Source organism: Drosophila novamexicana, unplaced genomic scaffold (genome assembly GCF_003285875.2).
Source record: "Drosophila novamexicana strain 15010-1031.04,08,12 unplaced genomic scaffold, DnovRS2.1 tig00001444-arrow-arrow-pilon, whole genome shotgun sequence".
Lineage (NCBI taxonomy): Eukaryota > Metazoa > Arthropoda > Insecta > Diptera > Drosophilidae > Drosophila > Drosophila novamexicana.
This window is the reverse complement of record NW_020824859.1, coordinates 11,830-82,946: the sequence shown is the minus strand read 5'-3', so window position 1 is coordinate 82,946 and position 71,117 is coordinate 11,830. Positions and strand designations below refer to the sequence as shown.

Here is a 71,117-nt window from a genome sequence, read left to right as displayed (position 1 = left end):
AACAGTTTCTAAACTCAATACGTACATTATGGAAGGGAAATCGCAGCATATCGCTTTTTTATCGCCTATTTATCTGCCTTCGTAGAGAAGTCAAAATACAAATATTCCTTTGGAGCATAGCAACTAGATTTAACTGGAAGATAAATAAGCATTCCACCTGGTAGGATACACCCGAGCATACAATGGCGATAAGCGCAAACTTATCTTAACTTCATTTAGCTAAAATTTTCCATTTGAACAAAAGAAAAGATTTCTGTGAGGCGCACAGCAAAGCCTTTCAGTTGAGCGCTGGATAGCTGAATAACTAACATATCGCCTGGAAGATACTATTGCGATAATAAGAAGCTTTATGAAACTGCAAAGCGCAAAACACTTTACGCTGTGCTAAACTACCGCAAGCGAATTCCCACAAAGTAAATGTATTTCTATTGCATAAGCATCACAAGTGGAACTCGAGTTAAGGTTTGTTATATTTTATAAAATAATGAAAACATTCTGATATTTTCTTAGCCCTTTGGCTGTTCTCTGACCTTTTATTTTTCATTTACAAGAAAACAAAAGGGACGTTCTTAAAATTCCCTTGAATTAAAAAGCCAAACTAATGTCATTTAGTCTGATAAATAATAAGAGAGCGTAGTTGCGACAGGTAGAGTAGCAAACGTTTCGCGTGGAAGATATATTTGCGATAGCAACAAAACCTTTGTGTTGAACCCTTTCATTCTTTGGACTCTTGTTTAATCTCTGCTCTCCTGTTGCCGAATTCTTACTTTGGCTTACTTGGCAAGCTTTAGCGTATCGCCTTGTTATCTTCCTGGCGATATAGAGCTCCTACGTCTTTTTTTAGATAAAATTATGTACGTTGCATAGTCTCCAACAATATTCAAGTGCTTTTGTAGCCATTGTTATGGGCAACAAACTGAGGCAAACTTTGTGTTTGGCTTCTAGAAAACAAGACAAGAGCGACAGGTCGCTGACTGAGTGTGTGTACGTGTGTATGTGTTGATGTGTGTACGTGTGTGTGCTGATGTGTGTTGTGTGTATGGCATGTAAGTCTCGAGAATGGCATTTGAGGCTTGAAAGGGTAAAACCCTCGGCTTAGGCTTGGGTTGGGCTTAGCACAAATGCAAAAGCAATTGTCTCAAGCAGTTTTTCCATTCGTTTTCCCTTGTTTTTCCATTTCCATTTTACTTCTTCCTCTCCCTCTTCTCTCTTGCGGCGCGTGTGCGCAATTTTGATTTTAACACAAAATTATTCACAATATTAAAGTGACAGCTTAAAAGGATTGCTCGCGTAATTTACAAGTAATCCTCCGGAGGGTCTTTTTTCGGCATCGTCAAGCCAAGCCGCCCCCGCCCCCACCCTCCCCCCTTCATCAAGCCATTTGGCGTGGGCGTGGCCGTGCGTGCCCGTGCGTGTAATGATCTTGCGGCTCAAATGTGTTGCCGCAAAAGTTCTTTCCCGTGCGGCATTAAATGCCAATTAGCATTAAGAATTTGCCGACTAATTACACTTGGCATTATTCTGAACAACTTTTGCCACAAGCTCGCCCAAGGGCAATGCCAAAAAGTTGTCTAATGACACAAAGCTTCAAATTGGGCTCGTGGGCGGGGCACGTGTCTTACCACCGCCCCGCCCCGCCCCATAAGTCATACTCATGCATTATTTTTATCTAATTGCATTTCGATTGTCTGCAAATGAGTTGCCGTACCGCAAGGCATCATTAAGCGAGATCCAATGACATATGCGAGGAACCAACACGAATTGTTCTTTTTTTTTAAGCTTATTGAGAATTTTTTAATTTTTAAACTAGCATCAAAAATACTTAGATCACTTTTGGGTATTTTGCCCTAGATTAAAGATTCAAGGCTTTCAGATTCTAGTCAAGCATCGCCTTCTTTCATCTGTTTTATCTGTCATCTAACTTTCATTTAACTAAGCTCTAGTAGACTTTTATCTTTTAAAACGTTTTAATGTTCGTTTAGATTAAACTCTTTCTAGTTTAGCAAAGGATAAACAGGGCAAAATATTTGTAATAATTTTATCTAAGGGATATCTAAAGACAAGTTCCCGTCAAGTATTCAGTCCTGTTGAAATCATAAAGTGTTACGCTCTGTTGCGCCATAAAATGGAATATTAAGCCTCGACGCACAAAACTCAAATGATTCGAACATTGAAAATGTCACCCATGTAAATGACGGCTGGGCGAGACTCGAACCCCCAAAAAGTATGCAACACAAAATGCAATAAAGTTAAATTATGCGGCAAAATGAACAGAAATTCTTGAGTTTGTCACCTGCCTTTGTTGTCGGCGTCATGATTAATTATAATGGGCTGCACACTCTGAAAAGTCGCAAAAAGCCAAACCCGAAACAGAAGCTGAAGGGGGAGTATTATATGTGATAATGCCCAACCACACACACGCATACGCATAAACGCCCAAAGCTGTTGCTTATATATATATTCATTTATGCCCTGTTTCCATTGTTAAAGTGGGGTATAATATATATTGCACAAGTTTATGTGATGTAATAAATATATACTAAATAAATTTGGTCTTTTCCTAGAAATAATTGAAAAATATCAATATAGGAAATTATCGATAAACATCATTAATGATAGATAAAGATATAAATTGATAATTGTCCATTACGATCGATAAATATCGATTACGATAATTGGAAATATCCATTACGATCAATAAATATCGATGACGATCCGATAAATATCGATTAGGATCCGTAATTGTCGATTAAGAAAGATAAACATCGACGAGTTTCGATTACAGTCGATAAAAATTGATTATGATCTATATATATCGATTTGGGAAAAATGTGTTTTACGAATGCCGTGCATATTTTTAAAGCTAGATCCTTCTGTTCGCACCTGATGCCCAAAATAGAAAACACGAATGCCCTGCGCCTTGATGTACAAACACATTTAGATGCCATTTTTACGCCCACATAACTTTATAAAGATCGGAATGTAAGCACCGAAGTTACTCAAAAATCTATATGCCAAAAAGCAGAGTACAGTTTGATGGTTAGTGCAAGGTATCTCCCAGTCGGGCACACCTTTCATATAATTATTGTGCGCTTTTAGCGCTTATCGCCAGGAAAACAAATAAACGCAAAAAGTTTTTTTGTAGCCCATAAAAGAAACCAACTCAAGAGGTGGGAGAATCGAAAAAAGATTAACAGCTCTAATTGGCTGAAGTGATTTTTATTTTTGTGGACAAGAACTCAACGATTGCCAAATAAAAGTAGCTCAAGGTCGAGGACGGAGAGAGAGGGAGAGAGAGAGAGGGGGCGAGAGAAATGGAGATTATGGTGGAAATAGCTTTGGTTAAAGTGCTGCCAATTGCGGCGAGCACATTCAAGTCAACAGCAATTGAAATTGATACGAATAAAAGGATCAGGTTCGATGCCAACAGGGACACTCCAATGTCCTTGCTCTGCGTGAGTGTGAACGTGTGCACGAGTGTGTGTGTGTGTGTGTGTGTGTGTGTGTGTGTGTGTGTGTGTGCGTGTGCGTGTGTGTGTGTGTGTGTGTGTGTGTGTGTGTGTGTGTGTGTGTGTGTGTGTGTGTGTGTGTGTGTGTGTGTGTGTGTGTGTGTGTGTGTGTGTGTGTGTGCGTGTGTTGCTGGTCAACTGAAGCACCTTGAGTCAGCGAACAGTTCAAATAGCTGCATTGACCCCGAAACCCGACATTGTTCAAAGTGTTGAAGTGTTTGGAATTTTCATATGTGTTTTCCACTCTCATGCAATAAATGTGAGATGATGAATTATATACTAATGATTATTTGAAATTGAAACAAGTAGAAGAAGAAGCGGAAGAAGAAAAGGCATTTCTCAATTGCATTCCGAGCGTGTGACGGGACGCAGAAACATTTGCAAGTGTTGCCATCTCTGGCAATTTGTCGAATGCATTTCTCATGCAAATCGGAGCATATTTTATGCCAAGCAAAACTAAGCCACATTCTGAAAAAGACAACTGACAGATAAACGAGGTGGAGAGGAAAATATCATGATAGAAAATCGGTAAAGAAAATAGCTGAGGAATTACCTCTCCGATGTTGAGAGACAAAAGTATCAAGAAATTGACAGCGAAAAGGTTTAAAATTCACTTTTAATAACGTTTCAATTTCAATTCGTTACATATTTTGTGGAGGATAAGGTGTTTTGCCATTACGTTCCATAGTCATATATATTTTATATAGGAGTTAACTTTTAAGCCCGTTTCAATTCCAATTCGTTCCATAGTCAGAATACACAAGCAACTTATAAAAATATTGGAATCAAAATGCACTTTTAAGTTCGTTTCAATTCCAATTCGTTCTAAATCCTTTTGAGGATAAGGTATGCTGGAGTAAACATACACATTTAAGCCCATTTCATTTCCATTTCGTTCCACAGTCTAAAATATATTCTTAAGGAACCAATCAACAAATCAAAAACTATAAATAGTTAAATCAAAATGAACTTTTCAGTCCGCTCCGATTCCAATTCGTTCCTGACTCATATATATTTTATATATATACCAAATTGGGGGGTAGGCAAAAATGGAAACACGCTTTCTGCACTCTCAGGAAATTGAATGCGACTGCAACTAAACGCAAACTGACTTGGCCAGTACGTAATGCGAGTACATATAATATTATGTGGCAGGAATGTCGCCATGTCCTGCCAAGTGCTTGCCCCAAACTGACAATGGAAGACGCGTTCCGAGCAACTCGAAGCCAGCGACAAGTTCTGCCGCAGTGAAAGGAAATGCGCCACAAAAGTGCCATTAAAATAAAACGTGCTCAAACGTGCTGACGTGTGTTAACCCCCCACCCCCACCCAGTTAGGGTAGGGGCGTCTAGCGAGGGGGCGTGGCAAGCGTGGGAAGTGAGAAAAGTGAGACTGAGAAGGCAGCTGAGCAACAAAATCTACGCACTCGAAAGTCAACACAAATACAAAAAAGAGAACAACGTTAAGCTAGTTGTGCTAAGGTGCATGACTTGATATACCCTGTAATTTATTAAATAGGTAGATAGAAGAAGTTGAGTAGAAGTGGAAATATTTCTATCATATTTGTATTCCCATTCTATCTGAAGAGATTTTGTTTTCTAAAGAACTTTGCTCAAATTCATTTGAGAAATCTTTCCAGTTTATGCATAAAACTCTTTAATACAACTAACTTTTTTGGTTTAGTTATGGTTACGCCTTATGAACTGATGCCTTATGTATTATGCCTTATTATTATGCATTATGTATTTTAGCATTCATATATTTATTAGGGTATTTGAAAGCCTCTAGCTCTTGCCTTGCACGCACAGACATTGCAGCTGCGTATACCCTATATAATTTCTGGAGCTTGTGAACAGCGCGTCAACAATAAGCAAGTGTTCGGCAAGGGCAAAGCAAACAACGAAGACAACAACAACAACAAAGACAATTGGCAAAAAATGAACATTTGACGCGCAAAAGTGTCGCGTGTGGCACAAACAAAAAAATCACGTAGCAGACATTTGGCTGCAAGTTGCGTATACGCCGCATGGGACGCAAAACGTTTATTAGCTAAAAAAAAAGAAAGCACAAGTGCGGAGGAAGAGTGAGAGAGCGACAAATGGTGGGGAAGGTAATGAGGAATGCCTTTTGGCTTATAATAGAATAGGATAGGATGTGGGATATATTTGAAGGGTGCGAAACATTAGCTCAATTAACAGAAAATGCAGAGTAAGCGACATTAGATAAGTACAGTGTGCACTCGCAGGCGAGAACTTTGGGAACTTATGCGAAGCATTTCCCCACTGTGGCAGGAATAAAATATTAATGAGTTGGCTAGATGAATGATAAGCTGCTTTTCGAGCAGGCTTTAATGGCATAGAGAGAGGGTGGAGGGGTAAGGGGGTACTTTATCCCATTAATATGTCATGAATTGCCAAGCGCCCTGCGGTTTTTTTTGCGAGAGAGAAAGATGAGCACGCACTTTAAATACCCTATGTGACTAACAAGCTTGCAGATGAGCGAGAAGAATTGTAGAGCCGAGTTTGGGGCAAATATCACGAGCAAGATATCTTAGGCAGGGGAAGTTTTGATAACATTTCAGATATTTGCCTTTAGCAGATATGTGAGAAGAATTGTAAAGCTCTTAAATGCTAAGTTTTGTGAATATATCGTAGACCAGAAACTAAGGATATCTGAGAAGAGTGAAGCTCGTAATTGCCGAGTTTGATGAACATATTTTGGAAAAGAGAATATTTTGCTAACCTACTTTTCGACTGATTCTTTCAATGGCAGTCATATAGTTATAGTTATCCGATTAAACAGGTTCCCAACTATGCAAACTTTCTAGAAGATAGTTATAAAACTGCGAGCCTCAAAACTCGAACATACAGAGAGATGAAGCTGACTTTATCAACTCAGCTAGTCATGCTGATATATAATTTATACAGCATATAGCAAAGCTCTGCTAACTTATTAACTGGCAGTCGCGTGTCCTTTGTCAGAGCATAGCACATTTTTGCCTTTCACATATGCAAATTAAAAATGTCAAGCAAATATTTTCATTCGCGTTTCTTTCAGTTCTTGCAACCATCAGGGCATCCATCAGGCCAACCTCTCCTTCAATTTGTCATTAGCTGAGCGCCGCTTACGAGCTGCAGTTTTCAATTGCATGAACCTTCCACAACAATTCTCGACTTATGCCAGGCAAAGGCAACATACCCTTCCTGCCCCTCCCTCCCCCTACTCCGTGCACTTGTTTACTACGCTCGGCTGGGATGACGTCTATTGCCTGATTCTGTTCTACATACGAGCTGACAGTTGATGCCTTGCATAATCAAGGGCTGTTACTAAAGTACACAAATTAACAAAAATATAAAATATCAACTAAAAGAGTGCAGCATTGTTAAAGGAAACTAATTTAAATATGGCTTAAAACAAGTATCTATCAGAAGTCAGTGGAGTTCCTCCTGTGCTTTTTTATTAAAATATAACTTTTTTTAACTTTTAATATGAATTATTCTAAATGAAATGCTTGTGAATACCAGAGCTGAAAACAGCTTTTGAAGTGCTCAAATTTTCTGTCAAAAATAATATGCAAAATATTGTACAAAAATGTTGGCATTCAAGTTACCAAGCTTCTGGTAAAAGCTTGTCGAAACTAATCCGAGTTTTATAATTGATGGCATTTTTTTTCGATCGAAAAATTTCCAATTTAATAAATTGTGGTTATCAATAATAGTATAAAATTCGATCAATGTTTGGAGAATTTCAGGTGAAGAATTTCTGTCACGCCGAAGATTTAATACCCTGCTTTTCTAAAAATAGTGCAGCTGGTCAATGCGAAGTATGATGAAAATATCGTGTGGAATATATATAAATTAAATATTTTGCCATAAGTTTTTATAATGTGTTATACATTATATATTTCCTCTAAGAGTGCATCAAAGTAAAAACAATATACCAATAACAATCATACCTAAAGCTCTCAATCTCGTATTCGCGGACTTCAAGCTAGCTCAACAAAGCCGAACAGATTCTCATATTTGCCGGCAATTTTATCATGGCTTAATCTGCAGATTAAGGCTAAACTTTGGTTAAGGCATATTTAACAGCAGCTTCGCTCAACACTTCTCTTCATGCCCTTACTATCGAAGTTCATATTGGAAATCCTTTATATTTCCTGATTAAACACAACAAAATCTAGCTGACGAACTTATCGTACAGCCCTCGCAGTGGCGAGTCTATTGGCATGTTTAGTAATAATATTTATACATCTTTCAAACAGACAATATGTCGACATTGGATCCGTGTATTTATTTATTTGCATGGGAATATTGCATGTGTGGGCGCTGAAAAGTGTGCTACAGTTTTTTTATTCAGAAATCAAAAGCACAGAAAACTAAAATTGAAAATGCAACAGCAAGTGCAAAAGCAAGGCCAGAGCAGATTTTCCCTTTTATAGATTATTTATCATAATATTATGAAAAGCAGCCAAGTTAGCTGGAAACGAAGCGACCGAAGCGGGATATAGTAATAGAAAAATTATAGGGAAATCAGAAATCCCGGCATACCCCATTTAAACGCTAGTTTAAACACAATTTTCCGGGAATTGCCGGACCCAAGGGATTTTTCATGAAACTGCGACGCAGTTGAATGTGCTTGGAGTTCGAGCTAAGGACTTAGGGCGGGTCCACTATGTGGTAAAAAGGGCTTTATTTGACAAGCATGGAAGAAGGGGGGTGGGGGCAGGGTCTGCGGTAAGCTGTCGCTGCAAATGGACAGCTAATTGACAAATGTGTGCGCGGATGAGCAACAGCAGTCGCCGTGGAAGGACAACGCGCATCCTGCCAAAGGGCAGCTGGAAATCAGGTTACAAGCGGCACGTTAAAACGCAGCACAACAGCGCACTTGCTGAATTAGTTGCTAATTAGAGTTTATTGTTTTGCGTGCGTGTGTGTGTGGGTGTGTGTGTGCGTGGGTGTGTGTGTGTGTGCGTGGGATCAGTTAAAACAATCAACATAAGTTTGGTAATTCAAGAAACTATTGACGTCATTCGCACATAAGTTGCAGATACTTTGCCAGAACCCAGCGAGAATATCATATTATAGAGTTTAAAGGAATTTGAGCTAAAAATGTGTTTTTAAAAGCAATTTTAAACTCAACAAAAACCTAAATATATTGGAACTCAATAGTATAAAGCTGAAACAATTCTTGTTTTTCTAGTATTCCTAACCAAAGTCTGCATCTGGAATTTCAGCTCTTCAAATATTATATATCTCAAGATTTCTTACTTAAAGCAAGTTATTGAACTCTCTTTTCATTAAATACTTAATTCAAGTCATTCAAATCTTCATTTAAATACTTCATGCAGCGTTTGTTTTAAGAATTCTTACTCAAGTGAAGAATATAAATACTTAAGATCAGGTTCTTCATTTAATTATTTCATGCTGAACTTGACTTTAGATTAAGTACTTAAATCAAGAAAAGAAATACTTAAAGTGCCCAAGATTTGGAATTAGGATCATTTTTCTTGTTTCAAGTACTTCAGTTCTTCATTTAATTATTTCAAGTTGAATTTGTTTCAAGAGTTGTTACTCAAATGAAGAATGTAAAACCTTAAAATAATTTATTTATTCATTTAATTATTTCATGTTGAATTTGTCTCAAGATTTTTTACTTAAATAGGGAAGATAAGAACTTAAAGTAAGTTAATTATTATTTTTTTTCGTTGAGATCTCAATTCAGCTATGCAAATTCATAATTTATATTGTAAATAGTCAAGCTTGAATTCAGACGACAGCTCTCCATAAAGAAAGCCAAATATTTTGTATATATTTTATATACAGTACCCAACGTTCAGTTATCGTAAATTGTTGAATAGTTTTAAGGCTTGCTTTTAATATTAATATTGTCAGACTTAAAACTAGTTAGTTAAGGCTTAAGACTTACCCGTCTAGAAAAACTTCACTTTGTTTTAAGCAAATTTTTATAAATGTTTTAAATTTGGTTTTTTATTTTTTTTGGTCTCTTGCGCTTCGCTTTCGCACTTTAAGCAGACATCGCTTAAACGCTCTTCTCTGCGCTTCTCACACTTGCTTTTAGCAGAAATCACTTAAACGCCGCCGCTCTATTTTTCTCTAATGTGCGTTTCAATCAAGTGAAATCCTGAAAGGGAGCAGCAATTTGAAGCGTAATTATTTTTTGTGCTTGCTGCGGCGCATTTCCCCGGTGACGTCGCCAATCAAATGGCGCACAACTTGGCGGCGGCACTGGGTCAGTAGCGCAGCATGGGAATTTCTTGTTGTTGTGGTTGTTGTTGCAGCTGCTGCTTATGTTGCTGTTGTTGTTGTTGTTGCTGTTGTTGTTGTTTACTTGGTCTATGCCAAGTAATCAGAATAATTACGTGGCCCTAATGGGCCGAAGGACGCGTCGAATGCAAAACAATTGAAGCAGCTTACAGTTCGAGAAGCACTAGACGAACAACCAAAAGACTGCCCGACTAGAAGCTACCCAGTAATGCCGAATGGGGAGAGCTTTCCAAGAAGTGAAAATATATAAACAATTTTCTGCTGCACGAGAATCTACTTAACAAAATTGGTGACTCTAGCTTTTATAGTCTTCGAGTTATTCCTAAAAAAACGTTGTTGATAAATCGTTATTTATCGAATTCGAAGAAGTTATCGATAATTTCAAGCGCGCTTGTGCAGTTTAACAGTTCAGCTCTTGCCTGCGCCAAGATCGAGGAACTTAGGCAGACAGGCAGTCAAACGTTGCCAGATCGATTCGATTCTGATCAAGAATATATGAACATACCTATAATTATACAAAATCGTGATGCCCATTTCGCCATGTTTATAGGGTACACACATTCTTGTAATGCGCATTTTATGCAAGTTAAGCATAATTATGCCTTAATTATGTTTTCAATTGAAGCTTTAATCTTTCACTAAGCTGCTTTGGCCGTGCCAGGGGCAGTCTGGCAACAACAACAACAAGAGCCAAGAGAGACCAACAGCCAGGCAGACGCCATATGCCGGCAAAGAAGAAGAAGCAGAAGAAGAAGACGAAGCACAAGTACGAGCGTGCTGTCGCTACAAGAACAACAGACTGTATAAAAGACAAGGACAGCGAGAACTCAACACCCACGCGCACGTTATCAATGCGTTACTGTTATCACTTACACTGCCGGCAAATGAGAATATTACAAACGTACGCGTGAAATTTTACGCGCGATAAGTGGGAAAATTTGCGCGAGACCTACTTGCTGCAGCTGTTTATCAAATGAAACTGACGCCAAAGCGGCGCCACCTGCTGCAATGCACCGTGCTCCCAGCAAAGAAGCTCCAAAAAATGCCAAAAACTAAAATACCAAATGTACATCCTGAGCAGCGTTGCCACTCAGTCAGCTGGGCGGGTTATTTAAACCATCTAATATAAAATTATATATATTAATTATCAAAATACCTAAGTAACTATGATTATTTATGGTAATACTAATGCTTTAAAGTTGATAAAATGCCAATAGAAAAGCCCTTGTATATCTGCTGCTGCCTGTTTAACATTATGCTTAGTGTGTTCTAGTGCTGAAAACTGAAAACTAGTACAGAACAGCTGCTCAGTCTTGGCTCTGTTATGACTCTGTTACAAATAAATAGTTCATTACATAGAAGCATTTCGCAGGTGCTTTTTTCTAGTCAAAACGACATCTAAAAAAATTGTAATTTGCATGTAATCAGTATTCAACCCCAGTTCTACCGGACTGCTTTCATCGTTTTAAGCTAAGCGGCACCCCACTTACTCAGTGAACAAATTTGTGCGCGCTGTTAATAACGTTTCTGCAAATGTTAACATTCTGGGGTGCCCACAGTTGCCATATGTAGCTATTAGTGTTGAGTAAAACATTGTTTGCTCACTTTGGTAGCATGTTCACTTGAGATACAACTCCCAGGAAAAACAACAAAATTAGCAAAAACCGCGTGCAATTCAGTGCTATAATTATACACAAAACCTAAGCCCGGCTACACCGCAGCGTTTAAACAACATGCAAACAGCTCAAGAGCGCCGCTTGACTGTCTAATTGCGGCTGGAAAAAAAAGTGCGCGTGTTTGTGTGGCCCTGTGAAAGAGTGAAGAAAAAAAAGTCGCCGCTGCCGCTGCGAGGGTAACTGGGCGCAAAATACAGAAAAATAGAGCAAACATAAATTGGCGCGCCGCTGTGTAATGCGCTAAGCGTTGCAACATGAGCCAAACAACGACAACAACAACAACAACAGCAACAACAAAAACCGAAATGTCCAAAACAAGTGAAACCTTTGACGAGGAGCTGTTCGAGACACGCCTCGAGGCGCTCAAGGACACACAGGAGTGCATACAGCAAATGTCCAACTGGTGCCTGCAGCATCGTCTCAATCACAAGAAGATCATCCAATGCTGGCTGAATGTCTTCAAGCGAGGTGTGTAGCCCAAGCCCTGCCCTGCCCACATTATCAATATATAACCCATTCCCCTCGCAGTTCGCGTCGATCATCGCTTGGTGCTCTTCTATCTGGCCAACGATGTCATACAGTACAGCAAGCGCAAGCGCTACGAGTTCGTCGAATGTTGGGCCACGGCGCTGCAGAGAGCCACCACGATGGTGCGGTAAGTAGCGGAACTAGCCGTGCATTATTTTTGTTTCAATTGGTCGACTAGCAGATACACTGTAAAAATGTTTAACATACATTTGTTTTAGCAGTTATGTAAGTGTACGAACTTGTGCATAAAACAAGCAAAATATTTGATAGTTGTATTTTGCATTGGAAGCAACAAATTAATATGAATACACTTGTTATTTCAACTTAACATTTATGGTCACTCTAAACAAATGATAATATATGGTGTGCAGACTACAAATATATTTGTTTTTGTCGGTTGGAGTATACCCTGTAAAAACTGTAATACTGATTATAAATTAAGAAGCGAGAGTTTTATAATATGCAATATTTTTGAAAATCCCAATCAATTTATATATAATTATAAGTGTGACCATATGTTTACAAAAAAGTATTTGTATTTACAAAATCGTGTATGGTCACCCTAAATTAAAGTTTTCTATTTTGTTTTGATACAAATATTAGCTCATATAGAGAGCGAAGGCTTGACACAAAGTTTATCGACTCGCGTATACCCTACATTTTAACTTGTGTTCGTTTTTTTTTTTTTAATATGTGATAAAACATCTTTAAAAAGTTTTTTAAATGAAATCTTTTAAAAGGTGTTTGAATGAAATCTTGTAAAATGTTTGTTTTTTTTATTAATATATATTTTTCTTCCCCTAGCGATGAACGTGTCAAGGGTAAAATCTTGCGCATCTTTAAAATCTGGGAACAGCGCGAAATCTACAACGAAGAATTCCTCAGCGATCTGAGTGGCCTGCTCAACATAGCGCCGCCAAAGAAGGCGCCAGCCAGCACCGATCCCAGCAATGAGTATCAGAACGCCACGCTCATAGCGCAGGTGCGCGAATGTGTCGAGCTGGCCGAGGCGACGGACAAGAGCATGAAGAAGCTACCAAAGCCACCGAACTTCGAAATCGAAGCCATCAAACAGCAGTTAAAGGACAAAAGCCACTCGGGCGACATTGAGAAGGAGCTGGAACGCTGTGTGGCCTTCATCAATGCGTACAACAAGAATCTGCAGAACGAGATCAAGAGTCGCAAATCCGTCGTGGAGACCATCGAGGCGGCCAAAAAGTTCTACGAGCATCAGGGTCGCGAAGTCAAAGTTGTCGCAAGTGTAAGCTCAGTTGGAACTCATGTATATGCATTTATTTTCATTTTATTTTATATGCATTTCAGGCCTACAAAAGCTTTGGCACGCGCATTAAGATAGTCAAACGCAAGCTGGACGAGGTTATACCCACGCTCTCCAGCCCGATACCCTCACCGGATATAAACGCGCCGTCACCGGAACGCGACGCGGATCTCCAACTTCCAGATGAGAACAATTCACCGCTGGGCGTGGTAAGCTTTTAGGAACTTGTCACATCAACACGCACACTTTATCCAACTTATATGGATTTGTATTTGGAAAATTTCAGAACTTAATTTCAGTTTATTTAAATTTGATTAGAATTATTTAATATCGATTACGTTTGATTGTTTTCACAGTTTTTTTTACTGAAGTTTATAACTGTTTTATATTCACAAAAAGAAAATCCTATTATAATATTTGAACCAAGAGGTTTTCATGAGGTGAAAGTGCCGGCTCTAACTCCTGAAAAGAAACTAGAATATGCATTAAACAAAAACTAATAGAAATTACCCGGCATTGCACGGATTAAATATTAAAATTCTTATTAAAATATAAAAATGGTTTTCGTGCAGGTTCAATTCCTCTTCAGTTTATATTACCTTTCTATAATCTTATCGTTATGTGAACCAAGTCGAACTTAATTTTATTTATTGACTTTCCTTGTTACTTCGCCTGCTAATTTATTTATTTTCACTACTAATATTCAGAATAAGGCGATATTGGGAACACTCCTATATAGTTCTTCTGATTTTTCTGTCCCTCAGAACTTGTTCAGCGGCAGCGGTCTCAACGGCTTCGCCAGTTACCTGGATGGCGGCCAGCTGCCGTTCGACATCAACGACTTCAAGCGAGAGTCTAGCGGCAAGGATCGCGGCAGCGCCATTGAGGTGATTGGCTCGCGCTCGGATGATGAGAGCTATACGCCCAATGCCAGCTACTATAAGCCCGAGCCGCTGAGCAGCAGCAGCTACAGCAACAACAATGCTAATGGCAATAGCGGCAGTGCCATACCGGGTCTGGGTGGCGGCGGGGGTAACGGCTCCAGCGATGAATACAATCCAAGCCAGGTGCAGTCAGGCTATGGCGGTGTGCTGCCGCCGCCAGCGCCGCCAATATTCGGTGGCACGACACAGGAGTATGCGCCGCCGCCGCCGCCGCATCACGGCTATGGCCAGACGGAGAGTCAGTATACGCCCGCGCCTTTGAATAGCAATCCGATGGCGCCGCCGCCGCCGATGCCGCCGGCCATATCATCGACGGGCGGCGTGGATGATTTCAATAGCACCTGGGACATGAGCATGACGTGGACGCCGCTGGACAACAGCCTGAATAGCAGTGGGGCGAGCTCCAGCTACACAACGCCATCGCAATCGACGCCGCACTCACCGCCGCATTTCGAGCGCAAAGGCAGCAGCGCGCCCGTCGAGTACAGTGAGCATCACAATGTCTCCGGCCTGGGTGCACAGGATGTGGATCATCGCACGGTTCAGCTGCCGCCGGCATTCAATTTTCGGCCCAAGTCAGCGCTGAGCGAAGAGCAAACGCGACAACTGGTGGACATTGATCATAGAAATTTAATATCGCTGACTGGTTCGCCCGGTGGCGCAGAAAAGGTGCGACTGGTATTTAAATATGAAGAGTAGAAAAAGCATGAGGATTAGTTAAAGTTAAATAATTGCTAGAGACATATTTAAAGGCTTATCCTTGTTTTGTCGTACAACTTAAACAAATTTACACAACAAAAATGAAAATGTATTGCCTTGCAGGACTTTGGCGGTGGCGGCGGAGATGTCGATTATCGCACAGCGCCATCAACGAAAGCCGAGGAGGCCGGCAGTGCTATACGCAGTCTGGGCAACAATTCACCCATGATGGCGCCACCGGGCAGCTATGTGAAGAAGACCAGCTCGCCGCAGAAATCCAATGCGAGTAAGGGCGAATTGTTAAATAAATATAGATACGCATCAAGTTAATACCCAATGTTTGCATGCAGGTTCCTCTTCAGAGTCGGATCGCGTGGATGGCTCGGCACGTTATGATCCCGCGGATATGGTTATTGACATGGACATGTCCGACGAGGACCTGGAAGAGTCGCAGCTAGGTAATGGCAGCAGCCGGCCTTCAATCAACTGTTTAGTTTTAGTTTGCAAATTTTATACATGTGTAACAATTTCCCATGCAGAACTCAATGCCAATCCGGAGCAGCTGCAGCTGGAGAGTGCCGATGGCGAATTGGATGCTAATGGCGTTTTAACGCCGCGTCCCGTGCTGCTGGAGACGCCGCAGGAATTTCAATGGGATGCTAATAACAGTTTTCTTGGAGCAACTGGAGCTGGCAACATGCAGGACATGCAGGCCGCCGACGCACAACAACAACAGCAGCAGCCGCCGTTGCCGCCACAGCAACAGTCGTGGAATCAAATGCAACCGCCCATGCCCTGGAACGGCAGTGAGGGCAACAATGGGCCAGCCGGTGTGCCGCCGCCGCCGAGGCCGCCATTTACGGGTGGTCCATTTCCCTTTCAGGCATTTGGCAATAGTCCGGATAATATGAATCGCGGTCGTGGACGCGGTCGCGGCTGGTCGGGACCATATAGGCCCAATTATCAGCGCATGCCTGGACCCTTTGATGGCGGGCCAGGACCGCGACCGTTCTTTCGAGGCGGTGGACCCATGCGCGGTGGCGGCGGACGTGGGCGCATGCGTGGTAAACCTTGGATGTAATTACGTATTATAGCTTCTATATAAAACATACCACATATATATACACACACCCCCACAAAACACACACACATACGCGTATGCAAGTGCAAAGTTTTTAGTTGTTAGTTGACTTTATCTCATTTGGAGTTAGCCTTACGATGCATATACAGACCGCACACAACACACAACACAAATACACGCTTAGTTTTAATTAACATGCTTTAAACTGCGGATCGTTGGCTATTTAATAAACTATATAGAAGCCGATTTGGACGCAACAGTATGCATAAGCATAAAGTTGTACGATTTCCTGATAAACACAATATACTATATATATTATATGCATGACAGTCTTGCGCCTTGTCTCCCTTCCTTCCAAAGCGAAAATATTGTCTCGATCTTATGTATTAATTATATATATCAAAAATATATATATACATATTTATATGATGTATAGCAATTTCTTATATGCAATACCAGTTGGGCAAATTTCAACTATCAAGCAAATATTCAGAGTCAAGCCTTCAGGCGTTTATTTTATGGCACGTTCAATAAAATGCATCTACGGTCTTCAGTACGTGAATTTTTGGGTTAACTTGGGTCTTCCCCGAATCAAATTGATAAAAATTATAAAAAGATTTGTGTTTTACAATCTTTCAACACATGTGCCAAAGTGGAAATTTAGTCAATTCTGTTTATTTCCTATGTGGCCTATAGTCTATTAATAGTTCAACGATCCAAATCTCCCTCTCTCTCTATATTCAAATTGCTCTCACAGCACACAAGAAAAACAAAGAGGAAAACTTTTCAAGACTTGTTTAGTAACAAATTATAAAAAGAAATTTTGTTTTAAGTTTACAGTTGCCTTAGCTCATAGATCTTATATACTATTAAAATATATATGCCTAACATTTAGTTAACTTCAAACATTGCTTTTAGTTTTCAGCATTAGACGTAAGCGAAGCATATTGTAAATATATATAAATGTAATTATGTTAGTAACTAAATTGTATCTACTATATGAACTTCGGTCATGCCAAAGTTTTATGCTCTTCACTAAATGTCTACACATACAAGAAATATTTCAAATAATAACCCTCTGTTCGGTAATAACAAAACCATAAAATCTCGTTAAAAGAATTTCAAATTAAATAAAGATTGATTTCTTTTAAATATTTACTTAACACAAAGGACTGTTAGGGGGGCCCAGCTTATAGACAAGGACGACATATATATATATATATTTTCACGGATCCTTAAAGATCTTTTGAACTGAACTATTTAGAAATGACTGAGCTCCACTTTGGAGCGCGACAAATTTGACATATTCCAAACTGACCTCAAGACTGATTCAATAATCTTTCCGTAAACTAGATCTATCTATCAAGGACTCTTGACTTTTCGGGTGGGCTCTGCCGAACATAAGCTTAAGTTTCGTTTAGACAAATCTGACGTCCAAATCTCGAACTCGAACTCGACCTCTTATAATCTCTAAGTACAAAACCATAAGCAATACAAAAATCATATCGTCAAATGCGAAAACTAAAACTATTTGTGAAGAAATTAAAAAAATAAATATATGTATATATATATGTATGGAAAACTCAGTTGAGCGGCAAAGTCATATGTGTAGTAGTTTAGTATGCTAGTTATATATACTAAATCTTAGTCTATATATTATGCTTAAGCGTAGTTAAGTTAAGTTTCGTGTTGCGTATTTAGTTGTATAAATACAAACCATATTGTGATATTTAAAATTTCGAAAATGTTGTCTTTAATTCTTCTGTGTTTCAATCAAATTTCGTGTCGTGCTCAGTGCAGGATCTAAGGATCGCCGTGTTGTTTACCTGTTGACGTTTGCGGCACTTAATCACCTTCCAGTTAAGAGCCCAGTTTCAGTTTCGGCTTTCGCCTTTCGGTTCTGTGTCGGCGTCGGAAGTCGGAACTCATCAATCGTGTGTCGGCAAACGCTTGTTTTGACTCTTGTGGGCGTTACGCCCGCTACTTAGTTATATTCCCAAGGATACTCTCAAGGATAACCTTTTTTCGAAATAAATATGATACGCCAAGACTGATGCGCAGAGATGCGGCAAATGTGAATTAATGAGCCAAATCGTTGGCCCTAAATTTGACCAGTTCTACTAACTATTAAGATTACATATTCTTTAGATGAGAGTTTAACAAAAGTTACTCACAAATTTTTATTTATATTTAAAATTAATTTAGTGAACCAATCAGGTTCTGCTTATTCCTTAAGACTTGAGCCTACAAAATGTGTGAATAATTTTTAAAAATTCATATTTGTTTAAATAAAAAGCTTTGGGGCAAAGTTGATATTCAAAATTAGAATGTATGTATGCATGTATATGCATGTGTGTGCATGCGTGCATATATGTCTGTATAAATATATATATATATATATATATATATATATAAACGTATATTTATATATATGTATTTATGGTCGTGAATGTGTGCATGTGTGCGAATGTATGTAGGTCTGCATGAGTATGTTTACATGTACACATGTTTGTATGCATGCATGCATGTATTTTTGTATGCATGTACGCATATATGCTTGTGTGTTGCATATGTATATGTGCGAATGCACATGCATGCATATTGTGCGTGAGTAAGTTTGTATGTTATTATGTTTGTATATATGTATTATGTATGTCTGCATCTATATGTGCAGTTTTGTATGTACTAACGTATGTTTGTATGCATGTGTTTGTATGCATGCATATTTTATGTAGGCATTTATATATGCCAATTAATGTATGCATATATTTTATATGTTTATATGCTAGACCAAGTCTACCTCTAGTTAAGCTTAACGTATGCGCTACAACTTGATTGCCATGAATTCGAGTAGGTCGCGTTGGCTTCAGTTCATGTAAAGGCGACTACGGCTTGGAGGAGGCGGTAGCTGGAGCTAAGGAGGAGACCGTGAAGGAAACGGCTTGAACTATGGAGGAGACGGCAATCTAAATTTTGGAGTAGACGGCAGCCTGAGCAAAGGAGGAGGAAGCTGCGGCTATATTATTGCAGGAAACGGTGGCTATCGCTTTGGCAGAGGCCTCCTCTGGCATCAATTTTAAATATGAAAAAAACATTGACAAAACTCGTGCGTATTTGTAAACTTAATATTATCTTATATTTTAAATAAAAGCAGAGTTTTGAAGCTAATGAAGAATATCTCTGCTTTTTTGTTCTATCAGTGATATCTCCCTACTCTCACAGATGGTAAAGCAACAGTGCGTGGGGATGACAGGTGAATACTTTTTACAAATATATATTTATATATTTATTCCTATATATAAATTTTCACCTTACCTTACCTTATGTGATGAAGGTGCAATTCCACCCGCATGAGTGGAAAAATCGCGAAAAGTGTTTATATGAAACTTTTAGTTTACCAGCCGATTGGCCTCAAACTCATTCTCAAAGATCTTTGTCAAAATTCATCAGATGCATATTTCGCAATCTTTGGAAAATCCATCGCTCCTTGGTGGAAATGGTTCGAAATTTCCCACCTCCATAACTTGGTCCAATCTCATCCGATTTTCACGAGGTTTGACTTTTTTCACTTTTTCTAGACTTTTAATCATGCCCTCTAGATTAAATCTGGCAACATTTTTATCGTAAAATATATATATAAAAAATATAGGATAATTCCACTTCATCCCCCTAGAAAGTTCCGCGGCTTCAGATTAAAAATATTTAACGATATTTTTTGTGCTTTAGTTTTGTCTTTGTTTCAATCTTAATTATCTTTTATTAACACTCTTTAAATTAAATCTAACTTAAATAGTTTAGCAGCTAAGCCTAAGAACTAACAGCCTTTAAAAGTTGACACTAGGTTCGAATGTTGCTCCAACACGTCCCGGTTGCATTGCCTCCCGCAGCTCCCCCGCTCCACCACCCACTATCATCCACTCAATAGTCCCTGGAGAGCAGCGTGAGCAGATCCCCAATGTACGCCTGCGCCATTTGCAATGTCTCGTACTTGGAGAGCCGTCGATCATGGCCCAGCGATGGCACCACATCCCGCAGCTTATCGAAGGCATCATTGAGGCTGTTCATCCGGCGACGTTCGCGTGCATTGGCCGCCAGCCGACGCTTGCGCAGGACATCGGGCGCGCAATCGTCGCGCTCCTCCTGATCCTCGCAAGCTGCGCTGGGATAGGCGCTGCTGTTGGCATCGTAGGGTCTGCTGCGCGCCGTCTTGTGCCAGTATTTGGCGGCCTTTGTCTGGAACTTGGCGGCGCCCATTTGCTGCTGCTGCTGCTGCGTCTGCGCGCTGAGCATTTGCTCCAGCTCCAGCACCGCGGGCGTGTCATAGTACAGCTCCAGGGAGCAGCTATTGGTGCCATCGGATAGACTGTCCGCGCTGCCACTAAAATCCCTATCCTGCTGCTGCTGGTTCATGAATTGCTCCAGCTGTTCTTGCAGATTGCCAACGGCCAGCGAGTCCGCTGCCGCCTCCAGACTCTCGGCGCTGTAGTAGAAGTGCTCGATAAAGTGCTCCTCGCTGTTCGTCAACATGTTCGCTGTGTGTGCTAGCCCAAGGATAACTGACGCAGACGCAGTCCCAAGCCGGGCCTTAAATACCCAGCAGCAGCAGGCGGCGCTCAATGTTGATTGGCTGTGCGGCCTGCTCTTACCTGATTCGCTGGACTGATCCTGTTCTTATCACGCACGTCTACCTGACGCTCACCTGGCCCTAGCCCGTGCCCTAAATTGGCTGGCTTGCGGTCAAAACGTTTAATTGCCACTTGAGAAATCCGCTCGCTTTGTCTGGCCTGCCATTTGCTGCCATTCCCTAGTCATAAATACACATACGTGAGTTTTTCGTTAAGCTCCTTTTGTGCCCTAAAAAATATAATCGTTTTGCGCAAATGCATGTAACAGGCCGAAGGAGGCATATTGTATATACATATATATATAGCAATATTTGTCTGACTAAACGCGTCGATCTTGGCTAGATACTTACAGCTTTTAATATATATGTTCTTGTATGCCCTATGCAAATGGGATTTATATTCTCAGAATATTATTCAATTTTGAGACGTGTTATTTAAGCATAACTCGAAGACTGTAAGAGCTAGATACAGCACATTAGGTATGTCGATACTTGTATAGTATATAGAGATTGAACATATTTCACTTTTTGGATATTGCCTTCCATTTCCCTGAAATTTCATAGAAAACATAATTATAAAGGCAGAGCCGCGCGCTTTGGTATTTACACATGTTTGAATGTTATATATAAACTCTGAAAATTTCAAGAAGATCTGTCCAGTAAAAACGAAGTTACAGAAGACGACATTTCCCAAAAAAAAGAAAAAGCACAGTCTCTGCCTTTTAGATGCAGCAGCTCGACGCTGGGTATCTACTAGTCGAGCCGACTCTTCTCACATATATGCTCTACATTTAATGCAATATGTCAAACAATTGTTGCCAAGGTCAATCAGGGATCAAAAACAACAATAAAAGCTACCTTTTGTTGTCGATACTTGCGCCAATATCTTTGCATTTTATTCGATCGCAATTGTTATATTTTTTGTTGTGTTGTTTTTTTTTTCTTTTCGTTTGGCTCTCATGATAACCACCAGTTGCCAATTTAGTTTGCATGTCTGTGGTCTAGCGGTCCTTCGGTAAGTGCTCTGCACCACATTTTTGGCTCCGTACAAAAGAATTTCTCCCAAGTGCGGTTTTACATTGTTGTACTTTCGATTTTAGCCATTGTGCGCTTTATTGGGTCACAAACGCAAACTAATTATACGAGCGCTTTCTTTGGGTTAGCCCAAAAACAGATTAAAGCAAGTCACACGATCAAAACTTAAAGATATCTTTTTGGTACTTATCTTCAATCCACAACGAGCTTTAAAGTCCAAAAGACATTTGAAACTTTCATATTACGATACATATTTAATTTTTTTATACCCTGAACCCATTAAAAATGGGTATAAGGGTATATTGTATTTGTGCGAAAGCCAAATGTATGTAACAGGCAGAAGGAAGCATCTCCGACCCCATAAAGTATATATATTCTTGATCAGCATCAATAGCCGAGTCGATCTAGCCATGTCCGTCTGTCTGTCCGTCCGTCCGTCCGTATGTATGAGTCAAAGGATCTCAGAACCTATAAAAGCTAGAGACTTGAAATGTAGATGTAGATGCTCCTAGTTCCCGCGCAGATCGAGTTTGTTTCCGATAATCGATAACTTACTCCGTTTCCAAGCAATCGATAAAAATCGATATCGATATCCTTTTTTTTTTGGGCAATTTTGGTAAATAATAAGACCTAGAGTCACCAAACTTGACATATAGCTTCCAAAATAGAATATATATATGCATTTGATGTTGGAAGAAGAGGGTTCAGGGTATTCCCTAGTCGGGAGCTCCCGACTAGAACCTGTCACTTGTTTTTATGATTATTATATTTTTGTTTTTTTATATTTTATTTTTTATATTTAGCAACAATCGGTTAAGCTCCAAGTTCTCAATCTCAATTGGTTCTCAATCTCAATTATGTAAGATTTAGTTCTATGAAGAGCATATGGGTATATATCTGTACTATATGCATAATTTCGCGGAATTTCAGCTCGGATGCTTCTTTTTCAGTTGCCCAACTGAAGCGAATGCTTCAGTCAATCGATTGCAACAACTGTTCGAATTTGGATGAATGAATTGGCTTGAATGTCAGCTAACTAAATCGCGAAGGTATTTAATCTTTGGCACCCCCGTGGTTAGCTGTTGCCGCTTGTAAAACTTATCGATCGCCCACTTAACACTTCTCGCTGGCTCGGACTCGGGGAATTGGAACATGTCTCGGCACGGCAACACATGGAACTGTGTTTGTGCGCCTTTTTACCGCTACCATTAAATGCTTATTAAGATAAGTTGTTGTGTACAGAAGACGAAGAAGGACTCAGTTAACCCAACGGCAGTCGCAATAGAGTCATAAATGTCACAGGACGCGCTATTTATGCGATGACTATTTATGATACCCATCAAGAGAGCCTGCCGCCGCCGAGGATCAGTCTCTGGCTGCGGCTCAGGCTACCTGCTGCTGCTCTGGGCCAAAGGTCCTTGCCAGCAGCCAAAATAGTGGGTATTTAGCTCGTTATTCTGTTTGTTTTCCAAATCACGCTTAAGTGTCAATAAATTCACATAAAACGTTGCAATTGAGCGACACATTTCGGCTATCGGCAGACCCTCGGCCCTAACGGATATGCTGATATGTGCCGGGTTTTGGCTGGGTTAGGGGAGCTGCAGGACTCGACGTGTGTCTTAAGTTATGGCAGAAGCTGCTGCCGTTTCCTAGAAACAGGCGCTCACTTTGAGCACGCTCTAGAAATCTTGATTTAAATTCTATATGAAAAGGGGAAAGAGGTTTGAGATATATTAGAGAAGAGTTTTCATTTGATGAAATAAAGGACATTTAAAAATACATTTAAAAAATAATTAAATATATTATAAATAAAGGAAAAGCCACGCTTAGTAATATCTTGCACGTATAATAATAAAATATAATATACAAATATAATGTTATAGAAACGAATTAAGTTCGAACAAGATCTTTGTTGTTCTAATAAAACTTATCTACAAGTTTTACCATGTTTTCAACATAGGAGAGACAAATGTTAACAATATTAGACGCTTATATTATACGAGGAAAGAATTTTCCAAAAAGTGTGAAACATCCCTCAAATGAATTTGAGCAAAAGATCTTTGAAAATGAGTTTGATGCCGAACGGCTGGTAAGCCAAAAAGTTGTATGTACGCGTTTTTCACCGTTTTTCCACACTTGCGGGTGGAATCTCCCAAAATGTTCTGCCTGAACGGCGGGTCACAGGGACGACTGGTCGAAAACTCAGTTCTTTTTTGAAACACTTTTCCTTAATCAAACTATGCATTTACGAGTTAGGCCAGAGTATTCCGATATGGGAATATTATATATCATAACTACCATATATATGCTCTAGATAGAATCGAAAGAGTGTAATAATGAATTTTCCGAGAACTCCACTTTACTCCCCAAATAACAACATCAGATCGGTATACTATATAAAGACTAAGACTTAAGCTTTTTCTGAAAACCTAACATGTATCTGAAAGGGTATCAGATCTTCCTCTTCATTTGAGTCATGAATGAAAAAGTTGTCTCAGTTAGGAAAATAGGTATACAATGACAATCAGATCTGGATCGAGATATAGCTGCGATTGAGCTGACGCTTGGAAGTGCATATCATGCTCTGGGTGCAATTTCCGTATGGCATGATGCACTCGACTCATCCATTATGCACACAACATTTGAGTGATCCGCCATCAGAGCTCGGCTGTGGCTACCGCCCACTTTTGAGAAGCCGCAACGAAAGGTTAATTAACTCAATGTAGGGCAGAAAAATCAATTCAAACACTTGGCTGCATTTCTATAGAAGACGGCCAAAACAATTCCAAAACAAGCTGGCGTCGAGCGCCGGGCATGGCTAAAATGTACAAATGATGGGTCCGGTCAAGTCGCAAGAGTCAAGAGTTGTCCAAAGAAAATTTCACACAAATTGACAAGAACAAAGATCAGATGCTGATCCTGCCGACAAAAGGCAGCAGCGGCAGTAACATGACGTTTGATCTTGACGCTGGCTTCTGCTCGCACGATCAAGATCCTGATGAACCGCTGATCGATGTGCCACGCGACCGCAGTAAGAGCTCGACATCAGCAGGGCCGCAATTTCCAGCGAAAGGACGTCTCAGGCTCGGAGATCAGCTAAAGATCGAGCACGCCCGCAACGCGAAGGTTTCCAATTAGCATGTCGCTTACCTGCTCGGCATTTGGCCAGTTGCATGTCCTTGTCAAAATAGCGAACAATAGGCCAGAAGGCGGTTCCGCTTGAAAGTCGAGCCTCTCCAACAACAATAGCACCAACTGATGATAATCCCTCTCCCGCTCCCGCTCCCTCGTCCTCACCATTTAGATTAATCGTTTTGGTTGTGCGGATTATGGGTTGGCGCTAAATTGCGAAAATGCGATTAGTTAAGTCAAGTATTGTTTCGTGTATTGCGTGAGATTGTTGTCCATGTCAATCGCTGGCATCTCTTTTGTCCCTGGGAAAAGTCGCACTTGACCCAACCGCAGCCAGACAATGCCTGATCTGCTGCTGCTTTCTTTTGTTCCAAACTGAGCATTGTTTGAGTCTGCAGATCTCAGTCAAATTACCATGTAATATTCCAGCATTATGAGCGTAATATTATGTATATCTCATATATTTGTTTGTTTCTGCGAAAATTAGTTTTGGTTTCTCCGAACCAGCTGTGCCCAAAATCCAGACTGCGTGTCGCTCAAGGGATTAGCTGGCATTTCATATAAAATCTACTCGATTTGTAGAGAGTATTCTATGTTTATCAAGAAATAGTGTAGAACACGAAATTTCTATTTAATTACTAATACAAGCCGATCCGAGTCGATAAAGCATTGCCCGTTGTCCCGGCCTGGCCTATGTCTATATAGAATATTTGAGGCAACAATTTTCACATGAATTTTGACTAAAAATAGTGTTGCCATATTTAGATGCCGAATTGATCTACTGGTCAAATCATGTACAAAAAATCAAACTTTATGAAAATCGGTTAAGATTTGCCTGAGTTATGGGCGTGGGAAATTTTTGCCTATGTCTATATAGGATATTTGAGGGTACCATTTTGACATGAATTTTGACCAAAAATTATGTTGCCAGATTTGGATGCAGAATTGATAATGAGGCCAAACCATGAACAAAGAGCCAAACCTTATGAAAATCCGATGAGATTTGACCAAGTTATGTGGGTGGGAAGTTTTGACCTATGTCCATATGGGATATTTGAGAGTACCAATTTAGCATGAAATTTGACCAAAAATGATGTTGCCAGATTTGGATGCAGAATTGATAATGAGGCCAAACCATTAACAAAAAGCCATGCTTTATGAAAATCGGTTGAGTTTTGACCGAGTTATGGCTGTGTTTGTATGTGTATGTATGTATGTATGTATATGTGTGTGTGTGTGTGTGTTAGTTGATGCATGTATGTATTTATGCATTTATGTGTATATGCATGCATGAGTTTGAGGCCGATCGGCTGGTAATCAAAAAAGTTGCATACAAGCGTTTTTCACGATTTTTCCACACGTACGAGTGGAATTGAAAATTTCAGCTTCGTAGCTCTTACGGTTTAGGCTGTCCATTGATCACCAATCAGTCAGTCAACAAGTCAGTCCGTCATTTGGTCAGTCATTCAGTCAGTCAATCAGTCAATTAAGTTTAATATACGGAGAAAAATAATAGCATATACATAAAGTCACATACATTATTAAACAGGCAAAGTTTTAAATTAAGAAATATAGCTATGTTTATTTTGTTATTGGAAAGAACCGAATACATTGCTAGTAAAAATATAAATAATTATATAATTGGGCTATTCACAGGCCACAAAGCACAATTAACTCTGCTTAATCAGAAAAATATTTGTATAATTTATAATTTATATGTCTAGCTTAAAAATTGTTGCAGCAGTTAAACGCTTGACTGTGAATTGCCCGTAAATATGTTGAAAACTAAATGCTAAACAAATCAAATCTATTTTTGCGAAACCAACCGTTTTTAATAATACTTTTTGCTACATAGAGAGCAGGTTGTCGAATCACAACACGTTTTAATATCGAACAGAGCACAAATTGATATAGTGTATGTGTTTTCTTTAAATGGTCCGCACATATGTGTTAAATATTGTTTAATATTCATATAAAATAGAGTTGTTAATTTGTGAATTGCTGATATGATAATTAGTACAAAGGGTTTCGATGATATTAGAGAGTGCTTGTTGTTGTTGTAGCTGTCGTTGTGTGTGCTAAACAATTTAAAATCGAGTTAAAATTGAACATGAATACATGATTATACGCTACAATTTTCTACAGCTTTCAGCCTACACACAACACAAAAACAAATACATACTTATATGTTAATTGATAGACATGGGTTTACAATTGAAAGGAAAGACCGAACGTGCATAAATTTGCCTTTTAAAACTTGATTATGTGCCGCATATGCAATGCATTTGATATCACTGTGCGCCTGCAATCTCCAACAACAGAGAAACAGAGAAAGCGGCTGGGTTGGGATTTATTTAGCTTAGAGCGTTGTCGAGGTTACCGTGCTGACGCCATGCACCAGTATTGTGGGCGGCAGCTCGGCTGTTAGTTCGGTCAGTAGCTCCACATAGCTGGCGCTGCGATCATTAAAGTCCGGCAGTGTGGGCTTTGGCGGCGCCGCCAAGTATATAAACGATAAAGCTGTTTGATCGGAACGATCTCGTATTACTTGATTCACACGCTGCATATACAACAGCGAGCGATTGAATTTATCCTCAGCTATCTCATCGCCATCGTCCAGCAAAGCTTCGTCCGCTTGAGCCGTAAACTGTCGAAGTATGCGCGCATGGCGTGTGAACTCTGTGTCTCGGCTCCATTCTTGAATCTCTATAATATCCGCATTGATGCGCAGCTCCTTCAGCGATTGCTCCAGCTTCAGCTTGGAGAATATATCCATTTGTGGTGCCTGCGTCTCAAATGTGCTGCGGGCAGGCGTTTAATAGTTAGGCAAAGTTTAATGAAAGCACTTTTTAATATTTACCCCACGGTGCGCTCCTCATTTGTTTCGCACAGAAAGATGCGCACGCGCAAATGTTTCCACTTGGCCAGCATGATGACCGCCAATTGCATCATGAACAGCGAGACCATGTCAAAGGGATCACCCGATGTGGGATTGAACACGTTAATGGGCCACACATCGATATATTTAACATGCTTGCTTCTGTAGGTTCAGAAATGAGATATTTGTTTATGAAACGTTAAGCACAGGTTCATTATCAACGCACATGGTTATAAAGTTCTTGTCCAAGCGCTGAAAGTTGCGGCACAAACACAGGTTCTTTTTCATGCGCAGCGTATCGCAGAGGATTTGCACATATTCCTGAACCTCAAAGTGTTTGGATTCACCGTCGCGTCGTATGGGAAAGTTTTGTATGTCTCCCTCGTTGAAGCCATCCGTTTTATAGGGCGAGGTGCCACTGAAATTATAGGGAATTATTTAACAGAATTAACGATATCAAAATCCGTTACATTTCTAAATTTAATGACCTCTATAATACTTCCAGCTACTCACTTTTGAAAGAAATCCTTGGGCGCTTCATTGTCATAGAAGCCCAAAATAATGGTATTTGGCTTCATGGCGCCAATGCCGGACAAGCGTATCAAATGCTGAACGCCCTCGCGGATGCTGCGGCTGATGGTCACTTCGGTGAAGGCCTTGACACGCATGTGATCGAGGAAGGACCACCACAGCTGGTTCTCGACGGCATCCTCAACAGCATTGCAATCGCCCAGCTTGACATGGCCAATGATGTAGAGGCCACTCTTCTTCAGATCGTTGACAAAGTCGACCAGCGGACAGCAGGAGCGCGGCGAGGAGACCAAGAGTAGAATTTGTGGACGCCAGAATTTGACGTGATCTTTGCGTGGATCCAGCATAAGCAGATACTTGCGCACCTGCGCAGCGCGTGAGATCGAGTGTGAAATTATAAATGCAAGCAAATTGGATTCACAAACTCACCTGATGGAACATCAGCGCCTGGGAGATGGAGCCCCACTGCGCCGCCTGTGTGGCTGGCGAGAACAGATGCAGTGCTATGACCAAGATCAGGCACAAAATGATGCAGGAGGAGGCATAAATCGGATTGATGACAAACATCATGATCAGCGTGCCAAGCAGGCCAACGAGGCACGTGTGCCACGTGAAGTATTTGAAGAGTGGCCGAAAATTGGGAGCACCGGTCAGCTCGATGCCCAAACAAGCGAGATTCGTAGCCAAATAGGAAAGCATAAACAGCACCGAATTAATCTGAGCGATGATATTAAACGAGCCAATCAATAGAATGCACTCGACCAGCACCCAGCTGACAAACACGGCGCATATAGGATTGCCCTTCCAGGTGCCGTGCAGCACAAAATTCAACAGCGAACCGAAGACCTGATCCTTGCTGAGAGCTTCCAGAATGCGACTGGAGCCAATCAGATTGCTCAGACCCGTCGAGAAGGTGGCCGTCAAAATGCCAATGGCGGTAAATGGCGGCCACAAGTTGACGGGCATCAGGAACAGATAATTGTTCTGCATTGTCTGATACGGTGTGGTGCAGCTCATCAGGAACGAGAGTATAATATACGAGACGAATGTAAAGCAGACCGCCGAGAGTGTGCCCCAGGGTATGCTCTTCGAGGGACTCTTCAGCTCACCGGACATATTCGCACCGGCCATAATGCCCGTAACGCCCGCGAAAAGCACACCAAATGTCGTCGAGAAGTCCACGTTCTTGTCATTCGACGTATAATCCGTGCCATAATGCGAATCCAGATTCTCTCGCAACGTGTCGCTGCTGAGTCCCGTATAATTCAGAAATTTCGTCCAATTCATTTTCGTATTCTCCACGGGCACAGGAATCTAAACGAATTATGCAAGTCCATGAATATAGTATAGATCACAGATAGCGGAAGATTATTGCACTTAGTTGATACTCATTTAATTGAATTGGCGGACATGTTAGTTTGTTATCAGCAGCTGCCCGATGATTCACATTCCGCGTCATTTCTATACTACAAATGTTAGATATGCTATGCGCTGTTACAGTGAAAACTGGCTAAAGTCAAACGGAAGGGGGGTGTGCAATATTTCTCAAACTTCTACAAAATATAAAATTAAAGTTAGCTAATTTATAAATATTTATAAAGTCGAGCTCTGTAAATGTTTCTGTCCAGAATAGTTAGTCATAGGAAATGTTCACTGTACTTAAGCACATTGGGATTATTGAAGCGGCGAAAATTAAACTGACCGAGGCCCAGAATAATGCAACAGAATCTTATCAATATGCCACACGACATTATCGTAAGCTAATGAAATTAAATAACAATTTTATAAATTAGTTTTCGACACATTCTAAAAGTATTGCACAAGGACTTTCCCCTCTTGGGGCTGACATCACGCTAGCATAGAGATTGATAAGCCTGGCGGGGATTTAGCTGCATGATTGATTACAACTGAGACATGCGGGCGGACGCTTACCGTATCATTTGTGGCGCCTTTCGCCAGAAAGCTAATATACGTTGCGAAAAGACAAATTGTCACCGTTCCCAAAATAAGCACTGACGTCTTGGCAAAGAGGGCGGCGCCCACCAGGCACACCAGCAACATGCAGGTATTGATTAGGCTGCTGACCAGAAAGCGCCACCATTTCCCATCGGGCAGATGGGAGCTGGCCTCGTGGATGAAATGACCGCCGGGACCAAAGTTATCCATAACGCCCTCCGTACAGCCCGATATGGCCATGGCGCAGCCCACAACATTCGCAAAGAAGAAGAGCGTGCCAATGGAACCGCCAAACTCGAGGCCCAAGGTGCGACTAATCATAACTGAAAAACAAACGAAATTAAGAGTACGCACAGCTATTCCATACTATGTGGGTACTCACAGTAGACGCCGCCGCCCTCCACGGCACCGTTGGTGGATATAGCGCAAACGGAGGCGACTGTGAAGAGTAAAATCGCGTAGGCGATGAGAAACTGCAGAAATGTAACATATAAGCCCGCATTGCCGACAATGTAGCCTGTGGGGAAGAGGAAGGGAAGGGAAGGTGGCATCGTTAGAACAAGTGCGAAATTGTGACCTCACACACACACAGACACACTCACCCACACGTATGAAGACCAAGGCGCTGAACATAGAGAGCGCTACGGGACTGAAAACGCCTGCGAATGTGCCCAGCGTGCGTCCGTTGCGCTCTGGATCCTGCATGCCGAACTCCACGTAGCCATCGCTTGACTGTGGCGTTATGGGACGTGCAGTATCCGCGCCTCCGCCGCCGGCACCAAAGAGCGAACCGAAGCTGCGAAACATATTCGAGGCGCTGCCATTGCGCGGCGCTGCAATCGGCGCCGTCTCCTGATCCCTGCTGTTGCTCATGGCAGCTGTCCAGCTGCTAGCTGCTGGAAATTAACTGACACGCACACAGGCACAGGCAAGCGTAATACGCCAATTGCCGCAAATCAAGGGAATTACTTGATGTATGCTATTTGGAGCAGTTCACAGCTTTTGATTCTTTTGTTTGCTCTTTTTTTTTGTTTTTCACTGGGTTTCTGGTTCAACGCGTCACTTGCTGAGTCGTTGTTTGTCCGTTGGCACAGAGAAAACACGCAAAACTGAGCCCCCCAATGCCCCGCAAGGGCCGAGGCTCCAAAAACTACAACACAGCTGGCCGACGCCATTTGTGTTTAGGCGGTATTTTTTTGGTATTATCTACAATATTCAAAATCGGTATTTTTATGCCGCCAATGAACGGTCTCATTTCACTTATTGAGTAACTGCGATTGTGGCAAAATGTATAAATTTTTGATAAAGACCAATTTCGAAACACATGCCCATCTGATCCAATCTAATCCAATTTCAATCCTTAGCTATGTGATTTAATTAATAAATTGTCAATTTAGTGTTGTGTAATTAGTGCAGTAATTGCATATTTGGTCCGTGACTGTGACTTGCGTTCATTTACAGCTACGCCGGCAGCGCTCATCTCTAATTCACGCACATCTGATTTGTTTTCAGCTAAACGTTTAACTGCGGAGAATTGTTTCTCTTCCGCTGTTAATTGCGAAATGGTGAATGATAAAAAGCGTCGTTCACGTTCCCGGGAACGTTACAGGGACGAACGTGGCGCAGCCACAGCCGACAGAGATCGGGAGCGCGAACGAGAGCGCGAACGGGAACGGGAGCGACAACGGGACAGAGATGCGCCGAGACACAGAGAGCGGGATCCGCGCGACAGGCAAACGGATAGGGAGAAGGAGCGCCGGCAGCGACGCTCGCGTTCCAGGCAAGTAAACAATTAAATGAATTACATTCAAATTAATAATATAAACATTACGCAGGGAGGAGCGTGCCAGGCGGGGCGGACGGTCGCCGGATCGCCAGCGTCAGGTGCGCGAACGCTCGCGGGAGCGTGGAGCACGCAACGGCGAGCCCGAGAAGAAGCCCAAATTGGACAGTTCGGCTTCCGGAACTTCTGTTAAGCCGGAAGACGAGCAACTCGAACAGAAAGTCGATGTCAAGCAAAAGAAGGAGCCGCTGTCGCTAGAGGAGCTCCTGGACAAGAAGAAGCGCGAGGAGGAGGCGCGCAGCAAGCCCGTTTTTCTGACCAAAGAGCAACGTGCCGCCGAGGCGATCAAACGCCGCCAGGAGGAGGTGGAGCGCTTGCGCGCCGCCCGCGATTCCGCGCGGGATCAAATGCAATCGGCCAGCAGCAGCAAGAGCATCAGCGGCATAGCCACAGCGTCGGCATCGCTGCCCGTCGCCATGGCGCCGCCGCCGGCGCCTATGAAGTCCGAGCGACGCGAACGTGGCGGAGATCGCGGTGGTGGCGGCGGCGGCGGTGAACGGGATCGCGACAGGGACAGCAAACGTGTTGAGGATCTGACGCACAAGGACAAGGAAAAGGAACTGGAGGCCATACGCGAACGCTATCTGGGCATTGTGAAGAAGAAGCGACGTGTACGACGGCTCAACGATCGCAAATTCGTGTTCGACTGGGATGCTGGCGAGGACACCTCCATTGATTACAATAATCTGTACAAGGAACGGCATCATGTGCAGTTCTTCGGACGTGGCAACGTCGCCGGCATTGACATCAAGGAGCAGAAGCGCACACAGAGCAAATTCTATGGAGATTTGCTCGAGAAACGGCGCACCGAAGCGGAGAAGGAGCAGGAGAAGGTGCGCCTGAAGAAGATGAAGCGCAAGGAGGACAAACAAAAGTGGGACGATCGACACTGGTCCGAAAAGGACAATGATGAGATGACCGAACGCGATTGGCGCATCTTCCGCGAGGACTACAACATTACCATCAAGGGCGGCAAAATACCCAATCCCATACGCAGCTGGAACGAGTCCGGCTTTCCGCCCGAGATCATCGAGATTATCGACACGGTCGGCTACAAGGAGCCCACGCCCATCCAGCGACAGGCCATTCCGATCGGGCTGCAGAATCGCGATATTATTGGCGTCGCCGAGACGGGCTCCGGCAAGACCTTGGCCTTCCTCATACCGCTGCTCTCGTGGATTCAGTCGTTGCCCAAAATCGAGCGTCTGGAGGATGTGGATCAGGGCCCGTATGCCATCATAATGGCGCCCACCCGCGAACTGGCCCAGCAAATCGAGGAGGAGACCATCAAATTTGGCCAACCCCTGGGCATACGTACCGTCGTCGTTGTCGGTGGCCTGTCCAGGGAGGAGCAGGGCTTCCGTTTGCGTCTGGGCTGTGAGATAGTCATCGCCACGCCGGGTCGTCTGATCGATGTGCTCGAGAATCGGTATCTGGTGCTCAATCAGTGTACGTACATTGTGCTCGACGAGGCGGATCGCATGATTGACATGGGCTTCGAGCCGGACGTGCAGAAGATTCTCGAGTATATGCCGGTCACAAATCTCAAGCCCGACTCGGAGGAGGCCGAGGATGAGAAGAAGCTGATGGAGAACTTTTACACCAAGAAGAAGTACAGGCAAACGGTCATGTTTACGGCGACCATGCCGCCGGCTGTAGAGCGCTTGGCGCGCTCCTATCTGCGACGTCCGGCCACGGTTTATATCGGTTCCGTGGGCAAGCCGACGGAGCGCACCAACCAGATCGTGTACATGATGGGCGAGAATGACAAACGCAAGAAGCTCATGCAGATCCTGTCCGCCGGCATTGAGCCGCCGGTCATCATATTCGTCAACCAGAAGAAGGGCGCCGATGTCCTGGCCAAGGGCTTGGAGAAGCTCGGCTACAATTCCTGCACGCTGCACGGCGGCAAGGGCCAGGAGCAGCGCGAGTATGCTTTGGCGGCGCTCAAATCCGGCGCCAAGGATATACTGGTGGCCACCGATGTGGCCGGTCGTGGTATTGACATCAAGGACGTCTCGCTGGTCATCAACTATGACATGGCCAAGTCCATTGAGGACTATACGCATCGTATTGGACGCACGGGTCGTGCCGGCAAAACGGGCGTGGCCATCTCCTTTGTCACCAAGGACGACAGCAGCCTCTTCTACGATCTGAAGCAGTGCGTCACAGCCAGCCCGGTGTCCGTATGCCCGCCCGAGCTCACCAATCATCCGGAGGCGCAGCACAAGCCCGGCACCGTGGTCACCAAAAAGCGACGCGAGGAGAAAATATTTGCTTAAGTTCATTAAAAACCTAATCCTTCGGCATTAATAAAAAAAACATTAAAATTTGAAATAGTTTTCCCCAAAATAAACCCATTTTTATGCAAGATTTCTGGGCAGGAGCATTAAAGTTGATATTTATTGGAAGCGAGATTTGTTGGGAACTTAAATAGGGTATTAAATTGGATATTATAATTATTGTTAAAGGGTATTACATTTGTATTTCAAGGGGTCTCGCTCAAACTTACAAATTACAAACTTTGTTATGCTATAAAAATCTATATATCTATATCCATTTCTTTATCTATATCAATATCAATATCAATTTCAATATCAATATCAATATCAATCTCAATATCAATATCAATATCAATATCAATATCAATATCAATATCAATATCAATATCAATATCAATATCAATATCAATATCAATATCAATATCAATATCATTATCATTATCAATATCAATATCAATATCAATATCAATATCAATATCAATATCAATATCAATATCAATATCAATATCAATATCAATATCATTATCATTATCAATATCAATATCAATATCAATATCAATATCAATATCAATATCAATATCATTATATCATTATCATTATCATTATCATTATCATTATCATTATCAATATCAATATCAATATTAATATCAATATCAATATCAACAACAATATCAATATCCATATCCATATTCATATCTATATCTATAAATCTATCTATATTTATATCTTTATTAAAAGGTACGTTGGGTAAAAAATTCCAGATATTTTAAACATAATTTAACGAAATTCGTCTTCATTCTGCTGCTAGGCAAAATATAATATATATGCGATTATTATATCCTATCCTATATCTATATCCTATCATATAACTAATATGATACTATTATTTCGTAGCCCTGACGTATTTTAACTAATATAATCTACAATTTATTTAGCAACTCATTTAGGCTGTTGGCCGGCACACACATTAGGGGTATTCCCTATCTCATCAGCCGCAAGAAGAACGCGTTTCGACTTTGCTTGGAGTCTGGTGGTAAATACTTGTCATAGAAATCGAGGATGACCTCCTCGATCTTGAAGCCGAACTTCTGATACAACATGACCGCCGAATTGCTTGCCGAAACGTGGAGCGTTATGTCCTTGGACATGCAGGTCTGGATGAGATGGTAGAGCATGAAGCTGGCGATGCCGGCGCGCTGCCAATTGTGGCGCACGGCCATAAAGGAGATGTACGCCTCATTGTAGCCCACGTCCGGCACCAGGAAGCCACAGCCGATGACCAGTTTCTTATAGAGCGCCACGACGCTGTAGTCCGGATAGCTGAGGCAGTCGCTCACTGGAAAAGAGGGCATACGGATTAGGCTATGTATTTGTAGATGAGTGCAACCCCAACTCACCATCAATGCCCGGCCAGAAGACGCTCTGAAGCAGCGCATTGACCGCCGGTATGTGCTGCGGGCGCACATAGCAAAAGTCGATGGTGGAGCGGTTGGGATAGCATCTATTGACGCGATACTGAAGCTCACACATCAGCCGCAGCCAGGGCGGACCCATGCTCTGGTTGCGATAGATGAAGGGATGCAGCACGCGCTGCGTATAGGGCGACTCGAACAGCTCGTATTCGGTGTGGCCTACAATGCGTGCATAGAACGAGCTGCGATTGCTGGGATTACCCTGTTCCAGCAGCTGATAGCGATCGAGTATCTGTGCCTGTTGTTGCTTAGCTAGCTGCCGGCGTGCACGCGCCGTGGGATCGATATGCTCGTCCAGATTGAAGATGGGTCGATTGTGCTCCCGCTTCCATTGGCGTACGCACAGCTTGCGATAGAGACGCCGCACATAGGCGGGCACATCGCCCTGCTTGTGCGGCTCCAGTGCGAAGATCTTGTGCAGCTGCTGCTGCAGTTGTTCCTCCTCCTGGACGTTCATGAGACGTAGTTGCCGCTGCTGCGGCGCCTCATCCTGTTGCGACTCAGGCTCCTCCTGCTCGGTCTCCTGCAGCCAGGGCCAGTTGCGACGCGGCTGTCTTACAAAACCACTTGGCTTGCAGGGCTCCAGGCTAATCTCTCGATTGCTGCTCGCTGCTGGTGGCTCTATCTCCGCGTCCTCCGTCTCCTCTTTAACCTCCGGTGGCTCCTCCTTGATCTGTGGCGGCTGCTGCTGCTGCTCCTGTGCCTGAAAATTGGTCACCTGCACTATGCGCGGCTGGTAGCTGTTGCTCTCCTCCTCTGCTGGTTGCTCTGTTTCCATGGGCTCTTCCTCGCTTTCGGAGCTGCTGCTCGAGGACAGCCTTGGCTGCTCCAGCTTTGGCAGAGGCTCTGGCTCCTCCACTGGCGGCAAACCAAAGTTATTTTCCAGCTCAAACAGGCTGGCGCTGTTGCCGGGCGCCTCGAGCAGCGCATCGGACATGAAGAAGTCTCCTTTGTCGCCGGCGCCAATTAGCGGCGGCGGCATAAACATGCTCAGATCATCGCCACCCAGGCTCTCGGCCAGAAAGTCCATCAGGCTGGCCTGCACGCTGCTCAGCGGCTGCTGTTGTGCCGCCTCCTCTAATGTTTCCTCCGACTGGTGCAGCTGTTCCTGCTGCTGCTGCAGCTGTTCCTCCGGCTGCAGCTGCGCCTCCATCTGCAGCTTGGGCAGGCGACCCATGTAGGGACTGTGAGAAAGATGTTTAAGTAAATTTGATAACTTATTTGAAAATCTGGGCGCTCACATGGCACGCGCACAGCCCTCGCTGGGCGGCGACAGGCCTTCTGCCGTTTCCTCCGTTGTGACGGATGCCTGTGCATCGCTCAGATGATCTGTGACAGACAAATCGCTGCCGCAGCTGTTCTCGTCCAGCGCTGGCGCACGACGATCCGTGCGCAGCTGCTGACGCTCCAGCAGGCGCTGCTCATCTGCAAAAGTCGTTTTTATATAAACTTAATCCTTTATATTAAGCCTGATGCACACTCACATTCTGCGCGCACGCTACGAGGCGTTAAATTGGGCTTGGCTAGTCGCCACCAGCCATGCTCCAGGCACACGCTCACGCCGGATTGAAAGTATTCCGGGCTGTTGTGCGACAGAGCGCCCGAAACGGAACCAGCCCATTGCTTGCGGCGGCGTCTGTTGGTAAGTAGAATATCTGTCAGTTTTGGTCGTTTAACTAGCACCACCTGCCCCTACTCACACACGTGGCTCGAATATGTAGTTCCAGTTCTTGTCCACAAAGCTGATAATGTGCGTCCGCCAGTGGAAATAGCCATGATGGCTCAGGCCCTTCGACTTTATGGACAAATTGTAGAGCGTCAGCGTCAGCACCAGCAGCCAGGGTATGCGCTGGCGTACGAAACGCTCCTTGGGCACGTCTTCGCCCGCTCCAGTTGGCTCCAGTCGCACGCATTTGATGCACGTGAAATCGAAGAAGACGTCGCCCAGCAGATCTCCCGGCGTGCTCGCATGTGGCAAGCACTTGATGTGCACGCTCTGTTCACACTTCTGGCAATCCAGATAGTTGTCATCCTCTATGGCTGCCTGGCAGTAGTCGCATCGCGTTTCGGCTTCAGTTTCATCGTCCGCATTGGAACGCGGCATTGTGCACGCTTAAAGCATGTGAAACTGTTTTGATAATAACAATTTCGTGCGCCGCTTTCTTAAAATGCTCGCGGCGTTGCCACACTGTGCGAAATACCAAAAATGCTGCTGGTGGGCAACAAGTTGTGCTAGGTACGCAGCCCTTAACATTCTGCTTTAACTACTTTTATATGTTTTGGTATTTTGCGTTCGCAGCGTATTTTATGTATTTTAGGTATTTTAAGTATTTTGTATATGATATTATATGAAGTTTCTAACTGTAAAATTAATTTTTTTTATCCAACTAATGCAAATTTGAAAGATAACGATGTTAATTCAAAGCGTCCATAGTATGCTATTCTAATGGATCTATAATAGTATATCTCTTGAATTGTTGCAAGGAGTGCATTTTGGCCATTATTTGTTTTCTCGCCCGTTATTAATGAGCCGAATGCTCACAGGCAACAGCCAAGCACAAAAGGCGGCGAAAATTAACTGCATATGCATTTTGCATATGACGGCGGCTTTGATTGACAGCCAGCTGCACCCCCGCTAAGCGGCTCTAATTAGCCATTTGCTGTTGTTGACGATTTGGTCAAGTGGATGATTGGCTTAACTGATGCAGCAGCAGTGTGGTGGGGTGGGGTGGGGTGGGGTTCATGCTGCTGCCCCAATAAGCATGCTGTGAAAATTGCATTGCGCTTTCCATTTCCACATTTAACTATTTATTTCAGGCACTTTTTTCTGCAACTGCTGCTATTTCTATTGCTTGTAGTTGTTGTTGTTGTTCCGTTTGTTCGTTTTGTTGCACTTTTCCGCACAACTTTTCAGCAGTTTTTCATTTCATTCTCAATGCAACAGCCCAGCACGCCTCTGCGTCCATTGTGCCTTGTTATGCCTTTTGGCACTTGAACGAGACACAAGAACAGCAACAAAACAAAAGAGAAGAAGACGGCGCTTGACGAGGCTGCTTGACGGCTATATACCCTGTAGTGAAGGTGCTATACAAAATAATCCAAATATTTTTGGCAGCAGTATATACCAATGCGATTGTATTAGTAAATGTTGCGCATTGACAGCTTAATCGCCATTTACACCCCATTTTTACTTTTAGAAGACGTCTACTATTGTGTAATTTATAACTTTTGCGTCTAAGCGATCCTCCTTTTGCACAAAAGTAAAAACAATTATTCAGCTTTATGCTTTTGACCCCGTTATGTGCTTGCACTGCACAGCTACACGAGAGAGCGTGCATTGTGGATGGTGTGAATGGGGAGAGAGGTAATTGATATGCTAACTGCCTTCACGCCATTGGTCGTAACGCTTTTGATCCCGTTATCTTAGTTGAGTATCCAGCCGCAGCGAGCATTGTGCATGCTGTGAGCGCAGGAGCTTTCAAAGTTGTGTGCTGTTAGTTGTTAATGTGTGTGTGCAAATGCCGGCTTAGCGTAGACGTCAGCCTAATGACGCAGTTCAGTCTGTGCGCGTCTGTCCTATTGATCGGTCGTATTCTCTACGCGTGTGCAAAAAATCGTTTAAAAGTTTGAAAATCGAGTTAATTAATTGATTATATTAAATGCAATTAGTTTATGCTGTGTGTGTGTTAGTGAAGTGCCATATTTAATAATCTTTCAGCTATTCTAAGCACTTGAAATTATGTTTGACTGTCGGTAAATTACGCGTCATTTGGTGATGCTTTTTGGCGCGCTTTCGAGTTGAAGAGAGCGCCAATGAGAGTGGGAGAGAGAGCAAGAGAGGAATGTGAATTTGTTCTTAAGCAGGTAATTGTGCTCTTATATTCAAATCTTTTGTCAGCTAGAATACAGTTAGGTATTTATTTTCCCTTCTTATACGCTTACAAAGGGTATTATACTTTTGTGTAGAAGCAGGCAGCGCCGACCCCATTAAATGCACTTATTTTTGATCAGGGCCTATGAAATATATCGTTTGGTGTATTTAATCTTTGTCGTTAGCATTGTTATTAGTATGGGATTTAGCTATAGACTTTTAATACTTTTTTTATATATCATATTATATTATATTACCATATCCATAGCCTGGGTTGCAGAGTACGAAGTCGGCTTCTTAATCATTGACTGTTACCAATCGAAGCCCACTTCAATATACCCTATTTGCTTACTTTAAAACGCCGTCCATAAAAAATTGCAAACCAAATTTCATTTTTGTCGCTTGAAGCTGCCGATGCGGCACATAAAGCCGACAATTTCGCAAGTTGCCACGAAAAGGAATTCGCACTACAGAGTGCACCAGACGCAGTCCACTGGCCACAACTGCTCCACTGTTTCCACTGCCCATCCCATGCCATTCTCAAATCAAACGAGAGTAACGAGCTTTCCAGCCGATTTAATGGCCAAACAGCGGGCACATCCCGCACAAAGGCAAACAAACGGCGTCTGGCTGTCATTTAATCGAAGCCATTAGCGTTATTAGTGCCAGGATCGTGACCAGCTCCTGCTCCTCCCGCCACTCCCACTCTCCACCCACTCCTACTCCCAGGCCTGACTGGCGGCCAGGTAGAGAGCAAACAGCGTCTGGATATTGTGTATGTAATCCGATTGGGTCTCGAGTGGTCCCTCCACACCGAAGCGTTCGCAGAGCACACGCACATAGTCGGCCAGCGAGATTTGCTGCTGCAGACAGGCGCGATAGGCCTCGTCCAGTGCATCCTTGGTGGTCGCATCGCCAAAGGAGCGCGGCCAGTCCAGCAGCAGCGCATCGATATCCTTGCGTGGCTGCGCATCGTACATGGCCTGCGTCATGTGCACCTGCTCCACCTCGCCAATCCACTTTTCGATATCCTTGCCTGACTTGGCCGTGGGCACCAGCGTGGCGGAGCAAGCGCCATGTCGGCCATTGCCGCCTCGACTGCCGCTCAGCACCGAGCGCATCTTCATGTTCATCAGGCTGGGCTCGCTCTGTGCGCCCGACGGCTCGTCCAGCAGCATCAGGCCCAGCCGCTGCAGCTGCTCGTCCAGCTCGCGTTGGCGTTGCGGCTGCAGCAGCGCCGGCGCCTGCACCTTCAGCATGGCATCCACATCGCCCACGGCGGGCACGTACTCCGGTATGAAGGGCTGCAGATGATAGGGCGTCTCAATTGCCTGCGGCGTATACTTGAGTATGTAGGGAAAGAGCTCCTTTAGCTCCGGCTGCAACGGCAACTGCTCCCATTTGTCCGGCGTCAAATCGAAGGTGGACACCTCCTGGCCGGCGCTGCGCTTCTGTTGCGTGGGCAGCGGCAGCTTTTGATGCGCCAATTTGGCGCCCGTGGCCGCGTGCTCGCCAGCTGCTTCGTCGGAGCTGCCGAAGCTCAGGTGATCATCGGCGATCATTGGCTGCGGCCCCTTGGCATTTCTTGTGCTGCCCGGTCGTGTTTGTGGGCGTGGCACCGGTCCAGCAATGCCGCCCAGCTGCAGCTCGCTGTCGTCGTCGTCGTCCTCGCTGTCATCGGCCTCGTCGTCGTGATCGATGATATCCTGCAGCAGTCCATCATCGTCCGCGGAGCTGCCCTGCATCTGCTGTGGATTAAACGGAATTTAGTGGGGGCTGTTAAAAGATTGCGATGTACCTGACATGAGATACTAGCAGGTATTATCCGAGCGTGAGGAATGTTCTATTGATGTATTTTCCCTAAGATCTTTAAACATTGGTTCAAAGGTGATTGACGGAGACTTAAAAGCTTTGCTCGCTATTCCATGTACCCATCACTAACTGTCGCTGCCTATGCTCACGCACGACCCACGAGTATTACCATTTTCCAAAAACTCTTGCTAACATCTGTTAAGATATCTCTCGCAAAACTCACGCACGACTCACGAACATTGCATGTATGCTTCTCTGTCAGGTATTTCCCGCTCCCATCTCTAACTACCACCTCTATATAACGCTTGCTAAGCCTTCTTAAGAACTTATTTCATCTTATCTTATATTATTGCACGCTTCCCTCTCGAACATATCTTGTTCAGAATACGCCTGCCAGACTCATGCACGAGTCACGCTCCCATTTCTAACTACCATCTTCATGTAAAGCATGCCATGATCTCTCAAGTGTGTCTCACTCATGTGATATTCGTGACTATTCAAGTATTTTATGCTTCCATCTCTAAGAAACATCTCTAGCTATCGCTTGCTCAGCATACTCACGCCAAACTCATGCACGACTCACGCTCCCATCTCTATAAGACGCTTGCTATGTTCTCTCAAGCATGAATTATTCGTGAATCGCTTATTTTTTCATTCTTCATCTCTAGCCAACTATTGCTAAGAATACTCTCGCTAGACTCATGCACGACTCACGCTCCCATCTCTAGCTCCGGCTGGCTACTTACCGTATGACGTTGCCTGGCCCCGGCCCGCTGTCCAGCCGCTGCCCCGCCCCTGCTAGACTGTCGCTCTATTTGCATGCTGCTGAGATGTTTGCCATCCGATGGCCCGCTGATTGTGATCTCCTCGTCGTAATAGTTCATGGTCCTGGCGTTGGGGCGTGGCACTGCGCGCTCTCTTACACTCTGTTTCTTGTTGCTGTTGTTGTCGTTGGTTTTTAATGATTTTTCAGCACCTTTTTTTTGCGCACTTCCGCACAGCTTTCCGCCGAATTCGAGATACACTTGCTGGAAATTTTGCTGTTATCCTTGCAGGTGCGTCGCTTTTCTTTTTCCTTTTTCCTACTGAGCTGCTTTACCTGCAACAACTGTCAATTGCTTGGGCCCGGGCGTTGTCAAGGCAACCAACCTGCCCGCCTGTTGTTGTTGTTTTCTCTCTGCTGGCCCGGCTTACTGATATGTTTTTCTACCGAAACTCTCCGGCTTGTCCGAGGTGCTGTTTGGTTTTAATTACATGAAATGAAAATCTGAATTTTGCAAATACCCTGCCAGCTCAGTCCGGACATTGTCTGTGCCCTTTTGTTGTTGCCTGTGAATATTGTGTGTACTCGAAATTGAGTTAGTGCCTCATTGAAATGAATGAGCCGTTGTGTGTGTCTGCGGGCCAATTTTGTGGGCTTAGCTTGTCGTGTTTTTATTAATGAATACTATTTTCAGAGTTTTTAAAAGGGGTTTATGGCTGAGCAATTTGTGTAAGATATTCATTTTCGTACCAAATAGTTGCAGCCGGCGCCTGTTAAGAGATCTTAATAATAATAATAATAATAATATATGAGATTTTGTAGTCAAGGGAATTCGCATTTTAAATACCAGAAGTCCACATAAAATGATTAAAAGTTATATACTCTTGTAGAGTCTGTCTGTTTAAGTTTTCAATCCATCATCTATCTGTCTGGTCTTGAAATGTATACTTGCTTTTCTGTATATATGTCATTATATTCTGGATCGAATCATTGTCTTAGGAATGAACAGAATAGATTAAGCTCTTAAGCTGTTTAAAGATATGATGTCCAGTTTGGACAAATGTCCTCGTAAATACGAGGATCGGACTACTACAAAATAGAGGCAGAAACGATTGAATAATTAATATTTTTATGAATGTATTCTATCTCGAGGCAACATTAGCAATGATGAGCTTCAAAATTGTTGTATTATTTATTTATTTTATTATTTATTTATTCATATTAACTATGTAGACTCAATACTTCACCCATTTCCTTTCCTACAGTTACGACAACCTGTGCGTTCATACAAGTGCGAACCCCTCCACAGCAGCGACGCCCGTGCACGCAACTGGCGCTCGAACATGTTGCGGCTCGAACAGGTTTGATGCGCTGTGCAAGCCGCAACGAACAAATATGAAAACACAACACAAAATATTTGCTGCTTTCATTCGGTTTTGGATTCTCGCGGTGTGCGTTACGTTGCGGCTGTTGCGTGGCTTTTAAATCAATTTCAAATAAACAAAAAATACGCTAACATTTTCCGGTGTTTTAACGACAATCAAATAACAAACGAGTGCTTGATTTTTGTGCGAAGCGCAACAACAAGTCATAAAAAAAAGTGCGAAAGAAGTTCGAGTGAATAAGTGAGAGAGAGAGAGAGAGAGAGAGAGAGAGAGAGAGAACGCGATTTAGCGGGTGCATATTTAAAAATAAAGATAGTTAAGTCCATAAACAACAACACACGTAATTAGCGCTAATTAAGCCGGTCAATTGCTTTAATAACTCGGTTAATTTTGCATTAAATCTTGCGCAACTCGAAAGATATTTTTTATAATACCACGTTAATTAATAGCGCGCCTTTCACCTGACCGCCCCGCCCTCCCCCGCTCGTTCGACTAGACTTCATTAATAGCCGCGAATCTGGTGCTTGTGTGTGCGTGTGCGTGTAGGTGTGTGTTGTGCCTTGTGACTGGCAGAATTTTCATTATCAGACGCTAAAAGGATTACGAGCCCGTTCATCTTCATCAGGCGCAGCAGCATCAGCAGCAACAGCCCAGCCAAATATTTGCCAGCATCCGCAAACGGTAAGTTGATGCCCCTTTAACCAACACTCCAGCCCCTGCGCAGCCCCCAACCCCTCTCACCCTTTTGCGCCCCTGACAGATTCGCTGCTTTATGTGTTGCCTTTCACGCCTACCTTATGCAACCGTCGCCCCTCTTCCCTTTACCCACTTGGACACAGCACCCGCTGGCGTTTGCCTCAACAAAATGTTTTATATGCGTGCACATTTAAAAAGGGCCACCTCTGTACCCTATCACCCCATCCCCCATCCCCCCTCACCATCGCCCACTCTAGAGCCCGGGTCAACATAGTGTTGGCCGTATTGTTAGCTTAAACTGTGCTTTGTGCCGTTAACCGAAACCTGCCCCAAAACTTGCGCAATAAAATGAAATTGTTTTGAATTATTGAGATCCAGAATTTGGGAGCCCTCCGTTTTGGCCCGAAAAAAATTTAAATACAGGGTATATTTGAGTTGAGTTAAGGTGTGTAACACGCCGAAGAATGCATCTCTGACTTCATAAAGTGCATATATATTCTCGATCCACATTGAGAAACGAGCTAATCTAGAAATTTGGTCGTAGTTCATGTGCCTTTCTGCCTCAAAAATATTTGATAACTAATCCCCATTTGCCCGAACTTTATATATATCTTTTTGTAACCTACGATTTTGTATCATATATATATTATTATATTATTATTATATATTATAAGGGCTGAAAACGCCTTCTTCAAAATGTAGAATATAGGTTGGTATGTGGTATACACAGATTCAGTATATACTTGCTTTTTCAAAACCTTACCCAACATTTTCCAGTTCAAATTCATTGAGTAACACCCTTGACTTTTCGTATATACCCATATTTGAATGTCAAAATGAAAACCCCGAAAATATGAAGAAGTTATTTAAGATTAACTTTTATATAGTCTTGGTCTTTGGGAAAGAAGAGACAGAACCTCAGATTTCAAATGTTGAATTTATGTTACTTGCAGTTGCGGTCGGGTTGCAGGGTATCTCCCAGTCGTTTAGTCTCGCCTGCAACTTACTTGTTTTTAATATAATTTATATTCGGCGCATTTATGGCCAACGGACAGTGTTCATTGTTGTTTGGGTTCCGCTTGGGCTCTGCCACATATGGAGAGTTTCAGGACTCGAATAGGTGTCTGGGGCATTAACAGTTAACATGTTGCGGTCTTTTGATTGCTGAAAAACTCTTTTCATTTTTTTTTTATCAGCACATAAAAAGGTCCGAGTGGTTGCCCCTTTTTATGCACTGCGAATTGGAAAACTCTTTTGGGAAAATTGGGTGCGCTACAGAAAGTTTATTGTCTGGAGCTGAGCTTATCAATGGGCTGCACATACATACATATATATACATATAGTATATATACTTGGTCACATATAATGTTTCGGTTTAGTCCGTTGGAGTTTTGATAACAGCTTTTATGGCCTGGGCTTGGCCATGCACTTATGTAAATGCAAATCAACAGACGCCGGGTTCAGTGCACTTGAAAAATACATCTACGAACTTGGGTAGTACAATGTTTTTTACGTTTTAAGATATTCAAAATGTTTGCACAATGTATATTAAATAAACATAACATACATAGAGATAGCTTATCAAGTTAATTTATTTATATTTATTTGTCATATTTAATTTTATTATTATTTTTTTTTTTTGTATATTTAATTAATAACATTTTATTTGCTTGCATTTAACTGTATTTAAATATTTTATCTGTTTTTTTTATTTATTTTTTTATATTTCTATTATTTTGTAATTTTTTTAAGTTTTTTTTTATATATATTTTATTGTAATTATTATTTCAAATTTTTTTATTTTCTTGCTTTTATGCTTTTAATTTATTACTTTAGTTTTTATTTGGAGCGAAAGTGTCCGTAAAATGTCTGCGCTTAAATTATTAACGTGAAAGAATTTCGAGAATATATTAATCTCTAATTTCTTAGTTCTTGGCTCTAATTTTTTTTTTCTGAGGAATTTGCAAACATTTTATTAACATAATTTTATCTTCACGCTTGTTTTCTTCATTTACCGAAATTTATAGGTATAACAAATACTTAATATGAATTAATTAATTATTGAAATAATATGCAAAATGTTGTCTCAGCTTTTACGAGCTTCACTATGCTCACAAGGGTATTAAATATTCGGCGTGATCAATGTATGCTTACTTTCTCGTTTTAATTCAAAATAAAATGTTACCCAATCGCATTTATCGAGGGTAAATGTTTCTGAGCATCTTACGATTAGTTGATGAATTTTTATGCGTTAATGTTTTTTTTTTGATAATTTTTCACAAGCCGAAAGAAAAGGGGAATCCCAAAAGTCTAAAGTCGCTTTCTTCTTTTCTTTTTAAAGAGTAATAAATCAAATGCTCAACGCAGGAGTCTGATTTATACAAAGAACTATAAGAACACCTGCGTTTTAAAATTTGAATTTAATCAAACATATTTTTCAATAATATTCTTCAAAGTTAATTAAATTATCTAGCTGCCTGCAGTCAATGTGAACTTCAACATTCTGTAGACATCGATTTTGATTATTTATTTACAACCTTGGCCACAATCAATTGCCAACAGATTCTGACCATTCAATTTACCTGCGATATTGATAGCTGCGTTTCATTACAAAATAAATCGAATTTCCTGACCTTATGGTTGCGTTCATGCCGTCTTCCTGCTTGATTTGTCGGTCTGCCACATTTGATGAGCAGCTAATTAATTTCCATTGCCAAATACTCTCTATGTATATTGAGAGCGAAGTAGGGGCAGCTGGGCAGGGCTGGATCTCTTTAATATTGGCCAATATAAATGCCATTGCTTGCGGACGTTTTTATTTGTATTTGCGGTCTGTTTCATTGTAATCTTTTATGGTGCAGTCTAATGTTTTTTGCCTCAATGCTCATAACTTTGCCCGACCTATTTACGAAAATTCCATCCTGGGAGGGTGCGGGCCTCATAACGCCTAAAAGTGAGCAGTACTTGCTGTCCACTTTCTTTTTCATTGTCTGTTCGCTTATCGCAGTCGTTTGCCCTCGCCTAAGCATTTTTATGTCTGTTTTGCTTTGTCTCCTCTTTTTTGCTTGTACCCTGTGCGTAGGGTAAATGCTTATAATAGGGTATAATGGTTCTGCAACTTCATAGGGCAAATATGTGCTTGACAGCATCAAGGAGGGAGGGTTAAAACTTTGGAATAAAGGTTTACATACACTTTAGCTCATAACTCAGCATATCTCGGATATTTTGAGAGATATTGCCACGAAATTGGAGACGGAGCTTCTCGTAAAGGATATTTTCCTTTTTAGATACCTTTCCAACACTTTGCCTGAAACTGGTCGAGAACTTAACAAAGTTCAGCCTTGATTTTAAGTACCTGCACATATTACACACTCAACTTGAAGATCTGAAAATTGTATAGTTATCGCAACATAAACAAATGAGTTATTAAAGATTGATTTTATATAAAGGGAATAAAAAAGCTTGCGACGTCTGAGCTCTGGGCTGCTTACAGGGCATTTCCCAGGCGTGCATACCCGACTTGTGGCTGGGTTAGCCTGTGTGTAGGCTTAAGGATACGCTCTGCCTGGTACTTTGAGGCGGAGTACGGGATAATCATCAGCATGCGCGGCCATGTTCTCAAGTTCGTCGTCGTTTCAAGTTCAGCGAAAGTGAAACGTGTCGGGTATTTGGTTTTCGCTTTAGTGTTTGGGGCGACTTTTGCATAGGTTATGGGCGGGAGGCTGCTGGTGTGGAGGGGCTTGCTGGCAGAGCCATAAAAATAAAAATTGTTTGTGGAAAGTTCGTTTGGCAATTTGATTTGAGTTGCAGTCACAGTCACGCTACGTAGCGCACACACTCACACACGCACACACGCACAACAAAGCCAACGACAAAGTTTTCCAGACCCGTCACAACACATAAAGCGATAAGATGCCGAGCAGTAGGCTCGAATTATGTTTGACATTTTCAGCCAGATTGGTTTTTATTTAAATTAGTTTCGAATACATGTTGTAGGCCTAGAATACACAGCTACCCCGCACCCTCCCCCCCCCCCCCCCCCCCCCCCCTCTCCGCCTCAAGCTGCCTGTGTGCTCGCTGAAGTGTAAAAACAAGTTTAGGAAAAAAAATGTAAAAGAAAATAAGCAAAACAAATTGATTTTCAGTTTTTTTGTTGAGATGTGCAAAAAAGTTTTAGATAAAAGGGTACATCAAGTATTTTATAATGAACTGTGACTTCATATTGGCCCATTCAATTTACATTAAGATATTGCGGAAAAAACTTATCGCTTTTGCAGTAAAAATGAGCTTAGACTAGATCTAGATTTCAGTTTTAATTCTTATAAGATTTATTCTTAATTTAATATGTATGTTTATTTTGCCTCATACTCTAGTTTTATGCTGCCTCAGCTGCTGTTTCAGATGAAGTTCCTTGAAATTTGCCGGTTATTTGATATGCCAAGGAAAAAAAAGGCAAAATCAGCTTCAGTTGCCGACTTTGAGACTCAGATTTCAGCGCCGAGCCCCGATCGATGACAAATTGCAAATAATCGCTTGTTCGCAAATGAAAATATTGTTTCTGAAGGCTTTTTGCATTGTCGCATTTGTTATTATTATTTTTTATTTTAAATATTTTCAAGCGAAACGAGTTACCAGTTCCTACAAGCACTTGGCCTAGCAAAAACGCAACTGTTTACAAAAATATTTTAATATATTTTACTTATTGCTATTTACACGAGCTGTTGCTAAGCAAAATGCAAATAATTGTTTTTAGCAAGTGTTGCGCCTTAAATATAAATATGACAAAATAAGTTTCATATTTGCGCAAGTGTCGCCAGTCACAAGGGGAGTAGACTACTCTACGTGAAAATTAGAGGGAAAAGTGAGAACGGAAAAGTTTACTTTTGAGTGCCGAATTCCAAAATACCCTTGCACACATATGTGCATCATATTTCTATAACTATCTTTAGTTTTAGACGAGTTTTGTTGGAATGCCTTGAATAATTTGCATTAGCTTAAGTTTGAGGAAATCAAATACCTTCAAATATTTTAAATTTTAAATCAAATTTTTGTGTTTTTATTCTTGTGCAAATGTATGGAACTGTCAAAATGGTTGCTATTTTTTTGTTACTTAACGCTTGTAATTCTCAACAAATTAAAGGCATCGAATTCTTCAGTCAATAAAAATGTTTGGTTGCATTTCTGAACAAGTTAGAGCTTCAAATTCTAGAGTCGAGAGAAAAGTCAGCTGGCAATTGCTTACAAGTTAAAGCGACCAATTCTAGAGGCAAGGGAGAAGTTTGGTTGACTTCGAATTCTACCGTCGAGAGACAAGTCTGCTTGTAATTCTCAATAAGTTAAAGCTTCGCATTCTAGAAAAGAATGTGCCCATGAACAATGGAGAGGTTCTTACAGGCAGCCTGCTTATTTGTTATTGTTTATGCCTCGTTTGTTGACTGTGGTCAGCTTAATACTTACTTATAATATCTAAGATTTTAAGCGTAGGGCTTTATAATTTACGTTCCATTAGGTGCGAACGTAATAAATGAAGTAAGCACAGCTTCATTTTTCACACTCTGACCAAGCTCAGGGCAACAACGTCTCCTTATAAGATATCAGCACAATATATCCAACAACTTGACTGTCGCATAGTCTTCGGGCAAAACATCATCATTAATGTACATTTGTTTGGCCAACACCTGAGACGGGGCGCCACTTGGCCACGATAAAGTATTTGTTTCCTTTAACGCTTGCGGAACAATCAATCTCATTGACAACGAACCCCAAGATAAATATTGTTGTTGTTGTTTTTGTTGTTGTTGTGGCTGTTGGGTCTCCCTTGTCTTTGATAGCTTCATTGGCAGCTCTTGTCATATGCATAACATTTCATTTGAAATTTCTCACTTTTCTTGCCTTTCTGCCTTTCCCCAATACTGGGCCATGGTAATTTTGATAAATGATATGACATATACACATTTTTCTCTTCGCTGCGGCTGATCACTGATGAGTCTTTTTTTTTTCTTTGCATTCATTTTGAGTCTGGGAAAAGTCTGGGCTTTGCCGTCATAATAGAGTAAATCCGAGTGTTGACTTGGCCTGAACAGGTTAAGCATTTGCTTAAGCCAAGCTAAGTTTTCTTTGGTTTTTGTCTAGAAACAAAAAGACGGAGGGAATATATCAAGAACAAATGATGATACCCTCTAGAGTAGTTAAATTATTGTCGGACTTAAACTGTGCTTTTAACATACAAGTAGCTGTTGAAGTACATGGCTGGTAGCGAGTTTTATAAACTTTTGAGTACTTTATCTGGCGGTAGTCACGAAATCCACGCTTAATACATTTAAGAGGGAAGCGAAAACAAAGCACTTTGCCACTTTGGTCAACAGAGAGCTGAGTGCGAAACTTGGACAATAGCTCGAGGCGTGCGGCCACTTTCTGTTTTTTTGAGAAGCTGCATCAGTTGGCAAACCTTTGAGCTGGAGGCGCTGCAGTCGCATAATTAGCTGAAAAGGGGCCGCAGGATGTGGCACGATTTTATTTTATCTCACTTAATGAGCCCTGCGATGGCCCGAGGCGCAGCTTAAATTAAAATATGAAACTAACTGCTTGCAAATGGCCTTGCATAATGCCATAAATATGGAATATGAATATGCGGCAAGTGCATAGAGCTAGATGCAGGCACGTGCCGCTGCTGACCCAATTTTCCAGATGCATAACAATGGAAAGGACCCCCCCCCCCCCCCCCAAAAAAAAAAAACCGCGCCCCGAATATATAAATTGCAACCCTCCTTGTTACTGTCTTCGTTTTGCCCCCGGTACCTTCCCAACCACAAACCCTCGCACTTTAGCTATCTATCTCTTTCTATTATTTGTTTCTGCCATTATTTGGACTGTTTTTTTTCCAACTTCTTCTTCTTTTTCGGTGTGCTCCGCATGTGGGATTGTCTGTTTCAAGGGTGTTTTTGGGTTGGGTGAAGAAAAAAAGAAAAAAAAAAATATGTGGGTCAACGTTGCGTATGAGAATTTGGCATTTGTGTATGCGTTGACAATGCTGAAAACATGGCTTATAAAATTGATTGAAATACGGCAACAAAATGTCAACAACAAGTTGAAATTATGGCAAAGTACTGAGGCGTAAAACCTTCAAATACACTAACGAGCATTTAAATAATATTGAATATTATATGATAAGGAAAAGGAACAGCAATGAGATTGGGAAAAGGAATAAAATTAAATAGAATTGCACAAAATAAGTATATTAAATAAAAGTGATTTATATCAAGTATTTACCTTGAAAATATTACAACTTAAGATAAGTTTGATTAAATAGGTTTATTTCAAGCTCATGAATAGATGGAACTGTCATTTGAAGCTGCCAAAAAATTAAAAATGTTGTTTATATATAAAAAAAAAATAACAATTAGTCGCTAAATCAATAGAAATTTTGTTAGCTTTATAGATAATGACATACATAAAGTACGCAAAAGAGCACAAGCAACGTGACTAAGTCAAAGAACTCAGCTGAAGGATAAGGCCTAAAGGAAGCTTAACAACAGCAGCTACATGACAATAACAGAACCAACAACAACAACAGCAACGACAGCAGCAGCAACAACCGAAACGTGTGACATGCACGTGCGTTATATTCATCATACGCCATGGTGACGCAGCCTGGCAACAACGCAACGCCCAATCCCCGGTTGCCTGCAGGTTGCTTTGGGGTTGGTGCGTGGCCAATTATGAATATGTCTCTATTTGTTTGTCACGCAAACAACCTAAACAACAACAACAACAACGAACAACAACAACAACGTGGAACAACAGCATGATAAAAAACATCTGCATAAAACTTCCACTTGTATCTATGTATTCTAGAGGATTTTTTATCTTGCAGATACTTGGGCTGCACTTGCCGCCGCTTTGCAGCAAAAAGTTGGAGCAGCAGTTTTTATTGTTGTTGCCCCAAAAAAAAAAAAAAAAAATAAAAACTTTTGAACAAGCAACAACAACAATTGGGCACGTGTTGACACTCAGTCACCTCTGCCAAAGTTGTGCTTAAACCATTTTTGCAAAAGGATTTTAAACGATTTTTAATTAAATTTATGAGGACAGCTGCCGTTCAGAACTTTTAGCTGCAAAATCAGAACAACAACAACAACAACGACAACAAAAAATAAATGTTTAAGGCCAAGAACCGTAAGCTTTTTACCGCTTTCTGCTAAAAAAACATGATAAAACTCGGGCAGAGGGCCAAACAATGCCACGCAAAGACACTCTACAAAAGAAAAGAAGCTGCCAAAACAAACAAACAACTGACTCATGTGGCACAGACATAAATAAAAGAGAAAAAGCTGAACTCGAACCCGCGCCTCAACAAATTGTCAAGAATTTTTTTTCTTGCTTAATAGATAAAAAACAAATACAATTTTGTTTATGCATAGTTTATAAATAAAACGTGCATAAACCAGATAAATATTTAAATAGCACACCTCCAGCTAACCACCTGATTATTGTGAGCTCATCATTTGTCCGGCAATAATCAAATTCCAGCTCTAGAATTAAATCGTAAAGTCCAAAAACTTGACGTTCATTACGCTTATCTAACGACGATTGGTTTTTGGGTGAATTGCTATTGCTCATCACAATATTGGGTACTGTGTCTATTGATAGCGTATCTAAGTCAAACAGAGAGCCAAACACACACACACGCACACACACACACACACAGCGACCCGTTCCATTCATATCGATAGAGTATTTCTTTTTCACTGGCTCTTTAACTGTTCTCTTCTGCTGATAAAGCATTTAACCGATTCGTCGTTGTTACGACTTATTATGTAGTAGTATGATATAAGACGTTTGTTCGTTTATGAGGTCAGTAATTTGGTAATTGAAAACTAGTGCAGAAAATGGGTCACAGTTAGAGCCAACTGCTTAGGGGCCAGACTTAACGGCAGTTGGTGTCGAGTAGTCTAAACCTTTGAGCAAATATGTGGTAACCAATTGGAAATCATATTTGATATGAACATACCCGAACTGGTTCTTTAAAATACTATTTTTGTTACTATAAACTGTTTAAAGAAGAGAAAACTAAATTTCTGTGTAGTTGGAAGTATACATATACTTATAATAATTTATATATTGAAGTGTATACATTTTATATTTTATCTTTTCATCATTCACATTTATTTCTTAAAAGAAAACAACGAACTGCGTTATCTAGTTCCACTTTTGCGTTTTCAATATGACTTCAGCATGTTTAAATTTACCAACGTTCATATGAACTAGTTCATTACTCTCTTAGAACAAGTGCGCATCAGATTTCTCTATACTCTTACTACATTTATGATACAATATCTATGTGAAAGAACTGGCTTCCCATTGTTCATATAAAGGCACAAACTCGTCTGGATGAAAGGAAAAATTAAAGAACTAGTTCCACTCAGTAGTTTGTATTTCTTTCCGTAAGATGGGCATGTTCCTTGAATAATGGAATCAAGCTTAGGCAAATATACTCGATACCCTTAGCATGCATTGCAGTTCATCGAATGAACTAGTTCATTTGTGGCTGCATCGATTACACAATAACTTCCTATTAGCATATAAAACAATAACAAATTTTAGTTGGACTCTAAAAATGCTCCAATTTTCAATTTTAGACGATTGTTGCCCAACTCAACTTTATTACTGCCTTATATTTTGACAGCTCTGCTGTTTGCGATCTACATGGACGGGCTGGCAGAGACTAGACTCTGACACATTTTTAGTTGTCAGTCGATTGGCTTACATAATACCCCGATATTTCTCTGGCAGCTCTCTGCCTCGGCTGCCCCATTGTTTCTGTCATTATTAATCCAATTAGCAGCAAAGAACATGGCACACTCCAGGCCAGGCACAGCGGGCCAAGGTGCTCACTTGTGCATTGCACAACAAATACACTCGCATGGGTACTCGTTTGGGTACTCGTATGGGTATTCGTGTGGGTATTCGTTTGAGTGGTATTCAGCGAAAAACGTGCAGCCAACAAATTGGGTCAAACAATGTACGAGGCCCGCGATGCCAATGCGAATCATTTGGTTCTCTGGTCACTGCAAATGCTCCTCAACTGTCCTCCGTTCGTCCATCCGTCCGTACATTCATCCATCCGTCCGTACATTCATCCATCCGTCTGTTCGTCCATCTATCCGTCCATCCGTCAGTTTGTCTCTCGTAAGCGGCTTAGACTCAACTACTTACCGTCAGACATTGGGGCGGGCCAGGCTAATGCATATAATGACGAATGACGACTACGACGATGCTTATGCTATTAACAGCTACTGCAAAGGCCACTTTCAGCCAACTGCCAAGCCACAGTGCGCAGTGGTTAAGTGCATTCCGACCATGCCCACAGCAGAAAAAAAAAAGGTCAAGTTCAAACGCAAATAGCTCGGATCAGCACTTCGCAGAGTTGGTACTCGTTCTGTCGAGTTAAGCTCTTTATAATTGTTTTTAAGCAGCACTTGAAACACTTGCATAAAGTTTCGAATTAAGCTCATATTCAAATGAAACAGAGTAGAAAGAGAGGGAGAGACGAAGACAGAGAGAGAGGGAGAGACAAAGAGAGAGAGAGTGCGAGAATGTTAGACCAAATGGATATTCTATAATTCCCAAATACTTGAATAGAAATAATTCAATATATATAAGCTTTGTATTTTTAGCTCTGCAAAGTATGCTCGACTTAATGATACCCTGTAGCCCAGTCTAATAAACATATTGTGCCTTTTAAATATATCTCTGCCTGTTACACACACATAAACCAAGCCTACTTAAACATATTTTATTTGTCAAATACTCTTATTCGCCTAGTTTATATTCACTTCAATTTTCAGCTGAAGTAATTCAATTTGTAGCAAGACTCGTCGCTACTTGTTTATGGTGTCTGTTCATTCATTTATTCACAGATAGTTTTTATATTTAACGTATTTGAACAAGTGTTTTTTTAATAAGCTCATTCGACTGGCAATTGTGATCGATATTTATGGGTTAATGCGCATTTTATAAGCCATTCGTTATTCAAGTTGTTTTTATCAGTTGTCAGTTGATACGAAACCGTTTTATAGTACAATTTCGACACCTTTTCGTATAAGTGTATTCGTACCTAGATGGATTAGCCTCAAGAGCTGCGATACAGAATTGGTTAACTTAGAATAACTCGAGGATTATAATAGCTATATACACGAAACTTGGTATATAGTCTTATTAATAGTATTCACAAAGTGAGAATATTTCACTTTTTGGAGATCTGCCATCGTTCCGCCAAAATTAACTAACACAAATAATGCTTAAAGCTAGAAACTTGCGCTTTGGTATGCACAAATCTTTGGGTGACATATTAAGGCCCTGAAATTTTTAAAAAGATCGCAATATAAACATCAAAGTTACTTAAGATTATCTACTCCATGGTTTTGTTCTCTCTAGCTACTCGTTAGTTTTATTAAATACTCACTTCGAGAAAACTGTCAACTGCTACTGCATTGTGTCAACTTTTCTGCTCGCACTCAATCAATCCAATTCCATGGTGACAATTGATAACAATTGTCAATGCTTTTCATGTGTTCATTTTTTTCTTTCTCATTTTTTGTAACCCTTTTGTTGGCTTTTCCACTTCAATTGACTTAACCTTTGCGCTTTTGCCAGTGCCTAAGCCGCTTATTCGGGCAGTCAACATTGAAACCTCCGACAATTTCAAGAGCGTCGCCAAACAACAACAAAAACAACAACAAACACTCATGACTAATCGCTTCCAAATGCACTGGACACACACAGCTCACACACACACACACATCTACATTAATCATGAAAAGAACAACAAGCACAGCATAAAGATTATGTGTGTGTACTCATAACAAGATTCAAGATAACTTATAAAAAAAAATGATATACAATTGTAGTGTGTGCCAAGCAAAAGCAGAAACAGCTATCGGACTGCCGAAGATTAAATACTCTTTTCATTATAAATATTAGTTTTGTGATATGATAAGATGTTAAACCAAGTTTTGGTAAACTGCAAATTTTATTAATATAGGAAGGAGTATAAGATCCACATATTTGGGCAACTAAAAGTGAAGGATGCAGGCTCAAACCCCAACTATTCCAAGAATATAGACCTAAGCTCAAGTGCCGAAAGTTCTATTTTTAACTTTATGTCCCAGTTTTAGTCGCTTTAGTTAAGAGAGTTAGGAATCGAACTCTATCTCTCTCTATAGGTTAGAGCTTTAATAAAGTAATAACTCCTTAAGAAAGGGTATAGACATATGAAAGACATGTGCATAGTTTATGAACCCGACAGAACATTCCTGCACATCTGAGTGTTGATATGCAAGTGTGAGTGGGTTTTATAAGCACAGCATTGATTGAAGCACACACTCATCGACACACACACACACACACATTTGCATAAGTTGTTGAACTTTAGATAAACGCTTGACTCGTCGACACCGACAAGTTTTCAAGTCCCGATGGGGAGAGAGATAGTTGTGCAGAGAGAGGAGGAACCACCCTAGGCGAAATTTGATGGAGAAAGAGAGCTACGCGTTACTTTTTGTCAATTTTAATTTACTTCGAGCCGCTTGTGCCTGCAGGCCAATGGCTTAATTCAAGTGGTGCCCAAGTCAAATGCCAAAGTGAAGGAGACCCCGCTCAACCCGATAGAGCTGGAGTTTCTCAGTTTTGATTTGCATAAATTGCCAATGGGCGTCGGTATTTTGGCAGCCAACACAAAACTTGTTGAAAAACTCTGAAATTGCAGCTACCTGTTGGAGGCGTGGCCCGATAGTATTTTGCCACAGCAACAAATAAAGGCAAGAAAAAATAGAATTTGTTACAGTTTTGTGCCATGCGGCGCGTGTTTTACGTGACATTCAGCAAAATTTGAGACCGAAAATAAAAAATAAATTGAAAAATGTACAATTTCTGTGTGAAAATACTTTTGCAATCGAACTGATTGAGCTGCGGTTCAAAGGTTATTATAATCAACTATAAATATATATATTTTTCTTGTAAGCATTTGTTTTTGTCAGCTAGCTGATTAAGCTGAGCTTGCCAAAAGCAAAAACAAAAGTTTAAACAAGTTTCAGTTGTTTTTTTGTTTTGTCTAGCCTTAAAGTCTAGTAAGGTTGAGCTAAAGCACAGTTTACTTATAGAATATGCTTGAGAGAGTATTTATCTATTATTCATGAAAATACATAGAAAGTAGTCAGGAAAGAGCATCAAATTTCGTGGGCAACTGGCTTTCATATTTTTCACTTTAGTCAACAATTCGGAGGCTGTTCTCTGCTCACTCGAGTCGTTTGTCGCTGATAAGCTTCAACAACAAAAATACGGAACGGAATGTAAACACAAACGACATTATCATAATTGCTTATGCTTCATTACATATTTGCCTGGTTTGGTTTGGTTTGGTTTGCTTGGCTTGGCTTGGCTTGGCTGGTACCGGGTTGGTGCCAAATCAGCGCCAAGTACCGAGTGCCCAGACTTAAAGCTGGAAAGCGACCGTATATGTTTGGCTTGGGGCCTGCTTTGCCCGACTTGCCCAGCATAATCATTGTATAAACAAACTGATAAAACAAAGGCCACATAAATAAGCGTAAATATTTGTTAATATTTCCATGTGCCTACATATAGCTAAGTGCACAGATATGGATAAAGATCACGAAGAGGTCAGAAAAAAATGTAAAAACATAATTGCTTCACGAGCAGATACTCTATAAATTGCTTTGATTTTAAAAATGCCATGCAAATGTATGCATATAGCAAAGTCCCAGACGATATCTTAGCTTTGGGGAAATAAGAGAGTTATCTATGTCTATTCTATAAAAGAGTCCACATACTATATTTGGTGCCTGTAGCTCTTATAGTTCTCGAGCTATGCTTTAAACCCGTTTTTTTAGAATCGATATTTATCGATATAAGAAAAAATTGAGTCCAACTGGAGACTAGAGAGCTCTTAGAGATTTGTAGCTCAAACCTTTACACAGACAGGCAGATGTTCATGGTTATACATCAATTTGTCGTCCATATCTGGAAAATTTATATACCTTGTGGATATGCCTTCCTCAGCCTGTTGCACACATTCGTACAGGGTATATTAAAACCACAAGCTAAAACCCAAAGCCCCAATGGGGCAGTCATCAGGTTTTTTTCTTCCGTTTATTCATTTTTTTCTTTTATTTTTTTTGGGCCCGGTCAGGCTAACGGTCTTTGTGTGTGCCACAAAGCTACAAAAGCGGCCGCTGAGCCGCAGCTGGGGCAAACAGTTAGAGCACGCCCGAAAAGGGCATGTCTTCCATGTGGCCCCAAGTCCAGACAAAGGCATCCATCGACATGGCCATCGCCATCACCATCGCAGACAACGCCATGTGTGTCCGCCCGCAGTTGTTGTTGCTAGTCGCGTTCGCGTTCGCATTCGCGTCCGCCCGTGACTTGGCGATTTTATTTTCGCTCCATTTGTGGCCATAAATATTCAGTCAAGTGTCATCTAGACATAGCATGTGTAGTGGAAATAGAGATGCGACGCCGCCGGAGCACATCGAAGTCAGGCTTAAAGCCAGTTAAGTCACTTCTGTGGTCGCGACCAAGTGGCCTCTACCCAGACTCCAAGCCCAAATCCTAATAAAAAAAAAACCAACCCATCTGCCAATTGTGTGGTAGATTTTTTTTGCTTTTGCCTGAGTTGAAATTGTGTTTTATGGTTAGAGCATAAAAGTGGAGACAGTTTTGCCAGGGAGACTCCATGAAGCGTGTTGGCACAGCCATTCCGAGTTGCATGTAATGGGGCAAGATCGACTGCCATGTGCGGGCGGCTGTGCAAGTTGTAAAGAATTGCGCTCGCAGCCGGATGAGCTAAGCAAATCAAATAGCCGATATGCCATAATCTGCGATCACATTATTTATTGTAGTTAATGGCAGATATGTGTGCTAGACAGTTCATAAATTATAACAGAAATCTTGAGTGGATTAGATAATGACATTAGAAAAGCTTGATTGGGCTCATTAGGTCATTAAATCCACAGAAAGGTGAGAGAAGTTAACAGTTTTGCTTTGATAGAGATCTTTAGACTGGCTTGGTGAAATTATGGCTGATCAAAAGATCAGATGGATCAAAGAGGGAAGGCTAAATTAATTAAAGTAAAAATTATTTTTGAAAACGGGAACTGTCATACGATCATAAAACTCTTTCGTATCATCATTCCTAGACTGATATTGTTATTATATCAAATCAGTTAGCCATAAAGATCTACAAGTCTAAAGATGGCGCTGGCCACTTTAGTGTGCGTCTAACATAATACGCTAGCGTGAGACTCGAAGAGTTGAAGTTCCTCCATATTTTTCTATACTATTCTTGAATATTGTTGAGCAGTGTTTTATTGCAATGTCAAACCTTCTCTAGTACTCCTTGAATAGCCCTCGTCTAAGGCAGCACTTAAAGGACATTCACACGGAAGTGCAATGCATTTGATGAAGTATTCAGATGCTTTTCCTTCCACAGCGGAAGTGCCAGGATTAACTGGCCACTTGAACACGATTAAAGCGGGCGTCGAGTAGCTGGCTTCCACTCAACCTCTCTCGCTCTCTCAGAGACTCGAGAAGCGAATGGCATCGAATGCATATGCTGACTCTTCCGCATTTGGTTGCTAATCAATTGAGTCAGCAGCAGACGCTTCTAATCATGATTAGTTATCAGCGAATGCCCATCAATCAGTTGCGTTTTGCAGATAAGAAGCTATCTCTATCTATGTATTCATATCTGTATCAGATGCGCTGCCACTCGGCTTGCTCTGGCTCAATCATTCGCACGTGCTTGGGTTAAAGTTAACGCTCAATTTGGCTAAATGCAATTCGCATACATTTAAGTGCTGATTGTCCAAAATGCCCACAGCGCAGAGACCTCAATGCTACCCTACCTTACGCCCAGCCGCACACGAAGATGCTAAAATATTGCCTGGATTCATTTGTTTTTTTTTACGGTTTTTGTGCCCTAAACTTGTTGAAAACGGGTATGCTGATTTTTAACTGATTTTGAGCCATGGTTTCTTGAGCACAATTTGAGAATTTTATCCCTAAATATAACAAAATTGTGTACGTAGAGTATATATGGATGGGGAAGTTTTTAATTATCATATACGTATTCATTTCCTCGATAATTTTTAAGGGTGGAGCTTAGAACTTTGATATACACGCACTTTTGTATGCCATATTGAAGCCCTGAAAGTTTCAGAAAGATCGGTCAATAAACTCCCAAGAAGAAGCAGCACACTTTATGCAGCGTATCTTCAAGTCGTGCACTGTTGACTGAAATAACACCCTTACTTGTTTTGGGTTTTTTTTATACCCTGAACCCATTAAAAATGGGTATAAGGGTATATTGTATTTGTGCAAAATCCAAGTGTATGTAACAGGCAGAAGGAAGCTGCTCCGACCCCATAAAGTATATATATTCTTGATCAGCATCAATAGCCGAGTCGATCTAGCCATCTCCGTCTGTCTGTCCGTCCGTCCGTTCGTCCGTCCGTTCGTCCATCCGTCCGTCCGTTTGTATGTATGAACGCAAGGATCTCAGAACCTATAAAAGCTAGAGACTTGAAATGTAGATGTAGATGCTCCTAGTTCCCGCGCAGATCGAGTTTGTTTCCGATAATCGATAACTTACTCCGTTTCCAAGCAATCGATAAAAATCGATATCGATATCCTGTTTTTTGGGCAATTTTGGTAAATTATAAGAGCTAGAGTCACCAAACTTGACATATAGCTTCTAAAATAGAATATATATATGCATTTGATGTTGGAAGAAGAAAAGGGAGGTCCCGACTATAATTTCTTACTTGTTTAATATTACGTACATGCAAATGGCTTGGGTATGCAAAGTAAGTATATTGATTTAGATAAAGCTACCTATTTATATGGCTTGAATAAATCCAGTGGAGAGAGCTTGATTGGGACAGTACTTCGTTTAGCATAATTTAATGAATCTCACTTGAGATACTCCAAAAAAGATGGACTTTGCAAGCGAAACGTTTTTTGGCCAACAACTTTTTTTTAATGAATGCCATATGATTGTAGGGATCCGTTCGATAAAAAAAAATGCTAAACAAGTTGAGATATTCGAACCTACCCCGATTTTGGAAAAAACGTGATGCAACCCCTTGCTTTTTGGTTGATTTGGCTCAAAATTTAGATTTTTATTTTTCTGATGCCAATCGATAGTACTGATCCTTACGAGTCAAAAATAGTATAAAATTCCAAAATCTGAGATTATTTGGCCGAGATAGTCTAAAAAAATTATCAAAAAAGGTTGATTTTACAAACGAAACGTTTTTTAGTCAACAACTATTTCCAACCCATCAATTTTTAATTTGTTTGAATGCCGTATGATAGTAGGGATTCGTGCGAATTCAAAAAGATATAACATTTCAAAAACAGGATATATTTACCCGAGAGTTCAAAAAAAAATCGTCAAAAAAGTTTGTTTTTTTTTAAAACTTATATATGTTTATTGTATTGAATCAAAAAATAGCATACATTTTTATTACAAAACCGTTAACTTAGGTGGTATCTCGCCAATCCTGGTTGGCTCCTCAGGCTTTATCGTGGACAAAAGTTAAAGCCGTCTTTTTTGAGTAAGGCTGCACCGTCACGTTGGTAGTCGGTGGGCTCTGGGGCTTCTCCTGTGTCGTGGTTGGAGGAGGTCTCTAAAGGATCTTTTCTTGAGCCTTCTGACTACACACCTCTCAGCGAGGTCTCTTTTATGGGTTGGCGAATGCTTCGACTCTGCGATTACTTGGCCGAGATAGTCTAAAAAAAAAAATAAAACAGGTTGATTATACCAACGAAACATTTTTTGGTCAACAACTTTTTCCAACCCATCAATTTTTAATATCTTTGAATGACATATGATAGTAGGGATCCGTACGAATTCAAAAAGGTATAATATTTGAAAATCAAATTATATTTAGCCGAGATTTTCAAAAAAATATCCAAAAAAGTTTTGTTATTCAAACCTACCCCGGGTAATAGCTCTCGGGCAATAAATCTCGGGTAATAGCTCCGCGCGGAGATATGACGTTCCAAAACGACATAGCTCCCGCGGGGAGATATGACATTCCAAAACGACATAGCTCCGCGCGGAGATATGACCCTCCAAAACGACATAGCTCCGCGCGGAGATATGACGTACCAAAACATCACGTTTTTTGCCAAAATCTGGGTCGGCTCGAAAATCAAAACTTTTTGGATGATTTTTGTTGAATATTTCGGCCAAAAAATGTCCGATTTTGTAATTTTACTATTTGTACGGATCCCTTCTATAAACTGTCATTCTAACATTTAAAGTATCGATGGGCTAAAAAAAGTTGTTGACCAAAAACCGATTCGTTTGTACAGTCAATGATGATTTTTTGTAAAATCTCAGCCAAAAAATGTCAGATTTTGGAATTGTATACCATTTTGGACTCGTAAGGATCAGTACTAACGATTGGCATCAAAAAAATGAATATCTAAATTTTGACCCAAATCGACCAAAATGGCAAGGGGTTACATCACGATTTTTATCAAAATCGGGTTCGGTTCGAAAATCAAACCTTTTTTGATGATTTTTTTGAATATCTCGGCCAAATAGTGTCCGATTTTCAAATTTTATACCATTTCGGGCTCGTAAGGATCAGTACTTTCGACTGGCATCAAAAAATAGAAAATCTAAATTTTGACCCAAATCGACCAAAATGGCAAGGGGTTACATCACGATTTTTATCAAAATCGGGTTCGGTTCGAAAATCAAACCTTTTTTGATGATTTTTTTGAATATCTCGGCCAAATAGTGTCCGATTTTCAAATTTTATACCATTTCGGACTCGTAAGGATCAGTACTTTCGACTGGCATCAAAAAATAGAAAATCTAAATTTTGACCCAAATCGACCAAAATGGCAAGGGGTTACATCACGATTTTTATCAAAATCGGGTTCGGTTCGAAAATCAAACCTTTTTTGATGATTTTTTTTGCATATCTCGGGCAAATAAAGTCTGATTTTCAAATATTATACCTTTTTGAATTTGTATGCTTTCTGGCGAAATTATGACGTTTGAAAACGACATAACTCCGCCGCTGATCATGGCGAGATTATGTCGTTTTGAAGCGACATAACTCCGCCGCTCTAAAAACGATATACATATCTCCGCGCTCTAAAAACGACATATATCCGCGGAAGATATGACGTTTGAAAACGACATAACTCCAATTTTTGACTGGTAAGGATCAGTACTATCGACTGGCATCAAAAAATAGAAAATCTCAATTTTGACCCAAATCGACCAAAATGGCAAGGGGTTACATCACGATTTTTATCAAAATCGGGGTCGGTTCGAAAATCAAACCTTTTTTGATGATTTTTTTGAATATCTCGGCCAAATAGTGTCCGATTTTCAAATTTTATACCATTTCGGACTCGTAAGGATCAGTACTTTCGACTGGCATCAAAAAATAGAAAATCTAAATTTTGACCCAAATCGACCAAAATGGCAAGGGGTTACATCACGATTTTTATCAAAATCGGGTTCGGTTCGAAAATCAAACCTTTTTTGATGATTTTTTTTGCATATCTCGGGCAAATAAAGTCTGATTTTCAAATATTATACCTTTTTGAATTTGTATGCTTTCTGGCGAAATTATGACGTTTGAAAACGACATAACTCCGCCGCTGATCATGGCGAGATTATGTCGTTTTGAAGCGACATAACTCCGCCGCTCTAAAAACGATATACATATCTCCGCGCTCTAAAAACGACATATATCCGCGGAAGATATGACGTTTGAAAACGACATAACTCCAATTTTTGACTGGTAAGGATCAGTACTATCGACTGGCATCAAAAAATAGAAAATCTAAATTTTGACCCAAATCGACCAAAATGGCAAGGGGTTACATCACGATTTTTATCAAAATCGGGGTCGGTTCGAAAATCAAACCTTTTTTGATGATTTTTTTGAATATCTCGGCCAAATAGTGTCCGATTTTCAAATTTTATACCATTTCGGACTCGTAAGGATCAGTACTTTCGACTGGCATCAAAAAATAGAAAATCTAAATTTTGACCCAAATCGACCAAAATGGCAAGGGGTTACATCACGATTTTTATCAAAATCGGGTTCGGTTCGAAAATCAAACCTTTTTTGATGATTTTTTTGAATATCTCGGCCAAATAGTGTCCGATTTTCAAATTTTATACCATTTCGGACTCGTAAGGGTCAGTACTTTCGACTGGCATCAAAAAATAGAAAATCTAAATTTTGACCCAAATCGACCAAAATGGCAAGGGGTTACATCACGATTTTTATCAAAATCGGGTTCGGTTCGAAAATCAAACCTTTTTTGATGATTTTTTTTGCATATCTCGGGCAAATAAAGTCTGATTTTCAAATATTATACCTTTTTGAATTTGTATGCTTTCTGGCGAAATTATGACGTTTGAAAACGACATAACTCCGCCACTGATCATGGCGAGATTATGTCGTTTTGAAGCGACATAACTCCGCCGCTCTAAAAACGATATACATATCTCCGCGCTCTAAAAACGACATATATCCGCGGAAGATATGACGTTTGAAAACGACATAACTCCAACTTTTGACTGGTAAGGATCAGTACTATCGACTGGCATCAAAAAATAGAAAATCTAAATTTTGACCCAAATCGACCAAAATGGCAAGGGGTTACATCACGATTTTTATCAAAATCGGGTTCGGTTCGAAAATCAAACCTTTTTTGATGATTTTTTTGAATATCTCGGCCAAATAGTGTCCGATTTTCAAATTGTATACCATTTCGGACTCGTAAGGATCAGTACTTTCGACTGGCATCAAAAAATAGAAAATCTAAATTTTGACCCAAATCGACCAAAATGGCAAGGGGTTACATCACGATTTTTATCAAAATCGGGTTCGGTTCGAAAATCAAACCTTTTTTGATGATTTTTTTGAATATCTCGGCCAAATAGTGTCCGATTTTCAAATTTTATACCATTTCGGACTCGTAAGGATCAGTACTTTCGACTGGCATCAAAAAATAGAAAATCTAAATTTTGACCCAAATCGACCAAAATGGCAAGGGGTTACATCACGATTTTTATCAAAATCGGGTTCGGTTCGAAAATCAAACCTTTTTTGATGATTTTTTTTGCATATCTCGGGCAAATAAAGTCTGATTTTCAAATATTATACCTTTTTGAATTTGTATGCTTTCTGGCGAAATTATGACGTTTGAAAACGACATAACTCCGCCACTGATCATGGCGAGATTATGTCGTTTTGAAGCGACATAACTCCGCCGCTCTAAAAACGATATACATATCTCCGCGCTCTAAAAACGACATATATCCGCGGAAGATATGACGTTTGAAAACGACATAACTCCAACTTTTGACTGGTAAGGATCAGTACTATCGACTGGCATCAAAAAATAGAAAATCTAAATTTTGACCCAAATCGACCAAAATGGCAAGGGGTTACATCACGATTTTTATCAAAATCGGGTTCGGTTCGAAAATCAAACCTTTTTTGATGATTTTTTTGAATATCTCGGCCAAATAGTGTCCGATTTTCAAATTTTATACCATTTCGGACTCGTAAGGATCAGTACTTTCGACTGGCATCAAAAAATAGAAAATCTAAATTTTGACCCAAATCGACCAAAATGGCAAGGGGTTACATCACGATTTTTATCAAAATCGGGGTCGGTTCGAAAATCAAACCTTTTTTGATGATTTTTTTGAATATCTCGGCCAAATAGTGTCCGATTTTCAAATTTTATACCATTTCGGACTCGTAAGGATCAGTACTATCGACTGGCATCAAAAAATAGAAAATCTAAATTTTGACCCAAATCGACCAAAATGGCAAGGGGTTACATCACGATTTTTATCAAAATCGGGTTCGGTTCGAAAATCAAACCTTTTTTGATGATTTTTTTTGCATATCTCGGGCAAATAAAGTCTGATTTTCAAATATTATACCTTTTTGAATTTGTATGCTTTCTGGCGAAATTATGACGTTTGAAAACGACATAACTCCGCCACTGATCATGGCGAGATTATGTCGTTTTGAAGCGACATAACTCCGCCGCTCTAAAAACGATGTACATATCTCCGCGCTCTAAAAACGACATATATCCGCGGAAGATATGACGTTTGAAAACGACATAACTCCAACTTTTGACTGGTAAGGATCAGTACTATCGACTGGCATCAAAAAATAGAAAATCTAAATTTTGACCCAAATCGACCAAAATGGCAAGGGGTTACATCACGATTTTTATCAAAATCGGGTTCGGTTCGAAAATCAAACCTTTTTTGATGATTTTTTTGAATATCTCGGCCAAATAGTGTCCGATTTTCAAATTTTATACCATTTCGGACTCGTAAGGATCAGTACTTTCGACTGGCATCAAAAAATAGAAAATCTAAATTTTGACCCAAATCGACCAAAATGGCAAGGGGTTACATCACGATTTTTATCAAAATCGGGGTCGGTTCGAAAATCAAACCTTTTTTGATGATTTTTTTGAATATCTCGGCCAAATAGTGTCCGATTTTCAAATTTTATACCATTTCGGACTCGTAAGGATCAGTACTTTCGACTGGCATCAAAAAATAGAAAATCTAAATTTTGACCCAAATCGACCAAAATGGCAAGGGGTTACATCACGATTTTTATCAAAATCGGGGTCGGTTCGAAAATCAAACCTTTTTTGATGATTTTTTTGAATATCTCGGCCAAATAGTGTCCGATTTTCAAATTTTATACCATTTCGGACTCGTAAGGATCAGTACTATCGACTGGCATCAAAAAATAGAAAATCTAAATTTTGACCCAAATCGACCAAAATGGCAAGGGGTTACATCACGATTTTTATCAAAATCGGGTTCGGTTCGAAAATCAAACCTTTTTTGATGATTTTTTTTGCATATCTCGGGCAAATAAAGTCTGATTTTCAAATATTATACCTTTTTGAATTTGTATGCTTTCTGGCGAAATTATGACGTTTGAAAACGACATAACTCCGCCACTGATCATGGCGAGATTATGTCGTTTTGAAGCGACATAACTCCGCCGCTCTAAAAACGATGTACATATCTCCGCGCTCTAAAAACGACATATATCCGCGGAAGATATGACGTTTGAAAACGACATAACTCCAACTTTTGACTGGTAAGGATCAGTACTATCGACTGGCATCAAAAAATAGAAAATCTAAATTTTGACCCAAATCGACCAAAATGGCAAGGGGTTACATCACGATTTTTATCAAAATCGGGTTCGGTTCGAAAATCAAACCTTTTTTGATGATTTTTTTGAATATCTCGGCCAAATAGTGTCCGATTTTCAAATTTTATACCATTTCGGACTCGTAAGGATCAGTACTTTCGACTGGCATCAAAAAATAGAAAATCTAAATTTTGACCCAAATCGACCAAAATGGCAAGGGGTTACATCACGATTTTTATCAAAATCGGGTTCGGTTCGAAAATCAAACCTTTTTTGATGATTTTTTTGAATATCTCGGCCAAATAGTGTCCGATTTTCAAATTTTATACCATTTCGGACTCGTAAGGATCAGTACTTTCGACTGGCATCAAAAAATAGAAAATCTAAATTTTGACCCAAATCGACCAAAATGGCAAGGGGTTACATCACGATTTTTATCAAAATCGGGGTCGGTTCGAAAATCAAACCTTTTTTGATGATTTTTTTGAATATCTCGGCCAAATAGTGTCCGATTTTCAAATTTTATACCATTTCGGACTCGTAAGGATCAGTACTATCGACTGGCATCAAAAAATAGAAAATCTAAATTTTGACCCAAATCGACCAAAATGGCAAGGGGTTACATCACGATTTTTATCAAAATCGGGTTCGGTTCGAAAATCAAACCTTTTTTGATGATTTTTTTTGCATATCTCGGGCAAATAAAGTCTGATTTTCAAATATTATACCTTTTTGAATTTGTATGCTTTCTGGCGAAATTATGACGTTTGAAAACGACATAACTCCGCCACTGATCATGGCGAGATTATGTCGTTTAGAAGCGACATAACTCCGCCGCTCTAAAAACGATATATCTCCGCGCTCTAAAAACGACATATATCCGCGGAAGATATGACGTTTGAAAACGACAAAACTCCAACTTTTGACTGGTAAGGATCAGTACTTTCGACTGGCATCAAAAAATAGAAAATCTAAATTTTGACCCAAATCGACCAAAATGGCAAGGGGTTACATCACGATTTTTATCAAAATCGGGTTCGGTTCGAAAATCAAACCTTTTTTGATGATTTTTTTTGCATATCTCGGGCAAATAAAGTCTGATTTTCAAATATTATACCTTTTTGAATTTGTATGCTTTCTGGCGAAATTATGACGTTTGAAAACGACATAACTCCGCCACTGATCATGGCGAGATTATGTCGTTTTGAAGCGACATAACTCCGCCGCTCTAAAAACGATATACATATCTCCGCGCTCTAAAAACGACATATATCCGCGGAAGATATGACGTTTGAAAACGACATAACTCCAACTTTTGACTGGTAAGGATCAGTACTATCGACTGGCATCAAAAAATAGAAAATCTAAATTTTGACCCAAATCGACCAAATAGTGTCCGATTTTCAAATTTTATACCATTTCGGACTCGTAAGGATCAGTACTTTCGACTGGCATCAAAAAATAGAAAATCTAAATTTTGACCCAAATCGACCAAAATGGCAAGGGGTTACATCACGATTTTTATCAAAATCGGGTTCGGTTCGAAAATCAAACCTTTTTTGATGATTTTTTTTGCATATCTCGGGCAAATAAAGTCTGATTTTCAAATATTATACCTTTTTGAATTTGTATGCTTTCTGGCGAAATTATGACGTTTGAAAACGACATAACTCCGCCACTGATCATGGCGAGATTATGTCGTTTTGAAGCGACATAACTCCGCCGCTCTAAAAACGATATACATATCTCCGCGCTCTAAAAACGACATATACCCGCGGAAGATATGACGTTTGAAAACGACATAACTCCAACTTTTGACTGGTAAGGATCAGTACTATCGACTGGCATCAAAAAATAGAAAATCTAAATTTTGACCCAAATCGACCAAAATGGCAAGGGGTTACATCACGATTTTTATCAAAATCGGGTTCGGTTCGAAAATCAAACCTTTTTTGATGATTTTTTTGAATATCTCGGCCAAATAGTGTCCGATTTTCAAATTTTATACCATTTCGGACTCGTAAGGATCAGTACTTTCGACTGGCATCAAAAAATAGAAAATCTAAATTTTGACCCAAATCGACCAAAATGGCAAGGGGTTACATCACGATTTTTATCAAAATCGGGGTCGGTTCGAAAATCAAACCTTTTTTGATGATTTTTTTGAATATCTCGGCCAAATAGTGTCCGATTTTCAAATTTTATACCATTTCGGACTCGTAAGGATCAGTACTATCGACTGGCATCAAAAAATAGAAAATCTAAATTTTGACCCAAATCGACCAAAATGGCAAGGGGTTACATGACGATTTTTATCAAAATCGGGTTCGGTTCGAAAATCAAACCTTTTTTGATGATTTTTTTTGCATATCTCGGGCAAATAAAGTCTGATTTTCAAATATTATACCTTTTTGAATTTGTATGCTTTCTGGCGAAATTATGACGTTTGAAAACGACATAACTCCGCCACTGATCATGGCGAGATTATGTCGTTTTGAAGCGACATAACTCCGCCGCTCTAAAAACGATGTACATATCTCCGCGCTCTAAAAACGACATATATCCGCGGAAGATATGACGTTTGAAAACGACATAACTCCAACTTTTGACAGGTAAGGATCAGTACTATCGACTGGCATCAAAAAATAGAAAATCTAAATTTTGACCCAAATCGACCAAAATGGCAACGGGTTACATCACGATTTTTATCAAAATCGGGTTCGGTTCGAAAATCAAACCTTTTTTGATGATTTTTTTGAATATCTCGGCCAAATAGTGTCCGATTTTCAAATTTTATACCATTTCGGACTCGTAAGGATCAGTACTTTCGACTGGCATCAAAAAATAGAAAATCTAAATTTTGACCCAAATCGACCAAAATGGCAAGGGGTTACATCACGATTTTTATCAAAATCGGGTTCGGTTCGAAAATCAAACCTTTTTTGATGTTTTTTTTGCATATCTCGGGCAAATAAAGTCTGATTTTCAAATATTATACCTTTTTGAATTTGTATGCTTTCTGGCGAAATTATGACGTTTGAAAACGACATAACTCCGCCACTGATCATGGCGAGATTATGTCGTTTTGAAGCGACATAACTCCGCCGCTCTAAAAACGATATACATATCTCCGCGCTCTAAAAACGACATATATCCGCGGAAGATATGACGTTTGAAAACGACATAACTCCAATTATTGACTGGTAAGGATCAGTACTATCGACTGGCATCAAAAAATAGAAAATCTAAATTTTGACCCAAATCGACCAAAATGGCAAGGGGTTACATCACGATTTTTATCAAAATCGGGTTCGGTTCGAAAATCAAACCTTTTTTGATGATTTTTTTGAATATCTCGGCCAAATGGTGTCCGATTTTAAAATTTTATACCATTTCGGACTCGTAAGGATCAGTACTATCGACTGGCATCAAAAAATAGAAAATCTAAATTTTGACCCAAATCGACCAAAATGGCAAGGGGTTACATCACGATTTTCATCAAAATCGGGTTCGGTTTGAAAATCAAACCTTTTTTGATGATTTTTTTGAATATCTCGGCCAAAT

The 71,117-nt window shown here is 40.8% G+C and overlaps 6 protein-coding genes across 10 annotated transcripts; 2 read left to right on the top strand and 4 right to left on the bottom strand.

The window, feature by feature from the left end:
- Positions 1-11,427: 11,427 nt before the first annotated feature.
- Positions 11,428-18,176, top strand: LOC115767720. 5 transcript variants are annotated; one of them, XM_030712026.1, is made up of 9 exons: positions 11,428-11,940; positions 12,001-12,127; positions 12,805-13,261; positions 13,324-13,488; positions 13,987-14,892; positions 15,046-15,208; positions 15,273-15,380; positions 15,462-15,986; positions 17,804-18,176. In XM_030712026.1, exons 1-9 carry the CDS (start codon positions 11,727-11,729, stop codon positions 17,989-17,991), a joined length of 2,853 nt encoding a protein of 950 aa, XP_030567886.1. In that variant the 5' UTR covers positions 11,428-11,726; the 3' UTR covers positions 17,992-18,176. The 5 variants fall into 5 exon arrangements, with proteins under 5 accessions (XP_030567886.1, XP_030567885.1, XP_030567887.1 ...); XM_030712025.1 differs by having other exon boundaries at positions 15,462-15,999; positions 17,799-18,176; XM_030712027.1 differs by having other exon boundaries at positions 14,044-14,892; positions 15,462-15,999; positions 17,799-18,175.
- Positions 18,177-19,921: 1,745 nt separating this feature from the next.
- On the bottom strand, positions 19,922-20,530 carry LOC115767710 (basic helix-loop-helix transcription factor amos). Its single transcript, XM_030712005.1, has one exon. It carries the CDS (start codon positions 20,528-20,530, stop codon positions 19,922-19,924), a length of 609 nt encoding a protein of 202 aa, XP_030567865.1.
- A 5,853-nt stretch (positions 20,531-26,383) lies between these two features.
- Positions 26,384-31,282, bottom strand: LOC115767706 (solute carrier family 12 member 9). The gene is made up of 8 exons (XM_030711999.1): positions 30,762-31,282; positions 30,542-30,676; positions 30,136-30,482; positions 28,633-29,517; positions 28,186-28,568; positions 27,899-28,090; positions 27,655-27,834; positions 26,384-27,595 (listed from the first exon to the last, which is right to left on the bottom strand). The coding sequence occupies exons 1-8, from the start codon at positions 31,030-31,032 to the stop codon at positions 27,154-27,156; spliced, it is 2,835 nt and encodes a 944-aa protein (XP_030567859.1). The 5' UTR covers positions 31,033-31,282; the 3' UTR covers positions 26,384-27,153.
- Positions 31,283-31,467: 185 nt separating this feature from the next.
- LOC115767717 (probable ATP-dependent RNA helicase DDX23) lies at positions 31,468-34,369 on the top strand. The gene is made up of 2 exons (XM_030712022.1): positions 31,468-31,939; positions 31,995-34,369. Exons 1-2 carry the CDS (start codon positions 31,722-31,724, stop codon positions 34,282-34,284), a joined length of 2,508 nt encoding a protein of 835 aa, XP_030567882.1. The 5' UTR covers positions 31,468-31,721; the 3' UTR covers positions 34,285-34,369.
- Positions 34,370-34,995: 626 nt separating this feature from the next.
- Positions 34,996-38,076, bottom strand: LOC115767723 (cysteine-rich protein 2-binding protein). The gene is made up of 5 exons (XM_030712032.1): positions 37,457-38,076; positions 37,241-37,392; positions 36,998-37,181; positions 35,682-36,940; positions 34,996-35,620 (listed from the first exon to the last, which is right to left on the bottom strand). Exons 1-5 carry the CDS (start codon positions 37,858-37,860, stop codon positions 35,265-35,267), a joined length of 2,355 nt encoding a protein of 784 aa, XP_030567892.1. The 5' UTR covers positions 37,861-38,076; the 3' UTR covers positions 34,996-35,264.
- Positions 38,077-40,346: 2,270 nt separating this feature from the next.
- LOC115767719 (intraflagellar transport protein 46 homolog) lies at positions 40,347-42,420 on the bottom strand. The gene is made up of 2 exons (XM_030712024.1): positions 42,186-42,420; positions 40,347-41,375 (listed from the first exon to the last, which is right to left on the bottom strand). Exons 1-2 carry the CDS (start codon positions 42,321-42,323, stop codon positions 40,347-40,349), a joined length of 1,167 nt encoding a protein of 388 aa, XP_030567884.1. The 5' UTR covers positions 42,324-42,420.
- Positions 42,421-71,117: the final 28,697 nt, after the last annotated feature.

Excerpts from the sequence above, each read along its gene's own strand:
- LOC115767720 (XM_030712025.1), top strand. The coding sequence starts at position 11,727 with ATGAGCCAAACAACGACAACAACAACAACAACAGCAACAACAAAAACC. Across the intron at positions 13,262-13,323 it reads AAGTCAAAGTTGTCGCAAGT|GCCTACAAAAGCTTTGGCAC; the intron begins GTAAGCTCAGTT and ends TATGCATTTCAG. Across the intron at positions 15,209-15,272 it reads GCCGCAGAAATCCAATGCGA|GTTCCTCTTCAGAGTCGGAT; the intron begins GTAAGGGCGAAT and ends GTTTGCATGCAG.
- LOC115767710 (XM_030712005.1), bottom strand. The coding sequence starts at position 20,530 with ATGTTGACGAACAGCGAGGAGCACTTTATCGAGCACTTCTACTACAGC.
- LOC115767706 (XM_030711999.1), bottom strand. The coding sequence starts at position 31,032 with ATGAGCAACAGCAGGGATCAGGAGACGGCGCCGATTGCAGCGCCGCGC. Across the intron at positions 30,483-30,541 it reads GGAGGGCGGCGGCGTCTACT|TTATGATTAGTCGCACCTTG; the intron begins GTGAGTACCCAC and ends TTTGTTTTTCAG. Across the intron at positions 28,091-28,185 it reads CCCAAGGATTTCTTTCAAAA|TGGCACCTCGCCCTATAAAA; the intron begins GTGAGTAGCTGG and ends CTATAATTTCAG.
- LOC115767717 (XM_030712022.1), top strand. The coding sequence starts at position 31,722 with ATGGTGAATGATAAAAAGCGTCGTTCACGTTCCCGGGAACGTTACAGG. Across the intron at positions 31,940-31,994 it reads CAGCGACGCTCGCGTTCCAG|GGAGGAGCGTGCCAGGCGGG; the intron begins GCAAGTAAACAA and ends AACATTACGCAG.
- LOC115767723 (XM_030712032.1), bottom strand. The coding sequence starts at position 37,860 with ATGCCGCGTTCCAATGCGGACGATGAAACTGAAGCCGAAACGCGATGC. Across the intron at positions 37,393-37,456 it reads TACATATTCGAGCCACGTGT|ACGCCGCCGCAAGCAATGGG; the intron begins GTGAGTAGGGGC and ends ACTTACCAACAG. Across the intron at positions 36,941-36,997 it reads GAGGGCTGTGCGCGTGCCAT|TCCCTACATGGGTCGCCTGC; the intron begins GTGAGCGCCCAG and ends TCTTTCTCACAG.
- LOC115767719 (XM_030712024.1), bottom strand. The coding sequence starts at position 42,323 with ATGAACTATTACGACGAGGAGATCACAATCAGCGGGCCATCGGATGGC. Across the intron at positions 41,376-42,185 it reads GGGCCAGGCAACGTCATACG|CAGATGCAGGGCAGCTCCGC; the intron begins GTAAGTAGCCAG and ends TTTAATCCACAG.